Raw genomic sequence first — 72,089 nt, forward strand, 5'->3', positions numbered from 1 at the left:
GTGGAGAGCCTATATTTGGAATCAGAAGGACTTCTGTATCACAAAGTGTCTTATATAGTCTAGCCAAAGGAGTATGGAATTTGGCAGAATTTTACACATCAGAAACCCAGAAGTATACAAAGTATAATATTTTTCAGAATGTTGGTAAAATGACCTAAGTGGTCCTTTAATCCTCAAATGACTATTCTCGCCACAGGTATTCATGACCCTTTATAGGCAACTCAAAGAGAACTCCAGATCCTCAGCCAGAGTTACTCGGCAAAGCTTAATTGAAGTCAGTGACGCTTCACCAATTTACACCAACAGAGCATCTGCTAGATACTTCTCCCTACTAAGGCTACATCAACACTACAAGCTGGGGTTTGATTTCCCCTGCTCATGTACACATCCTAGCACTAGCTGTCATCAAGATAGTGTGAGTATAAATAGCAGTGAAACTGCAGGAGCAAGGGTAGCAGCAGCAGAGGCCCGGCTGAGCCATGCCAAGTACATACCTACTGGCAGGGGCGCTGGAACAGGGGGGCCAGGGGGCCATGGCTCCATCACTTTTTACTAGCTGTAAGGGTGAGTGACATGGGGGGAAGGGTACGGAGAGGAACTAGTCAGGGGAGGGGTCTTGGGGGAAAGCAATGGTGCGAGGGCAGGGACTCGGGGAAAGAGGTGGCATGAGGAGGGCGGCTTGGGGGGAAAGGGGCAGTACTGGGGCGGGAAATCAGGAAGGAAGGGCAATGTGGGGAGGGCGGGCCACAGTTCCGGAGCCAGTGCTATTTATACTGGCACTAGCTGAATGAGAGCTAGCGTAAGTTTGGGTACACGAGCAGGGAAATCACACCGCTAGCTCTAGAGGGGTCTCAAAACAAAAGTTATGGTGGCCTCAGAGTGTGGCCACCAACTGTTGCTGGTGGCCGCTCTGACAATTTTTCCTAAAATACTTGATTAACTTTAAGAAAAACAAATAAATACGCACATATACAGGTCCAAATCATTGTCATTTATTTATGTTATTTATATATTAATTATATTATTATTTTTTTAATTATTATTTATATGCAGGGTTTCTTGCAGACTCAACAATAAAATAATGCACAGTTGTCTCTATTCTTTACTGGACCTGAACAGAATAGAAACAAATAAGGTGCTTTGTATTTTCTTTTTGTTGTTGTTGTTTCTTTTGCTTTCTTAGTTGCTTTTTTTTAGACTTGCTAGCTAGTAAGTCTGCTTGTGTGAAAAGTGATATTTGTTAATATCTCTTTCACAGCAGCAGAATAGCTAGCTAGCTGGGAGGCAGGAACAAGTGATATTAACAAACATACAGATATCACTTCACAACAGACTTATTCAGTCCTGGCAAGCTGGGGGACAAAATAAACCTAGGACGGGGAAGTGGGTAGGGAGGCAGCAGGGACTATGGGCAATGGGGAGATAGATGGTGGGCCAAGGGAGGCAGCAGGGGCCAGATGCAATAGGGTGGGTGAGTGAGGAGCTAGGGGAGGCAGCCAGGTTTGGAACAATGGGGTGGTGGTGAGCCTGCGACCAGAGCCCTGTGTGACCAAAGCCCAGGACTGGAGGACACAGCAGGGACCAGGAGGGATGTTGGGGGAGGTGAGCTTGGGGGCTGGCACCCACTGCCACATGACTGGGTACCGGGGCCGTGATCCCTCAGCCAGAGCCTGAAACCCTGCAGTCAGGGGATGGAGCCCACCACCTGTCACTCTAGAGTTGAAGCTGGAAGCCCAAGCCCCACCTTTCCAGGGAAGGTGAGGGACTCACACCACCTGCTTGCTTCTCTGGCATTTGTTCCAGAGAGGGGCAGGTCCCAACCCCTACTGACAGCCGCGGGGGAGAGGCCACGGCATCCCCCCTCCAGCCCCAATCACTGCCCAGGAGGCTGTGGCCACATGAAAAGCCCTCAGTGACCACATTTGAGAAACACGGATTGATGTAGCCTTAGTAGGGAGAAGGGTGACTGTCCTCCTGCTCATTCAGTGCTTGGTTTCTTTGTGCAAGCAAAGATGATAGCCTCAAGTTGGTTCCTCCAAAACAATCCGGGCATGTTTTTCCAAGGAGTGTTGAAAATACAAATAAATAAATGAATAATAATGGGACTGGTATCCCCATTATAAAAACAGCTACCATGGCAATTGTTACTAATTAGCAGCAACAAGGCCAAGGACAAAACAAGGTTTGGTTTTCTTAGAACAGAAATGCTTTAGTTTAACTAAAGTCATTGGGCTCAATATAGAAGTATCTGGGTCAAAATTCAGAGCCTGTGCTATACAGGTTGTCAGACTAGATCAGTGGTTCTCAAACATTTGTTCTGGTGACCCCTTTCACACAGCAAGCCTCTGAGTGTAACCCCCATTATAAATTAAAAACACTTTTAAATATATTTAACGCTATTATGAATGCTAGGGGCAAAGCGGAGTTTCGGGTGGGCACTGACAGCTCACAACCCGCCCATATAATAACCTCACAATCCCCTGAGGGGTCTAGACCCCCCAGCTTGAGACCCCCTGGACTAGATGATGTCATAATCCCTTCTGGCCTTCAACTCTATGGCATCTGGTAAATGAAGTCTGAGCTATATTTGACCCTTCAGATCAATTTAAGGGCCGACTGGCAGGGCAGTATAGGGAAGCTGTTGCTCCTGTTGCCCATGCTGTACTTCAATCTGTCAATCTCTCTCTCCCCCTCTTCCACCCCGTGCCCCACCCCCCAGCCCAAGGACTACATTCAATTTCTTCTAAAGGAATAAAAAAATGACAAACAACATGGCAGAGAGCTCCTCCATGGATGGAATTTTAGAGGCTGGAGAAGGAAAGACGCAGATTCACCAATATCTGCACTCCTGCAGCTGCAGGGTAATTTATAGCAGGGGAGGCTTAAACTTGTTTGTAGTTCACTTCACACCATACCTTGATGGAGGAATGACAGATGAGGGCAACCTCCCAGCCCACTGGCAGTTGCAGGGACCATCTTTCCACATGCAAGATCCATGTGGCAGCTGTAGCAATTAGATTCATTTCCCATGTAAACAGATATGATAGTATTTCACGTATTTAGCTTCTTGAGAGGCAGTTTAGCTGTCGATAATGAGGAGGAGAAGCCAGAGGAAAGTGAACTTCTCCCAGTGTGCTCTAGGGGTGGGGATGGAGAAGGAAATTCTTCACCACTGTAAAGCTGCTGATCACTTTAAACATGCGCATGCGAGTGGGAATCACCATGATATTTAAACTGGACATACAGTGATTTTTTTCCCCTTTAGCTTGTATCAGATTTACTACCTTATTTATTTTACGTTAACTTTTCCCTCATTCCCTCATGGCAAAAAAAACCCTTCACTCAAACAGAGAAATGACTCAAAAGACATTTGGAACCTTTCTTAAATGGTCATTAACCTTCTGCACAACATTCTTCTTTGGCCCATGGCTCCCGTTCACACATTCTCCTCTGTAGTTCCCATCTATCAAATAAATGCAGGATATGCTGCAGAGAGGCGTTTAGGAGCAGAGCAGAAAATTATCCCTATGTGGTTATTTTAAAAACACTTTGCCTTTGAAGTGTTTTTCCCCAGCAGCTCATGATAATTAAACAAAAATACAATGAAAACAGCCTTAAAATTACAAAGAGAGAGAGAGAGTCCCACAGGGAGGAAAATAGGCCTGACAGCTGCTATAAAGATCACATTGGGGGAATGGCCTGGATCAAAGGCTGTCAGAGCACTCTGCAAATATTAGGCCTGATTATACTCATTACACAGGTGTAAGCTGGAATAATGCCAGGGTGAATCAGGTGCAGTAAGGCCCAGGAGCCCTGTGCAGTAGTGGTAGCAAGCCCTGTATTTACAGAGAGGTTTGTGAATACTGTATTATATTTGTTACCCTGTCTCAGCCTGCTTGCTGTCCCAACCACCGGTTACATCGTGGCTTTTTGATTGTCTTTGAGGCAGGGATTGTAATTTATCATATGTCTTTACAGAGCCTAGTGTAACACACACTCATCAGTGGGTTACACTAGCATAAAGGGAACCAACCTGGCTATGGCCTGTATGTTCTGCTGCAACAACAAAGGTTAAATGACTTAGGACACAGAGAGTCATTGGCAGAGCTTGGAATAGAACCCAAGAATCCTGACTCCATTTCCTCCTCTTACTACTAGACAACACATTTCTCAAGCCCACATGACTTTACTTGCCCAAGCTCAGCAGAAAAGCTGAGGGAAAAGATGCTAAATCAGACATGATCACACTAGGGATAGCAGCAGGGCTGTAGCAACAAAGAACGTGGCCCCCTCCGAACATATGTCCGGGGCTCCTTACAATGCAGAAACTGGAATGTGGTATTTATTTTATACAATATACAGGGTTCATATTATGTATACATAGGCCTACAGTGTACATGTATTCCGTATTTACGCAAAGCGCTTCTTTCGAGCCTTGTTCTCCGCAAATTGGTTAATCAATGCGTCATAGTCCAGAGATCTGGCAATCTTGTTTTCGATTGAGATAACTGCAAGCGCAGAAAGCCTGTCATCTGTCATGGTTGAGCGCAGGATATTCTTGATCAGTTTCATTCTGCTTAAGCTCCTTTCAGCACCAGCGACAGTAACTGGTGTGGTCAGAAGAATTCTAATGCAAATGCAAAGATTCGGATATATCTCCTGAAGGCTGTTTTTGTATATGTATGTTAAAAAATGGTTTGCCGTGACAAGTCCTCTCTCTTTCTCGATGACATAAATAAAATGATTCAATTCCATTATGAGTTCATTGGCATCAATGTCTCCCATTTTTCTTTCAAAATTTTTGCTGTGATTCTCCAGTTCATTTTCTCTGTGACACTGCTTCAGGCTGTTGGCGTTGTACAGAAATCCAAACAACTTATACCACTCCACGAGTTGGTCAAATCGCGACGAAACAGAAGATATGGCCTGATCAATGAGAACAAGAAAGAACTGCAATTTGAATTTTTCTTTGGCAGAAAGATGACTCAAATCATCAGCACATTCGTAATCAAACATTCTCTTCTTACATCGCACCCTGGTTTCTGGAAACACCTGCTCAATACCCATATGCTCTGCTATTTCACGTGCATTTGTGACCACAGAGTTATATCCTGTATTTCAATAGTCTTCCAAAAACTTCATTGTAGCACCGACTTCTGCCCGCAGTATGTCAATTGACACATCTGGTGACTGAATTAATTTGCTAGTTTTATTGACGTGAAATAGTATATCGTACCACGTGTACACAGTCAGAACAAAAGGCCACGTAGTAACATAGTCTAAAAGTGCACCGACTTCTGTTGCTGTATTGCCATCTTTCTTTTCGAGCGCATATTCTCGCAAAGATGACAAAGCATTGCACAATTCTTCAAGGTGATAATGCAATGGCTTCACAGCATCAATTCTCGACTCCCAATGAGTGTCCAATAACCCTTTAACAGATATTGGCATATGTTCTTGAAGTATATCCCAACGTGAAGGTGAAGAAGAAAAGATAACGTATATTCTGTTAATCAGACCGAAAAAGTCAACGGCATATTTCAATGACTTTGCTGCGTCTGAGATCACAAGATTCCAAGTGTGAGCTCCACATGGTACATACAAGGCACGGTCATTTATTTCTAGCATGCGGGCTTGAACTCCTTTATTCTTTCCTCTCATATTTGCGCCTTTATCATAAGCTTGGCCTCTCATGTCAGCAATGTCTATTCCTAAGTTGTTTGCCTTTTCAAGAAATGCTTCCAATAAACCCTCGCCAGTTGTATCATGAACATTAAGAAAACCAACAAACGCTTCACGAATATTGACATCATCTTCACCGTTGCATTTAACAAAGCATAACACCACAGACCTCTGTTCTTCATGTGACACATTGGGAGTACAGTCCAAAATAATTGAATAATATTTTGCTTTTTTAAGCTGCGCTATGTTGGCCTCTTGAATGTTACTGGCAACAAGTTGAATCAGCTCGTTTTGGATCTGTGGACTGAGGTACTGAACATGTGTCTCTGCCTTCTTAATCCTCTGTAAAAGTTTGCTGAGGACAGTATCATACTTTGCAAGCAATTCAAACAGTCCCCAAAAGTTGCCATTCGAAGGATCGCTGAGCTTTTCATTACTTCCTCGAAATGCCAAGTTTCTTTTGGACAAGAAAATAACGACATCAACCATGCGTTTGACAACATTTCTCCAGAAATCTCTTTCTTTCAGAAAAGCCTGCAATTCGAGTTGGTCAATAGATGTACGGTTTACTATGCCTGACCGAAGGTCAAACCATTTCACCATACAATCTTGATGACCTTTGCCTGTTTCATGCTGCTGAAGTCTTTTTGACAGTGCTTTCCAAGCAGATGTTCCACAACGTAGCGGTATGTCGCCAGTACCAAATAATTTACAACAAAAACAAAAAATGGCATCTTTCTGAACTGAGTACATTAACCATGAACGTCTTATTTTCTCGCCATTTGCCACGGTTCGATAGAAATGAGTACTTGTGAACCTCCTTCTTTCCTCGTTAAATGGAAATTTGTAACTTTCATTCTGCTGCGGTGGGCCACGTGCAACAATGTCACACCCTTGCCTGTCCAATATTTTAGACGGCCAATCTCCTGGATCATCAGTCAGTGGTTCAGATTCAGATACTTCTTTCCCGGCAGCAGCTGGAATATCTGTCACAGTTTGTTTGGTAGAACAACTGGCTTCACCTTCAGCCTCACTTGAAGCACTTCTGGATACTTCTGGATACAATTCGTCGCTGTTAGCGCTGTCCGTTTCATGTGCCTGTACCTGTACGTTGGATTGCAGCGCAAAATACGTTGACAACTTTGGAATTTTCTCAAGTTCCTTCTCGGCATCTTTTGCTGCCTTTCGTTTACTAGCTCCGCTCTTATACATTCTCTTAGACATCACAAAGCACGCTTCTGCATAGGAAACGATAAAAAACTAAACAGCTAAATTAATAACATTTATCCGCCAACCGCCATTATGAATGCAAATACACATTCTTTGAATGGGTCCAACTAAAATTTGAAACTGACCGACAGACAACTGATGTAGCCAATAGCGTTATGATGTATCATAATGACTTCACAGTTTTGTCAGTAAAACCGACATGGATTGTGCAATAGCGTCAATAAATGTCACTTACCTAGTTATACTTTACATTTTTTTCGCCACTTTTAGGGGCCCCTTTCCTTGCGGGGCCCCCTCCGGTTGGAGGGTACAGAGGGCGCTCGCTACACCTCTGGATAGCAGAGAATTACATAGCTATAGCCATGTTCACAATTTTGTTATTTAAACATACAGGAAATTAACCTTTTTACATTGTTTAAATCACATCCCAGAGATCAGGTGGCTCTGGAACATCGGTGAGGCTCCTCACATTATTTCAACTCCCAGTTAAACAGCCCCATCTGCATAGGAGGTGATATCACACTGCTCTGATAGCTCGTTGTTACTGACTCCCACTCATCGCTGTAGAGACTACAACACCCAGAAGTCAAGCTGGCTGAAAAAAATAAAATTGGTTGAAAAGTAATTTGGACAAAAAAGGCTTTACCTCAAAAAATGAACATTTTAATGGAGATATATAATTTTAATAACATTTGCTGGGATTGGAGGAGGGAGCTTACCAAAAATCAAAAAGTAAAAACTAAGACATTCTCAGTAAAAAAAAAAAAAATGTGATTTCAAATTTTCTAAAAGGAAAATCTTTACAGCATCCATATATATATATATAGTCAAAATTTTCTATGACTTTTGTTTTCAGGAAAAAAATAATTAAAACCTATTTTAAATAAAAATAACATATTAGATGGGTTTTTGTTATTTTTTTTCTGAAAAAAACAAGTCATAGAAAATTTTGACAAAAACAAAAAAAAATTAAATTTCCAGTGAAAAAACATTTGCCATTGTCCAGTCAGCTCATTAACTGTCTACTGAAGGGTAAGTTTTTGAGAAACAAGGATTAAGGACTATGCCTTATGATTTGTTGCTTGTTCTAGAGAGTCCTGTCTTAGGAAGAGTAGAAACCTTAAGGGTCCCAGTGATCTTAACCTCAATGGGGCATATACAGAGAGGAATTTGTTCTCAAAACTGGCTCCCAGATCATTCAGTCTTACAGGCCTAAACAAATACCTTAAACTGAACTTGGAAATAACTGCAAGTCATTTTCTGCTTCAGCTAAGATACCACTTAATCTCAGCATCGAATGTGTGATTTCTAGCAGCGTACACAAAGCAGTAATTCAGGGGATGAAAACTGATAAAACGCAGCTGTAATTTAAGCATTCATCATGTTAAAGCTGCAACACTGGATGGGAGCATGATGGGTGAGGTCTCCAGCTCATAATAAACAAATACTTCATCCTAGAATGTCACTGGCTTGTATAACACCCTCCAAACCTTGCTATGATGATAAACTTCACTGGTGCAAATTGTGGCTTTCCTTGTGTACGCTATAGGCTTGCACCGATGCAGCTAAACTGCTTCCTTGACAACGATGGCTGAAAATTGGGCTAATTAATCCTCGGGATGGACAAGGTCTCAAGATGACAAAACCACAGTGTTATCCTCAGTTTATATTTGGAATGTAAACTTCACAGTCATGTGAACTAGAAACTTTCATAGGTTTTAAATGAAAAGGCCAGAAGGGACCATTCTGACAATCCAGTCTGGCCTCCTGACTGGATAACCCAGGCCATAGGACTTTCTGGAATTAATTCCTGCTTCAAGTACAGCAGATGGGTTTGAATAAGAGCAAATTTTTTTAGAACATCCAATCTTGATTTTAAAATTTCCTGTAACTGAAAATCTGCTATACAGCCCTCGGTAAGTTGTTCCAATGGTTAATTACTTGTTAAAAATATGTGTCTTCTTGCCAGTCTGAATTTGTCTAGCTTCAACTTTGAGCCATTAGATGTTGTTATATCTTTGTCTGCTTAACTAAAGAGTTCTCTATTATTTAATTCTGTTTCTCATGTAGGTACCTATTGATTTTACTTCAACATCATTATCATCATCTGATATAGCTATATCATCTGGGTTTTTTCCCAGATTACAGAAATATTTATGGAACATTTCTGCCATTTCTGTATTAACATTAACCATTCGACCATTTCCACAAGTCACAAGAGAACAAAACACTACTTCTCCCAGCAATTGGATGCTCCTGAATGTGATGATTTGGCATCTGAAATGTTGGCACCCTGGAAGGTTTGCCCAGATCACCCATCTCTAAGGTTGGCCTTGGGACTAATACCATTGATGGGGTACCATTTGTTCCTGATATACTTAAAAACTCCTTATTGTCCTTAACTGTGGTGGCGAGAGACATCTCCTTGTCTCCTTTTGGTTCCCTTATTGATTTTCTGCCTTCTAAAGTATATTTATTGCTATCAACTTCCCCTCTATTCTATATTATATATGGGGGGCAGGGAAAGGGTATTTGTTTGACTGCCTTCTGCTCTCAGTTCCTTTCTAATCTAGGCAGTGGTTTTAATAAGTGTAGCTGTCTCTCTTGATTTTCGGCTTTGCGGCATCTAATAAAGTGTTGTGAAGCAGTTCTCAAATGCCATCATATTTTTCTGATTAAATTCTTTCTCTCAGTTGATTTGGCTCAATTGTTTTCAGCTTTTTAAAACTGGCCTTTCTAAAGTACTAAATATATATGTAGTTACTAGTTGGGACTTTATTCTGTTTGCATATAGATGTAATCAAGTCATGATCACTTGTACTTAAGCAACCACTAATTTTTAGTTCTGTGATTTATTCCTCTTTATCTGTCAAGGTGAGCTCTAATACAGAATTATCCTAGGTCAGAAGAAACATTTTTTGAGCTAGGAAATTGTCACCTATGGTTTTTTAAAGTTCCAAGGATATTTTAGTATTGCAGCATGTTTCCTCCAGTATATGTCACTCATACAGATGTCCCCTGATAATCCAGGTTCCCTACGCATTACAGGTATGTGCATAAGGAGCTCCTCAACCTGTTCTCTAGTGTGATTTGGTTGTCTGTAGCAGACACTGAATAGTACCCCATCTTGCACTTTATCTATTAGACAACTGATCACTAAGTATTAAAGATAATTTGTGTGACATTACACTGCATATTCTTCATGAAAATATGCTTATTATATGGATATGACATAACTGAGAAGTACTTTATTCAAGATGGCTCATGTAAGGTATCATTGGAAAGGTTATGATTTATGGAATGTGTTTATCCAATCTGTATGCATGTATCATTTTTGTATCTGAAGCTGGGAATATTGACCATGTCTCTGTATTTCAAATGTGCTACATTACAATGTTAGTGGCTTATTGAAGAAATGCACACAAGCATAAGAATCACCCCAGGAACTGTGTGCAGCAGAGACCTCTCAGAAATAGCTCTACACAATGGAAACTGTTAGACCCAGGTCATAGCAAAAAAAAAACAAAAAACTTTTCAGCAAGTGGGGGGAAGATATCAGAGGGACAAGGACAACATGAAGGGACCTCATTCTCCCTACAACAAGACACCTGGAAACACCTGAAGAACAAAGACTGAACTGTGGGAAGTGATGGTCCCAGGCTGGAAGAATTTTTAGCCTAAGAAAACCTGGGAAAGCCAAGGCACATGAATCTGCCAGCCTGTTTATCACTCAGGATGAAAATTTGCTAATTTGTATCCTACCTATCTAGTGTGTTAAGGTCAGTTTACATCTTTTTTTTTATTTACTAAGTAATCGGCTTTGTTCTGTTTACTATCCCTTTAACCACTTAAAATCTACCTTTGTAGTTAATAAACTTATTTTGTTTATTATTAAACTCAGTTTATGTAATTTCTAAGGGGGTGGGGCAGGAAAGAAGTCGTGCACATCTCTCTTCACATTGAGGAAGAGGGCGGATTTTTATGATCTTGCGCAGATTTTTCTATACAGTTCAAGACAATATTATTTTGGGTTTATCTCCTAAAAGGGGTGGATATGTGAGCGTTGGGGGAGCCCTCTCACACAGAGCTGACTTCAGTCTGTGGTTGCAGCTGATTATGGCCCTGCCCATGTGTGTGTGCTGCAAGAGGCCAAAGATCCTAATTCAGCAAAGCAGGGAGAGGGAACCCAGGCTGGTTGAGCAGAAGAGGCTCAGTTAAACCCCAGTACATCAGATGAATGACATCCCAGAAGGGGGGGGGTCCAAACTGTCACAATTGATTCCAAGTTACCTGTTTCCTGGTCTCTGACAATGTCATTTCTGACAGAACGTCACTCTTCCTTGTTTCTGTCCCACTTGATCATTTGTAAATAGATAATAACTAGTCTTGTGGAGAAAGGTAATCCTGTTTCATGGAGGATTTCAAAATTTTGAAATTTGGTTGTGTTATAATTTGGAACAAAACCCCCCAAATTTCAAAGTTCTCTGGGAACTGCAACCAGAATCAGCAACATGGAGAACTTGCCATTTCAAGAATTCTTCTAACTTGGGCTTTTGCTCCTGTTTCTGTAAGGAAGTAAACAAAGCTTCCCTGAGATACTGGTGGGAAGCTTAGTGGTGTTTCCTGACTCACCAAAGGCACTTGGCAGAGTTAATGATGGAGAAGGAAGGTGACAGTCATGGAAGACTCAAACTGGCTGATGCTGCTCATGACACTCAGTATAGTCACTGCCACATACGTAGATCAGTACTTCTGGGGCAGGGTCACAAGCACAGACTGGGTGGGACCACATAGTCATGCAGACCTGGGATGACGAGCAATGGGTCCAGAAAGTTTGCATGAAGAAAGCTTCTGGAACACAGTGAACAGCTTGCCCAGCATAAAGATGTGCATGAGGGCAGCCATGCTAGACCACAAGCAGGTTGCGATAACCGCCTTGAATCTGGCTCCAGACTGCTACAGGTCCATTACTAACAAATTTGGTGTTGGAAAGTTGACTGTAGGAAAATAGTGGCAGAGGTTTTCTGAGGTAACCAGTCATGTGGCTTACCCCAAAGTGGTGGGCATAAAAGACAAGGTGCGTAACTAAGAGGCCTTGAGAGCTGCCAAAAAGCCAGGAGCTTGGAATCCCAAGTTTCCCTGCAGCCTGTCCAGTGGGTTGCTAAGGAGCTGGGTGAGCAAGCAGGTTTCCAAGGAATCTTGCCTGTTTTCCATCGGACCTTCACTGAAATTCAACTATCTTAGTGGAAGAGTTTGATTTTGACAAATCAACATTCTCTGACAGAAAAATGTTCCATCACAGAATTTCTGACCAGCTCTACTTATACCAGTGATAAGCTCTTATTATCCAGGTGCCTAGCATTGATGTATAGACAATGAAAGAGTTTCTTCTCTTCACATCCCTTCGTGCCTTAAATAATTTTGTTCTTGACACCTTTTCTGCTAAATGAGTGTTCAGTTGTTCTGCCTCTTTGCTGGTTTAATGCCCTCCTCACTAGTCCCCTGACTAGCCTCTCTCCCTGAAGATTGGTTGCCCTTTTCCTGAGATAGAGGCCATCCAAACTATGCAGGCTCCCTCTCCCCAACAAAGGTGGATCAATATTCCATGAAACCAGAACTTTCAATGTTACACAACTTACATAGCCAGTGGTTTCCTTCCAGAATCTTCTGTCTTCCTTTGCTTACCGGACAGCAAGGATCTCTGAGGAAATTACTTGGCAGGCCACTGAAGAAGAGGAATGTCTGAGTTCGCTGGAGTAGTTTATAATCTACAAATGCATCATGTGAAGCAATGCCTCCACTGATATTCATCTCACTAGTGAGGCCTTGCCTGCCAATTCCAGAATCCTATCCAATCTTGCAGTCACATCCTGGTTCCAGAAAGACTGCATGTCGTCCGGAAGTCTCCATCCCTTGCAGACGATTCTTTCCATTCCTCTTAGCATACAATTCCTAAGGAAAACTAATAAAATCTTAGAATCCACAGAATCCAAGTGACTCATGCTGGCCATGTAAATAGCTGAAGTGGGCTGCGTGTTTGACACTTCTGAAATATGATAATTAAATACGGGACACTGCAAGCCAGATGAAAACAAATGAGTCTGGGTCTGAGTGCGTCTGTGATCACACTAGATTATGGGAAGACCGCCACTATATTCAGCTGCCCCTGTGAAATGCTAGTAATAGAGGGGACACCAGTGTTTTTACTGGCTTGGAGCAGGTGTGGATGACATGGTGATAAGTAGTAGTGAATACCAATGTCCTTTCTACACCACCATTGCCATTAGTGCCTGTAAGAGTGTAATGGTGGGAGATTTTACTTACACACACACACACACACACACACACACACACACACACACACACACACACACACACACACACAATGCCTAAGCTTTAAAAAAAAACCATGAGATTTTTTAAAAAATCCATTGGGAATTATTTGCCTTCTGAACTTTATCAAGACGCATTCATGTTTTCAAGCGTATCTCCATAACCATACAACCCTATTTTAAAGGAAAGCCGAGAAGCTGATGCATTTACCTGACTTCAGGTCTTTAAGAAAAACGTCAGTTATTGTTGAGAGTTGGCGACACAGTGATGACAGCCAAAGAACAGGAAACCTTGAACATACAATATGTTCAAAGTGTGTTACTAAGGATGAAACCATGACTATCCATTGTGCAGTGGCCTCAGAGCGTAAGACTGAAAACAGGCCTTTTTCCACTTGGAAAATACAGCTCACATTCACAATCACACAGGTGTTTATAATGTTGTTGTCATGGCATAATTCCCCACTCTGAACTTTAGCATCCAAAAGATGGGGTACCAGCATGAATTCCTCTAAGCTCAATTACCAGCTTAGTACTTGTAGTGCTGCCACCAATCAGGAATTCCAGTGCCTGGTACACTCTGGTCCCCCCAAAACCTTGTCCGGGGACCCCCAAGACCCAGTCCCTCTGGGTCTTAACACAAGGAAAGTAAACCCTTTCCCTCACCGTTGCCTCTCCCAGACTTCCCCTCCCTGGGTTACCCTGGAAGATCACTGTGATTCAAACTCCTTGAATCACAAAACAGAGAGGAAAATCCACCTTCCTCCCTCCTTTTCTCTCCCTGTCCCAGACTCTCCCTGAGAGAGAGAGGTTAATTTCTCTCTGTGTTAGGATTACTTTCTCTCCCCCTTCCCTCCTTTCTCCCCACCAATTCCCTGGTGGATCCAGACCCCGTCCCCTGGGGTTTCACACCAGAATAAAAAAACAATCAGGTTCTTAAACAAGAAACTTTTAATTAGAGAAAGAAAAAAACAGTAAAAATTATCTTTGTAAATTTAAAAAAATGGAATAGGTACAGGATCTTTCAGCTATAGACACTGGGAATACCCTCCCAGCCTAAGTATACAAGTACAAATTAAAATCTTTTCAGCAAAATACCAATTTGAATTCTTTTCAGTCAAATACACATTTGAACTCCTCCCAGCCAAATACACATTTGCAAATAAAGAAAACAACCATAAGCCTAACTTGCTTTATCTACCTAGTACTCACTATTCTGAACTGATAAGAGCCTGTATCGGAGAGATTGGAGAGAAACTTGGTTGCATGTCTGATCCCTCTGAGCCCCCAGAGTGAACAACAACCAAAAACTAACAGCACACACAAAACTCCCCTCCCTCAAGATTTGAAAGTATCCTGTCCTCTGATTGGTCCTCTGGTCAGGTGACAGCCAGGCTCACTGTTCTTGTTAACCCTTTCCAGGCAAAAGAGATATTAAGCACTTTTGTTCTATTAACTCTTACTTATTTATGACAGTTGTCCAACACTACAAGTGCATTTGCTTGGAGCAAGTTATATCCTGAATTGGGTCAGCTGTGCACAGCTGCAATACTAATGTAGAGTGAGAGTCCTGATGTTGCCTACACCAATCAGTTGGTCCTCACAAAAGAGCACAATACTCCAATAACTGGTTTATGATGGGCACTGTTTTCAGTATGTACATACTTTGGAGCTTCTTCAGTGTCTAATGTAATGCATATGTTTAGTTTCATCAGGTACAGTACCTGCATCCATGAAGCTTTTCTTGTTAAACAGGTTGTTTTATATACCATAAGGCACAGGTACTGCAACAGAGCAGGTCATGAAATGTGTTTTTAGTCAAACTTTCATAGGAAAGTTTTAATTAAGAAAAATTAGCCTTTCATCAATAAAACTAAAGTTTTTTTGGGGGGTTGAGGATAAAAAGCTGAGTATAAACAAAAAATTGTTTTTGCAACAAAAGCATGGAAGTTTCAGAACTGGACATTTCCCATGGAAATTTCAATTGTGACGAGAAAACTAATTTTCATCAGAAAAGGTTTCAATGAAAAATTTTGACTGCAACAGCTTGAGGGAGGGCTGTGGTGGGAAAAAGACATTCACCATGGTTACAGCTAGTCCCAGTGGCTCATGTGGGCACTCGCCACCTTTGCAAAGTTATAGTAATTGAGTTGAATGCTTGTAAGCTGCAGTTCTTTAGTGGACAAGAACAAGCCAACAAGATTGCTAAGTATCCTGAAGTTAAACAGTTTTACTGCCAGCCAGCCTAGTGGCAGTCAGCAGCATGCTGTAGTATACCAGCTGTTACGCGCTCTGTATATGCAAACAAAATGGGCATTTAAATAGCTCCATAGTAAAGCACAAGAGAAAGAGTGATGCAAGCATTATTGATTTTACCACAGCATAAAAATGCTATTCAAAGTTACCCTAGACCCCAGCAGCAACCTAAAGTATCTGTAATATGATAGAAGAATAACAGGCTACGGATGACTGAGGCTGGTAGCTAATATCTACAAATAGCTTGTCTGCTAGTATTAAGTTGACTCAAAGATAGAAGAGGAGAAGAGAGCAGGAATAAGGGAAGAAGGAAATGAAAAGTAGAAGCACAGCATCAGATGACTCAGGGGTATCAGGGAAGAGCTCTAGCCTATTCTGGTTCTGAGAACCTCTAGCCTATTCTGGTTCAGAGACAGCTCTGATGGTACAGCCAATTTTAGGGATTAGGATGAGACCTGAATGGGGGGAAGATTATCCCGTATCTGCCTTCTTTTCTGGTTGCTCCCACCTTCCTCTGAAGCATCTCGTGCTGGCCACTGGTCTGATCCAGTCTGGAAATTCCTATGCACTGAGGGACTGTTGAGAGGTATGCACTTAGTCTCTGCACCTCAGTTGCCGACCTGTAAAGAGGGGTCATAGCACCTTTCTTTCACCCTTTCTCTTGTCTATTTAGACCGTAACCTTTGAGGCAGGGACCATTTTACCATGAGTTTGTGAAGGGCATTGGGGCCCCCAATCTCCGCTGGGGCCTCTAGCCGCTATTGTAATACAAATAAACAAAGAGACACTGTAAACAGACTGTCTGTCCAGATATAAGGAGTATGATTCTGCACAGCACAGATATACTGTTGTATACCTCGTAAAAAGTATAAGCCAGTTAGGGACGCAGAATGGAGGACAATCCTGCATTAATCAGAGCCCTGCTATGCATCTGCCACATTATTCCTTTCTAGTTGCAGGAGGAAGTGATGTCACACCTTCCCACTGCAGAAGAGGACCTGTCTATGCTCACATCTTTTCAGTCATGCCTGTTCAACATTCCTTTTTTCACCTACATACGGACATGAAAATAAGGGAGCAGATACATATGGGGCTTGAGGTATTACATCTTGGTGTAGAGGATTACAGCGGACATAGCCTTATTTACATTCATGCACAGATTATTATTAATACTGCCATACCACCAAGAAGCTGTAATCATGGACTGGGACTGCACTGTGCTAGGTGCTGTACAAAGACTCTGCTTGCACTTGCACTAGAGAGCAACACCATGCAATGTAAGAACTGATACAGAACAGAATTGTCTGGAGGCCAGATGATTTGTAATTCCCCTCCCCTACCCACCCCAAAATCTTCCTTATGCTAAAATACCTGAATATCCCTTCTCAATTTTGAAGCTGTTGGTGAAGGTCATAGCAATAAAAATGCATCAACTTTAGAAAAGAACAACTCCCATAGCAATAGAGTCAGATTTTTATTGAGGATCAGCTTGGAATTGAATTCAAATGACATCCATAAAAACAGGAACTTAAAAAAACGCCACATAAATGCAGTAAAAGGCCAATATGTAAAACGAACTTTGAAGTTCAGAGAATTTGACATCTGACATTTTGCTTGCACATTTGCCAAACACTTAAAGCTTTAAAGTTTCCCTTTAGTCACAGTATAATCATCCTCTGATGCACACTTAAGATGTTCAATTTTAAAAGGCAGTGATTCCCTGATTTATTGTGTAAGGCACAATACTTTAAAAAGTGTCCCTTTAAGTAATTGTAGATGATTGTAACAATCATTTCCCTCTGAGATCTAGTTTTAAGATTGTCCAAGGGAAAAAAAAAATATTGGGGCTTTATAAAATGAATAACCACCACTTATTGTTAATTTAACAGCAACTGCATTCTTAGAGAATTTACTGCCAGGAAGTGTATCTTTGTGTATCACAAACAAAGAACAGAATTTTGAAGTGTCCTCACTGGTAGAGAGTGAATACTGCTCACATGATTCTGAAAAATCTCATTAAAGCTCATTTTTAAGCTTTAAAACACTGCAGTAAAATTTTCCAAGTACATAATATAATCAATACATTCCTACGGCTGAGAAATTTGCTTCTCAGAAATGAGGCACTGGGCAAAGGAGTTTTGCTTTATAATTTTGGGACAGGAGTTGCGGACACTGCTATACTTTCAATTGCACATTCATCGGTGCCCCGGCGGATTCTGAAGTAACCATTTTCTCCCCAGGTGCTTCCCCAGCTGTTTTTTACTGTCCAGAACTTCTCACCAGTATCTGGATCTTTGCCATACCCCACGAGCAACACAGCGTGATTGGTCAACTCAAAGGGGTTGAACTCATCCTGCAGCCCAGTGTGATGGTAGATTCCTCCTCTATAGAGCATGAAATCACTATAAACTTCGAAAGCAACAGCCATTGGCCCATATAGGACAAGTTCAAGCTTCATCAGGGCTTCATTGCAGCCTCCATAAAACCCTCCAACGTAGTGGTACTCAGAGGCATAGTAGTGGTAACAGTTGCGCTTCGGAGTGCATGGAGAATCTGTGGCTGTGTAAGGGAAACATTCTTCCTCCACCACACCAAAATCTTGGACGTATTTCCCAGCAACGAGGTATGGGAATCCGCCATCACAACCTGAAACAGTCAGAAAAGATCTGATTATTCTTTGCAGGTATTTTTGCGGTAGGAGAGGAAGCTGCAAATTTGCAACTTCATTGATTTAAAAATCACCACAAGTCTTTATTATCCCCGGTATTTTGTATCAGACTGAGCATGGCTAATGCAGGTTACAATTACAAGGGAACCACTCTTATCTCGCCCCTGAGATCAAGAGGAAACAATGCCTAACATTCCTTTAACACCTAGGGGCTCTCAAGCTGTCTCACAGGGTGGACCACCTTAACTTCCTCTTCCCTACTGCAGAATCCATCTCCTCAGCCATTTGTGCCCGTGTGACATCCCCATGGTAACCACAGCAATTCCTTACATGGAAACATAGCACTAGTAAAAAAGCGTATGTATTGTAGCAGTCATATATCGTAGGGATGGTGTCCTTTTCCCCCAAAAGTGAATCGCACAGTCTGCTGATTTTTGCTTTTCCTTTCACCTCCCTCCACCTTCTTCCTCCCTCTGTACATGCTTCAGGGACATTTTGTTCCCTTCTCCCTAAATGTGCTACCCAGTATGGTGGCCTTCTCCTAACTCCACTGGACACACTGCCCAATTCCAATCTCCTCTGCTTCTCTAGACATTCCCTCTCCTCTGCAGGTGGATTACAGCTCCAGGATCCTTCTCCAACACAGCAAATTCCCCTAGACAGGTTCCTTTACCTTGTTTTCAGCTGCTTTTTGCAGTCATCCAAGGCTGTTTACAATGAAGCGCCTGGATGCCTGCACAAGCAGCTGGAGAAGTAGTAGAGCAGATACCAAATGAGTAGCCAGTCTCCACAGACCGCTAGCTAGTGTTAAGCAAACCACTAGTGGTTCAACTCCAATACAAGATTCCCATGTACATGGCAAAATGGACTCTAATGACCCTGGAATGAAATCTGGATCACTATGATGGAGTCACAGAAGTCAGCTACCATAAAATGTAGTCCTAAGCATGTGACACTCAAGAATTATCATCTCTTTCAGTCATGAAAGAAGTGTGTTCTAATGCCCTGGCTTTCTGAAGCTGCTATTTCACAGCAAATGAGTTTCCCACCCCAGGACCACAGACAGGCTTACAAAAATGGTTGCCAATCAATGAGATGAGACTGTCAACCCTTCCTCTCTTGCAGTGACAGAATCCTTGGGGTGGTGTTCCTCCCCTATCTCCTCAATACCAGGAGAACATCTCCAGTCCGCTCACCTTGAGAATAATGGCTGCAGGACACAACCTGCTGAGGACTGAAGATTGGTGTCTGAGAATTGTTAGTGCGGATACGAATTCTTGCCTCCAACATGCCCATGGAAGCAAACGCATAGCAGCTGCCACATGATGCTGAGGAAAACAGGAAATACAAAACATCAGTAAATTAAACAAGACCAGGGTGCTGTAAAGGGAGGTAACCCTCATATTGCACAGGTTGTTGAATCAAGTCAACCTTGCTTTGACATTGTCTTCAGTTTGACCAAAAGTCAGGCTCCAGTTCAAGAAAGCCATTTAAATATGCTTAACTGTAAGCACAAAAGTAGTCCCACTGAAGTCAGTATTTAGAAATCCCTCTAAAGATCAGCTGTGGTTATAAAGCAGGTTTGATGTCTCCTAAGAGGAAGCAGCAAGACAGAGAAGGTTCTTTTTAATATAGATTCTCTTATTAAAAATTTTAAGTTTAACTTTTTAATTGTCTAGTTTTAAAAGGTGCATAATTGCTAAGCTGTTGCCTCTGAACGGTCATATAAAGAATATTTGTTAGCATGGTGCGGAAGATGCTCATAGCTAACTCCTTGAGGCTGCTTTTTAGGAAGCCCTCCCATAAGTTGTCTTATGAGACTGTGTCCACTGAACTCTGGACATACTATTCTAGATATCCTCAGCATCTTAGTATATTTAGAGCCATAGTTTCCCACTGCACCACTATACTTATACCGCTGCTCCTAAAATAATGGCTTGTTTTAGAGTCTGGCAATGTAAGTGTGAGGTTTAATATTGTGGATTTTGTGATTCTCTCAAGCAGCATGCAGTCTCTGGCTTTTCAGAGTAGTTGTCCTCTGGTGGTAGGCAACAAGATAAATCACCTAGCATCATAATTTACACCAAAATTTAGAGTTGCCTTTTAGTTTCAGCTCCTTCGTCCTCTCTCTGTGTTTTCTGCGATGTAAGAGAAACTTTGAAAGTGAAGTAGCCTCACTGCAGAGGAGGAATTGCTTAGCCAAGGTCTTATTCTGACTATTGCCCTTCACTGAGGACCCCCAATTGTAGTTACCCACTACAAAGGAAAATACCGCAAAGCTTAAAAAAGGAATGAGGCTTTGGGAATACAAAACCAAACTACCTCATGTCTCAAACTGCGTGTAGGAGGGCATCAAGCAGGGCTATTATAAAAGCAGGACTTTGTACCATTATTCAACATTAAGAGGTTGGATGCATCTCTGAAGAAGAGGGAGTGGAAGTTGCTCTCTGATCACATTGCTGGGCAAAGAGCATTCATGTTCCAAGTGGTGAAAGGAGACACCATTCTTATGCAATCATACCATCTTTTGCTGACTGGCCAAGCTACAGCAGGCCAGGTCTCAATTGCAAAGATACATAAGAGTCCATTCATGTAATCATTGTCCTGGAAGTAACTTCTTTTAAAAAAACATTCTCCCCTATTAACGGCAGCAGTACACTCTGGGAAGCTCCTAAATGGCACCCACACAGAAATGGAATATCAGTGGAGATCAGAGAGAATTGCTGGAACTGTTGCATGTTGGATGCTCCCCACAAATTCAATTCCAAGTCAATCACAGACTTCATTGCATTAGATTCCACTCAGTCTGTGGCAAAAGGATCATTACATGATGAAAAATGATTTAAGGGCATGAAACACCTTTAAAACATGAGGAATCAGTAGGTCACTATATTTTTCCACCTACTCTGGTTTGAGAGGAAGATTATAGGAGCCAGACCAGAGATTTACTGAGAATCCTAGGTCTCTGGGTTAAACTGGTTACTGTGATGTAATTGCCCAACAATATTTTCCCACAGTATAAACTGACAGCAATGCAGCCTGTCAAACTAATCTCTTCTGCAGAAGATATCTAAAGCATGGGACAGGGGAGTTCCTGGGACAGTGATTTTATTGAAGCTTAATTTGTATTAGAGTTCTTTGTTCTGTTTGCTTCTAGTTTCAAACTGAGCGTTGGGCATGTCTACACTACAAACTTAAGTCGAGCTATGTTAGGTTGACTTACAGCCGCTGCAGTAATTACCTGCCATGGTTCATTACTCTCTTCTGTCAGCGGTGCGTGTCCTCATCAGGAGTTCTTCTCCTGACTTAAGAGGAGCAGTGGGGGAGGGCTGAGAGCCTGGGTTCCCCGCAGCGAGCCCAGCTGCCCCCACTCCCCAGCTCCTTACTCCCAGTGGGGAGCTCTGCCCCCCAGAACCCAAGAGGCAGCTGGCCTCTAGCTGGAACCTCTCATCCACCCTGGTCTGAGGATGCCAGATTCACAGAAGGGAACCTACGGCCTTTCTCTTAGTATCAGGCTCCAGCAGGGCACCATGAAATTGACAAGAATGACAGCCAACATACCTAACAGTGTCTACACTGACGTAAGTGGAGATGGAGTTCTTACGTCAGAGCACTTACATCGGAGGGAACAAGGCTGTGGTGAGACTTTGACATAATTAGGTCAACATAAGCTGCCTTACGTTGACCTAAGTCTGTAGGGTACATCAGGCCTTTATCTCTTAAAGTGTTAGCTGGCATTAAAGAGTACAGTAATTCAGTTCTTAAAGTGTTAGCTGGCATTAAAGAGTACAGTAATTCAGTTACTATACCTAACAGTAAGTAAAGGTGGTTACCAAAAAACGGTGACTGACTATACTAGGGAATGCTGATTTGCTATCATAGATAACGGGAGGGATAGCTCAGTGGTTTGAGTATTGGCCTCCTAAACCCAGAGTTGTGAGTTCAATCCTTGAGGGGGCCACTTAGGGATCTGGGGTAAAATCAGTACTTGGTCTTACTAGTGAAGGCAGGGGGCTGGACTGGACTTGACTTGACAACCTTTCGAAGTCCCTTCCAGCTTTATGAGGTAGGTATATCGCCATATAAACAAAGATTACAAACCAAGAAAAACATGGCAGGAGGCCTGCCTCTGCAATTTTGAAGAATTATTTTCAAAGACTACACCTTTGTCCTTAGGAAATTCTTGCCCATTTGGGACAATAGTTGCAGTCACATGGTTCTAACAGTCCACAGATGAAGAAGGCATGACCTTTCAGTGAATGCAGCAGTGTCTCAGCAGCTTAGCACGTGAAAGTTTGCCTGGCATGATTGGCTGTTTGAAAAAACATTCTTATTGCTCATGGTTCTGTTAGACTCTGGTGCATTTTCAAAGTTTCAGCATCTAAATCTTAATACTATGCCACTATTTTACTAACTATTTACAGCCATTGATGTCTGATGCCTCTGCAAATCTACAATAGTTCATTAATGTAAAGAAGATGGTTATTTGATATGTCAGCACTGCACATATTAATAAGGTTGTCTTTTTGGCTCTTTATCATATCAAAGACGCTCATTTCTGGCTGAATGTGACATGCAAATACAGTCCACCTAGATTCCTTTACATGTTGGATGTGTTTTGTCAACACAGTATGAGGGGATTTAGGCAACTCTCATTCCTGAAAACAGCAAACCAAGATTCTCCATACCGAGAAAATATTTACAATGATCCTCAGGAACAGGAAGCCTTAGATCAGGAGTTCTCAAACTTGGGGTCAGGACCCCTCAGGGGGTCATGAGGTCATTACATGGGGGGGTTGCGAGCTGCCAACTTCCACCCCAAACGCTGCTTCCCTCCAGCATTCATAATGGTGTTAAATATATTAAAAAGTGTGTTTAATTTATTAGGGGGGGGTACCACTCAGAGGCTTGCGATGTGGAAGAGGTCGCCAGTAAAAAAGTTTGAGACCCACTGCCTTCGATCTTGTTACCCACTGAATGAAGAAGGGACGATACCACACTTCTCAAGTGAACTGAAGGTATGAAGGAAGCATAGGTCTTCACACCAGTTAGCTGTTGATAATCCCTGTTTAAGTGTTTCAGTATTTCCTATCATCATTCAGCAATAGATGAGATTGTGAATCAACTCTCTCATATTCCATCATCCTCCTTCTGCCCCTTTCCCCCCGCAAAAAAAAAAAATCCTGTTAGGAATTTTTCAGTACACACACGTACGCACATACATATACACCCCTCATGCATTTGAAAGGGACCAATGGTTTAAGGAAACAACTTCATTATATAGCAGCACTCCATTCCATTTGCCTCAAGAGGAGATTTTGAACCACTACAAATGAATAATAGTAAGAATGAACCTTTAAATCCAGCTAAGAAGGAAGATCTGTACTAGTGCAGGAGTGAGGAGAAAGCTTTACAGAGGCTGCATTTTGTTTATGGGGGGGTATCAGACGTTTACCAATGTCTACACTTTCCAAAGCATAAACAGACACCTATCTCTGTAATGGATCAGTCATGTAACTAATTATTCCTAAAATGATTTAAGTAATGAGACTTGAGGATGGTATAAACAATTCTTCAAGAGATTATTGGTTAAAATTGTATGATAATATGCTGTCAGCAGCAATTAGTAGAAAAATTAATAACTGAACTTGCACTGTATCAGTTCTGAGATTGTGGTGAGCAGAAATTCATCATGACGACAGTTTGGACAAACAGAATTTGCTAATGATCTCCACACAGAGAGCCATGATAATTGACTTTCACTCCTGTACTGAACTGGATAGTCTGATAGGAAGTAGTTTTCTAGTCTGGCAGGAAGTATTAAGAGACAAAACTTTTCCAAGCCTTAGCAGAGGGTTTATATATCAGGTGTGTTCTACTGCCTAACACAGGGGACCATACAGCAAAGCAAATTAAGATCTTTCATGATATTGACATGGACTAGATTAAGTATCAGGTATTCTTTGCAGACAGTCTCATTATGAGGATTATGAAAAACCTCGTACCTTGGTTTCGTACAGGAGTGACATAGTTGACACCATTAATGTTCCTCCAGTCCCAGGATTCTGGCAAACCTGAAGCTCGTTTGACTAATTCGGGCGTTAACGGTGCAGGCTTCAGTCTAAAACACAAGAACATATATTTGACATTAACATACTATCACACCCGCTAGACAGAGGAAAAGAGATTGCAAGAGGAACTGATACCTCTAGCAATTTTGCTTCCACAGACTATTTCCTAACAGCAGAGGCACATTAAGATTTCCTGGGCCCCTCGGCACAAAGAACTTTTGGGCCCCCGACAACCCCTCTCGCTATGGGCCCCTGCTCCTCCTCTCTCCAGAGGCCCTGCCAGACTATAGTAAGAGCTGCGGCAGCTGCCCAGGGAGCCAGGTCACTGTGGGGAGCCCAAGGGTGATGAAACTTTTGTAAAAGTGGGTGGGGCCAAGGTCAAAGTGGTGGAGAAATGCCCCTCATTGCCCCTGGGCCCCACTGCCTCCCCCACATTGCCCTAAGATCCCTTCCATGGCCTCATACCCCAGGCCCAATCCCGCTCCCTGCCTCTTGAGCATAGTACCCCTCTGACCATGGCGCTCACCCATAATGGCCAGACTTGTGTTCACTTTATTTCCAAACTTCACTGCAGCAGAATACACATGCCAAGATTAAAATGCCCAGGCTCAGAGTGGAGTAAAATCTAAACAGCAGGCTACCAGCATGAAGATTTACACTCCTCCTCTAGTGGCCTAGATTCATGCCCTCAGTATATTAGGATGCACCCAACAAGGCCATGACAGGATTCACATTAGAGAGACAAGGTGGGTGATGCAATATCTTTTAGTGGACCTGCATCTGTTGGTGTGTGAAGAAGAGTCTGTGTAAGCTCGGAAACATGTCTCTCACATCAACAGAACTTGATCCAATAAAAAAATTACCTCACCCAACTTGTCTCTCTAATATCTTGGGACCAACAGGACTACAACAACACTGCCTACAAGAATGGAGGATTCACTTTAACAGCCCAGAGTGACCATCACACCAGGACACTATTTTCAGGATTCATATTTCTAGCATAATGTCATAATGTCTCCACACCTTGGCACTAGCACTACCAGCAAAATGAGATAAATACAGCAGGGTGTGAAGGCTGAAAATTCACAGTACAAGGACGCTGGGACCCACATAGCAGGGTAGCAGTGTCAGATTCCATGCTCACAATATGGCGGGGATACACTCAATCTCTGAATGCAAGGGCACAGCTAAATACAAGGGCACTTGCAAACAGCTACACTAACAGCAGGTTCTACACCATTGGCTCAGTAGCGCATGAATTCACCAGCCCAGCACAATGGGATACAGGCTACGGGTCTTTAGTATCCAAATTTGTACTCCCAGAATAGTGGGATGGAATTATAGCAATTGAGAAGAAAAAGCCCTCTGTGATCATCCCGTCTCGGTCTATCCCCCTGCGAATGCAGGGCTGCTCCTTACAGTACGTTTTGTCCAGTCTCCTTTTAAAAGTCCCAGGCTTTGGGGTTTCCAGCCTTTCTCTTGGGAGACTATTCCTAAGACAGAGATCGCACTGCCAGAAAGGTTTCCCCTGACAGCTTTGAGTTTCCCCCTCAGGTGACAACACAGTTGCAGTGGTTCCCCAGACACTCTAGTGCAAATTGGTCCTAAACAGAATCTCCTCACCACCACTCATTTGACACTTCCTCTTTCTAAGGCTGGTTTTGTCTTGTTCCTTGGAGTACTGGTTGGTGCAGAGCAGGGTAACAATCCCAGGAGACACCTTCTCAGCAATGTGAGATCCGCACGCCATCCCCAGCCTGGCGGACCCTCACCTGCACAGTGCTGCGGGAAGGTGTCTGTTTCACCTGAGGGTGGAGGGAGAAGGATGTCACATCCTGGGCTCTGGAGAGAGGATGTGCATGGGGAGGGGTGCAGACATGCTTGGCTTTTTGCAAGCAGTTTAAACCGCAACAAGGAGGTGTCCCAGGAAGGGAGGAGGCCCAGTTAGTGGGGGGCTCTCAGTGTGTCGCCAGGGGATGGGGGGATCCCGGATTGGGGGATGGATGTGTCCAGGATTTCCTGGTCTGTAGGGGATGTATCCTCTGGGGTAAGGGGGATCTCAGGCTGGGGGTGCAGTAGGATCTCTGGCTGTAGAAAAGGGGATCCCAGGCTCTGGGGGTGGGTGTCCCAGGGGATACTCTGTGCAGTGGTGCACTGTGTGGGCAGGCACAGGGATAGGCAGGGCAGAGGCTGCTGGAGGCCCCGGGATTGGCTTGCGGTCCTCTGGCCCCTACACTCAGCACTGCAGCTGCCACAATCAGCAGCCAAAACTTGCAAAGTCCCGGCCCAGCAGAGCCAGTGCCGCCAGGAGCAGAGCAAGAGAGCAGGTGCCTGGGAGCAGCCCCCTCCAGCGGCGCTGTGGAGCGAGCTGCCAGGTGGTCTGGGTACGGGGTGGGGAAGGAAGGGGGCACAGTCTTCTAGGACAGGGCTCGGATGATCCATGGATTCAAACATTGCCCAAAGGGTGGTGAGAGCTGAGGTGGGTTCCGGGGGGGGGGGGGGAGGTTGCATCCTCTCCATAAGTGTGGTTTGACTGCTACATTTGGGGGGCCGCATGTGTGTGCTGAAGCCAGTACCCTTGGCTCTCCCTCCTGGCCTGGAGGGGTACCTGGGCTGCCGGTACTGTGGGGGATAGCTTAATGGGGGTGGGGGCTGCTGCTGCAGTGATCTGAGTGGCCACTCAGGCAATTCAGATGCAAAGTACCTCTCCCCACTGCCCCCTTCCTCATCCCCCTTTCTCTCCCCACCCCATCCTCCTTCTCCTTGTCCTCCCTCTGCCCTATCCCATCCATCTTTTCCACTGCCTCTTCCCCATCCCATCTCCCTTCCCCTCACCACTGCCCCACCCCTCTCCCTCCTCCACCCTCTCATCCCCTTCTTTTCCCTCTGTCTCTCCCCCCCAACCCCTGCCACCTCCTTTTCTCCAATCCCCACCTCAGGCAGAGCAGAGCAGCTCAGAGCTGCAGAAATGTGAGGAGGAGGAATGGCACATGATCCCCTGAACACCCCTCCATACCTCACCCGTTTTTTGCGTGGGGGGGGGCAATTTCTCCCCAAAACTACATCCATCCACTGCCTGTCTCAGGACACTGCAACCCAACCCCCGACCCAAGCAGGGCTCCCTCTGCCCAGAACTTGAGTCATCTGGCGCTGGGAGTTGCAGCCACACCCGGAGCCGGCCCTGGCTGAGCAGGGGCCAATGCTGATGATACAGGGCTCCATGCTTTCGCCCACCACTAAGGCAAGTTTCTTGTATTAAAAGTGGGAGGGCATAGTCCCCTTGGTCCCCCCGGTTCTGGTGACCTGGGCCCCCAGATTATCCACTTGTCCTGGATGGTGCATCCCAGGGGGCAGGGACACAGACTTTGGTCCCCCAGCCCTCTGCCCAGGGCAGGCAAAAGGTCCAGGGCTCCGTGGGCAGCTCTGGCCCGTCTCCAGCTTCCGCCCTGGCCAGGAGGCAGGGCAACAGGGGGAAGAGGATGAGCAGAGGGTGGGGCCACAGTTTCAATGCTCCCGGGGGGGCCCAAATTATCCGGGACTCGTGTGTTAATCTGCCACTGCCTAACAATATCTAGAGCTAGCAACCCGCTCCATGCACACTGAATGGGTGTCAAGTCTCACAGGTGATTCTTTATTGCTTAGCTTTAGTGGGATGGAATATGGCAAGGAGAAAATAGTCATAATCCCTGCTGGAGCAGATAAGGGTTTATTTGTGCCGTAGCAATCTCCTGGGTAGGGCAATTAAATCAGTCCAAAAATTTGTTTTTGTTTTGAAGTGCTGAACTAATACCACAATATCATCAAGAATGGCAGCCTTATAACAGACTTTGAACAGGTACTGAATGTCTGTGCTATCAACAAAATTTCATTAAGAATACACAGGGTTTCTTGAAACGACACAAAATCACCAATTACTGTCAATGGGCATCAGTCAGAGGTGAACATCGTTTAACTGCAAGCGCTGACAAGGACAAAGTGTCCAGCCACGCTTCCGATGATCACGGTTAAAGCATGTTTGGAGACAGCTACTTGAAGCCGACTTTTTCCGCAGATACTGAAGTGGTGCTGAATACTGACTATCCCTGTCTACGCTTGCAGCTAAACCATCCTAACCTGCACCTGTTGCTGGCGGACGGTTATAGTGCAGACAAGCCAAAAAGATTGCACAGTTAAGCATTCCACTCCCTTTAAAAGTCAAGTTCTTGTGACGAGCAACAGGCTCACTCCTACTCACAGCAGACTGGAAAGATCAGCCCAACAAGTGCTGTTCCAAGTGCATTACAGAGATCTAACATTACACCCAGATGACGGAGGGTCTAATGTTTGTGTGTCTGTACCTAGTGCTATTTTTCTGTGATTGTGAGGGCATGTGACTATCTTCACAGAGACAACACATAATCTTACCAACGTATCGGAAAGCCCTAACATTATCTGCATGCACAAAGCAAATATTTGGAGTTCTCCATAATCAGAGTAGCAAAAGTTAGAGACATTTCAAGTTCTACCTGCACACTTGAGTGCTATAGTACAGTGAAGTTTGGGGGGAAAGTATGAACAATATTGCTTCCCTACAGCCCCCTCCTACCTTGGGACATGGCTCAACACCATGAGAGTCAACCATCTGAGAGAGAAAAAAGACACCTGCAAAGCTAAAACACTGCAAAGCAAATATTAGGCATAGGGAATAGGAAGGTAGCTTTACTCTCTCTCTTGACAATGTACTAAAGGGAACAGCTACACAATGGGAAATTTCAAAGGAAAAACAATTTATACCACCACTTACAAGTTTGGTCAGACTGTAGTGAAATCAGAGGTTAGTGTAGTGAAATCAGTGTGCCAACACAACCCCCTGCTGCCTGATATGGAATGGTGTGTGCCTTTCTCTGTGTATAAAATATAGGCCAGCATTCTCCCCAAATTATCTATAGAAGCAGACACTGGGATGGGTAATTTGATACAGTGACAGAGAACTCCTTCTGAAAATCTGCATTGTCTGTATTTCAGCCATGATTGCCTATGGCTGTTTTTGGACTGGAGGTTATAAACTTGCTAATTAACTTTATTTAAAGGATAAAAATACCTAACTACCTGCCATAGCTGTGTGTGGGCACAACCTCAGTGATGGATAGATAAGAGTCTAATTCTAAAATTCCCATTCTACACCCATGTTATCACCTCTTCCCTTAATCTGTATATTCTGAGGCAATTTCAGGACCGGATCAAAGTGCTTGTAAGACAGCCAGATATGTTTGGATCATCAGGACTCAAACAGGCAAATATGCTGGCACTCAGTCATACTGTAAGGGGTTTGAATACATCTGGATTTCATAGCATATTATATATAATCTGAACTAGGAGCCAGATCTATAGCTGATGATAATCAGCACAGCTCGAAAGAACTCAGAGAATGATTTTCACCAGCAGGCCTCGTGAGTGACCTAAGTAGGAAAACTTTAATACCTCGGAGCTCTGGACTTGAGACCTCCAGCTCTTCTAGTTAGTTCTTCCAGGGAGAGGTTTTCATATTCTTTGTATGTTGTTGCTGTCCAGGATTTCTGAACAGTATTGATAGCTTTCACGAAGTCAAAGTTGTGTACATAAGGCCTCCTTGAAAACCTGCAGACAATCGGGAACAATACAATAAGATAAATGTTTGGCCTGAAGACTACTCACTATTCACGCAACTGCTGTGATTAGACAACTTAACGCTTTGCCACTAGGTTAGGAGCAGGCCCTTATAAACCAGCTGTAATACTGAAGTATGGTCTACCCTACTGACCTATATTGGCATAACTACATTGCTCAGGGGTGTGAAAAACCCACCCCCCCGAGCATCGGAGTTATAGTGACTCCTTGCCCCTGGTGTAGACAGCACTCCCACAGACACAGCTACCATCTGTTGGGGAAGTGGATTAACTATGCCGACAGGAGAACTCTCTTCAGTCAGCTTACTGTCTTCATTAAAGCACCACAGCAGCGCAGCTGCACCAAAGCAGCATTTTAAGCATAGACTTGCCCTGTGGAGTGGGGGAGAAACAAATATCAAGTCAATCATTTCTCCCTTTTTACCTTAAGTAGTCCCAGTAGTTTAAAGAGGACATTACATGGGACTATTTGCCTAAAAGGGATTATTTGGATTTAAGAAAATCCAGGGATGACCACTTCTTAACCTTTTTCTTTCAAATTTCCACACCAGTGCTTTAGATTTCCAGTTTAAATCCTTCTATTCTATTAGAACTGGGCTGATGCTAGATTAAGGTTCAGAGTTTGAGTGTGCCTCAGAGAGCCAACTGGACAAGCAGACTAGGTTATTTAGACAGAGGTTCTTCAGCTTTTTCAGGCTGTGGATCAAATCTCAATCCAAAGCTTGACAAAGACCACCTCTCCTTCTATTTGGATTTGTGACTGACTAATATCCAGCAACCACAGTAATTTCTTATGTTGAAAAGTAAGGATATTCTCCATTTAGCTTTTAGCCGCTGGAAATGAGTGGCCGCCCTCAGACAATACTTAATCAGGAATTATTGCTGCAGATTCTGCACGTATAGTCCAGGAAGCTTACAAACATCTCCAGATCTTTTTTAAAACAGATTAAATGTAGCTTTCCATTTTGTCTGTGACTACAGTTGATCTTAAAGATAGCATGCCAGATCTGAAGAAAATGGAAACCCTGTCCACTAAACTGCTCCATCACCACTATTTGCTTCCCTCAGGCCTAAGGAATTTAGTTTCATTTGGACCACAAACTTGCTGTGATACTGTTGGGGGGTGCAGGGCTCCAGGTAACTGGCAATATGGCGTGGGGTCAGAAGTTTACATTCTCAGGCCTACGACTGCCTTTCGAGCTAAACAATATGTTCCTTTAAAGTTAGCATGAGTACATGTAATCATTTATCATTTTCTTGTGTTCTTTTGTTTATGGTACAAGATGTAATCGATCAAAGGGGGGGGTCAGTAGTATGGGTTAAGGATATAGTTAATTAAAAGATCCGGTAGTTAATGAATTGTAAATGATGAATTGTAGCACCTGTGAACATCTTTGTAAACAAGTAAGGTATATAAGACATGGCAATGGATCGTGATTGGTGCATGATCTGAGATTTTATATCTCCTTGCACCTTATTTGACTCAAATAAAGATACTTGCTTCTCCACTCTGGTGTGGTCATTGGGGATACGCACACCGGGCAAACGAACCCCAACTGTTGCCCCCTGCAACAATACTATAGCTTTGTATCTTGCCCCCGAGCCAGTCTACTCATTTTAATCTGGAACTTAAAGCACAACTGCTGTTGTCACCGTATTTCAAAATAAAAAGTCATCCTCCATTCACTGTGTGCACTCACCTTTCCCTTGGTTTATGATGAAGGAGCTGCTTCACATGAATGCTGGAAGGAGAGGGCGAAACTTTCTTTCCGATAAAACATGCCCAATTATGGCCTAGCACATCATGCACCCATCCTGGAAAGGTCTCATGGCAGTAACTGGTTATGTTTTGTCCTTCCTTTTTGTACTGTAAACCAAACAAACTCCGTTAGACACATATACAGCCATATCAAGATTCCTGCGTTTAAGGGGTGACATCTGTAATTTGCTACTAAGCCGCTCTCCACAGGACAATGTATCAGTTGTAGTCTGGAAGAATCTTATTGGCAATACACCCTGCTTCAGCATATAATAGTGTGTCTGGAGGACATGCACACTGTCGTATCAGTGCATGTGGGGAAATGCACTCTGGACATCTGAGAAGACAGACCTAGGAGGAAAGCAAGCCAGCCACCGGACAGAGTCCTGTCCACACAATAAAGTTAAACTTATGAACTTGTTATATGAAGACAATCAGGTTCTAGCTTGGCTTGTGGCAAGGGCGAACCACATTTAGTGCTATGGTTACCAACCAAGTCCTAAGCTGGTACAAACTGGTTAAAATCAGTATTTCAGGCAGGGCATTAGAATCCTCTGCACTTCTGGCCCTCAGGAACTGTGGCAATAAGAATAGGAGTACTTGTGGCACCTTATAGACTAACAAATTTATTGTAGCATAAGCTTTTGTGGGCTACAGCCCACTTCATCGGATGCATGTAGTGGAAAATACAGAAGGAAGATATATATATATATATATATATATATATATATATATACACACACACACACACAGGGACCATGAAATAAGGTCAGCGAAAGAATTGTTACAAAAGACCCTGGTGTGACACACAGCTTTATCTCCTTATAGTTCTTCAGACAGCACTGCACCTTCACACTGCCTAGTTTTTCCATTTCAGAGAGCTGGACCAGAAGGCAAGTTTTCCTCTAGTGTGTGAGTGGTGTTAACTACATGTAAGCAAACAGGTTCACCTTAACAGTTTAAACAAAAATTTATTCTAGACTCCATCCCTCCTCCATGAATGTTGATTCAAAGAAGGCAGCTTCAAAGAACAGGTGATGTGTCACTGAAATTTATTTGCATATAAATACTGTATTGATTTGCTAAATACAAATACTATTTCCAGTGCATTAAAACTTCAATGCTTCCCTGTTGTTCATCTTATCTCTGAAAGCCAACACTCATTCCACGTTACACCCTCTGGTATTTCACCAGTTAAAAGTGGGGTAAAGATTAAGTTATCTAACGAGATCAATCTCTCTGCCCAGCCTTATAGTAAAGCTTTGATATCTTACTTTCTGGATTAACAGGGCTTTGAAAGCAGAATACTCAGCTTTAGAAAGAGGGAGTGTCAAATGAGTTGTGATGGTGAGAGATTCTGTTTAGGGCCAATTTACACTAGCATCTGGGGAACCACTGCAACTATGTTGTCACTTGAGGGTATGTCTACACTGCTAAGTTGTAGACAAAACCTTTGTCTTTCACCAGCACTTTAAAAAGTCCCCCCCGCCCCCACCCAAAAAGACATGGTTCTCCCTCCTCCCTGCTTGGCTAGGGGTGGAGAGAGTTGTGTGTCTGTGTATGTAGTTACTGCCTAGTGAGAGCAGAGTCCCCTTTGCTGTGCCTAGTTAGCTGTGCAGACTGGGAGAGGAGGGGGGAACATGCTAAGGTGCGCCAGGGCATGCTTCCGCCCTCCCATTGGGGGGGTGGCTGAGGATATCCCCCATTTCCTTCTCTTCTCCCCCAAACCTGCTCTGGGGGATCGCTGAGGAGGCCAGCCCTGGCTCTGTCTCCCTGCAAGAAGCTGGCACCAGGAGGCCTGACTGAGGAAGCCTTCCCCCTGTTCTCCCTTCCCTTGCAGCAGCTGTGTATGGGGGCCTGATTACTTGGGGGAGGGGACAGCTGAGGAGCACTCCTCACAAACAACACACTCTGTTGGCTGGCCACATCATACAAGTGCATGAGATATGTGAGGCCCCTCTACTCTCTCCGCCTTGGTGGGAGGCGGGGAGGAGGGAGACACTACCTCCTCCTTTCTGTCCTCCTCTCCATATCCTTTAAGGCACGGGAAAGACACAGCCTAGCCTCTCCGTGCTCCAGCACAGCAGCATATGGGGGGTGTGGGGAAGTCAGGGGAGTTCAACCAGTAAATGGAAGGAAACATCCCACTAATTTGGGGTGCGGAGGAGGTTTGGTTTAGAGCAGGACCTCAGGAGCGGGGACCAAAGCCTGAGCCCACCATCTTGGGTGGGGGGCCCAAAGCCAAAGCTCAAGGGCTTCAGACCCGGGCAGGGGGCCTGTAACCTGAGCTCTGGTGTCCAGGGCTGAAGCCCTTGGGCTTTGGCCCCAGGTGGTGGGGGTTGGGCTTCAGCCCCCAGCAAGTCTAACGCCAGCACTGGTGACCCCATTATAACAGGGTCACAATCCACTCTGGAGTCCGGACCCACAGTTTGAGAACGCTTGGTTTAGAGGAAGTGTGTGTGTGTGGGCTGCTGAGCTGAATCAGGAGCAGAAGCAGCTGCTGCTGTTTCCTGGGGAGTTCCTGGGGAACTTGCTATTGGAAGGGAGTTCCCAGGGCAGAGGCAGGGTCGGATTAACCTTTTGTGGGCTCCCATAGAGGCAATGGAGCACGGCGTGGGGAGGTCAGTCCCCAGAGCGAGGGGCCAGCCAGAGGTAATGGGGCCTGGCAAGGCAGGGGCGGCTCTGCTCTGCCCAATGCGAGGGCACTATATACTAACCGGCAGTTTCCAGACGCACAGTGGCCTGCCCAGCCCTGTGCTGCCAGCATGTCCCTTCCCCTTCGGGGCAGTCCTACATCACACCACACAGCCCCTCTTCCCACAACACCCCCCCTTCCCACAACACCCCCCAACTTCCTATGGCCAGACCCCTCCCGGACCCACTATGCCCAGTGCTTCCCTAGACCAACCTACAAATGTACAGTGCCCTGCACAACACCACCCCTGCCCACAGCCCCACCACAACTGCCCAGCAGCCCCCACAGAACCCCCACTTCCTAGTGACCCAACACACAGATCTTCCCTACCCCTTCACAGCCCAGTCCCCAGCCCTGACCCCCAAGAGACCCACTCCCCCACACCCTGCCTCTCGGCCACACTCATGGGCCTGCTGGAAGGGGACTGTCTGCTGGGCTGAGCCGGCAGCACAGCCAGAGCGATCAACCAGGCCAGGTCCTGCCCGAGCCAGACTCCCTCAAGACACCCTTGCCTGGAGGGGCCCAGCCAACTCCCCTATATTGTCCTCCTGCCCCACCCCCACCACCTGGCTGGGACTGGCCCGGCTTCTGCTCCAGTCCCAGGCGGCTCAGCTCCGGGGAGACAGATGGGGCCCCACAGGTGGTAGGAAGCAGAGACTGCCCAGAGCCAGAGGTGCACTGGGGTCTGGCCAGGGGGCTAAGAGGAGCAGGGGTTGGGACCGGGGGCAGAGAGGAGCCCTCGGCCAGACGGCGGGTAGGCCAAGAGGAACAAGTGGTGGGCAGGGGGAGCCAGCAGGGACTTGGAGCGCAAGCAGAGCAGACCAGGGGCCTCTTCTGAGCATGGGCCTGGCTCGATGGAGCCACGGTAAACCCGTCACCGGGCAGAGGTGTAGGAAAGCAACAGCAGGGCCAATCTTAGGGGTGAGCGCTGTGGTCAGGAGGGTGGCATGGTCAGGAGAAAAGGAGCAGGGCAGGCCTCCGGTGTGAGGCTGCACAAGGCAACTCGGGACAATGGGGAGGGAGCAGGACCCGGGGGCAGTGGGAGGGAGCCCGGGGAGAAACTGGGCCTGTGTTCCCGCTAATTTTTTAGATCCATGTGCAGAATTAATTTTGTTAATCAATATGGAGGTGATATGTGACACATCAGCTTCATATTGATGCACATAACAAAATTCAGGTGGTGGGGGTGGGGCCAAGGGGTTTGGAGTGTGGGAGGGGGCTCAGGGCTGGGGCAGGGGGTTGGGTGCAGGGGGTGAGGGCTCCGGCTAGGAGCGATAGCTCTGGGGTGGGGCCGGGAATGAGGGGTTTGGGAGGGGGCTCAGGGCTGGGGCAAAGGGTTGGGGTATGGGGGGGTGCGGGGTGGGACCAGGGATGAGAGGTTTGGAGATGCCGGCTATCCCAGGGCTGCGGCAGCGAGAGAGGACTCCCCATCAGCCCCCCTCTAACCACACCAGTCGGGGCCAAGGGAGGGGCGCCTCTCTCCGCCGTGGCACATCCACGCTGGGGGAAGAGGCCTCTCCCCCTGCCGCAGCCCTGAGTCCCTGCACAGGGCTTAATAGGCAGCCACGCAATTTAGGAAACTTAGTAGCGGGGGTAGGGGCACCAAAATGCAAGTCCACCCAGGGCACCATTTTTCACTAAGGCCGGCCCTGTTAGCTTGTTCTATTCATTCCATCTTACTGTGCAAATAAACAGACAGTGTCTGAGGGAAAAGAAATGCAGTCTGCTGAATACCTTGAGGGGCGTGGGGGGGCGTGGGGGGGAAGGGGTCAAACGATTTGTTCTACAGTCTGGAGGGATTCTGCACAACAGTGTTCATAAAGCCCAGACGTTCTGCATCACAAGCAGAAAGTTATTAAATTAACATTGATAAACATTCACTGTGAATGCACTGTACTCGGCACTCCCTGAATAGCGCTGTTCATGAGGAGTATTGACCTTGAATCTTAAAAATCCATAGCACCCGCTTGCCATCCTCCTTCTAACAAGCCAGACACAGGCCCACAGCATTTGTCTTGTATTCAAAACAGGATGGTGGCAACACTGGTTGAAATCCCAAGCTACCCGACTCACTATTTATTTATGTGATCTAACAGTATATACCTAGGCTCAACAGGACCTGCATTTTAGTCTAAAACTGCCTCCCTGTCTTCTTTTGGTGAAAAAACTTTAGGCTTTCTTTATAAATCATGAAGAAACATAAGAGGTCACAAGCCCAATTTTATTCCCTTTGCTCCAGGCCCATCCATCTTCTGGAACTGACTAGTTTCTATGTGGAACTTTTAGTGGTTTCATTGGTTTTAAGCAAATTAAAACTCAGTCTTTAGAAACGAAAATCATTGACAGATTTTATTCAGACGAATACAACACCTTGGTGTATAACAGCACCATAAATAGGATATTACAATAGGAGAATGTGAAATTACCTAGTGACTCATATCCTTCTAATAAGCAGCCTTAGGTATTTTGTCCTCTTTCCTTGCCTCATAACATTTTCAGTAAATTTGAACATTCAACACTGAAATTTCATGAACTTAAGCAAAAACTACAGATTAAATAAAAAATAAACACCTTGTCTTAAACCTACAGGAACTAGGGCTTTAAAGCCTTCCCTTTTTAATAAGTATTTTATGCCAGTGCTGCACTGGTATAGCAGAATATACCCTCAAGCAGGCTTATTATAAGCATATGATGCAGTTCAGAACCTGAACGTCGTCATTCACAGAATTGAAGATACATGTTCACTTCAGCTGTTTGACATGGTTGCTAAAAATGGCTGTGTTTTTAACACTTGGCAACTAATGTATTAAAAAACTTAGTGTAGACAAGGTAAGTTGTATTTTTAACACACATTAGCTGGGCAAAGTAAACCCTAGTATGTGTTAACAATCTTTTGCCTTCTTAGGCTATGTCTATACTATGACAAAGGGTAGGGTTTTAGTATATTAGCTAACATAAGCTCCCGGTGTAGACAAGGCAAGCTGTAGTTTTAACACTTTCTGGGGTTTATCTTGACTTAGGATAACCACATTTCCCTATGCTGAATACAGGACACCTGATAAAATTACTCGTATTCAAGCCAGTTCAACAGTAATCACTCCGAACTATGCAGTACAAACATTCAAATTAACATCAAGTTGACTGAGCCCATTAAAAAGAAATACCGCACAGCTGGATTATTTTTATTTACCTTCTTATCTTTAAGGCTTTAGGGTTCACATGGGGAGGGGTGACACACACCTAGCCCCCACATACACAGGGAGAGGTGACACACACACACTCTCGTACACCTCTCTCATACAGCAGGGGTGACTGACCAGCCCTCCTCTCCATGCCTGGCTGGGCCCCAGGATGGACCCACCTCTCCTGGTACCTGGCGTCATGTCCCAAGGCAACACTTGGGGGGGTGGGCACGGAGGGTCACAAGCCCCCTCTCCCCAGATTTCTGCCAGGGTTCACATCAGAATGTGGCCAGCAGCAGCCTTTCAGCACTGTGCAGGAGGGAAGGGACGGGAGCTGCTTCCAGCTGCAGGGGGTGGGGGGAGGAGGAGGAAGAAGAGGACAAGGACTTGGTCTGTGTCTTTCCAGAGCTCATCTCTTCTCCCTCCTCCGCAGTGTGGTTGGAAGAAGCTTGTCCCTTCGTGCCTGCACAGTGTTGAAAAGCAGCTAACACCTCCAGGTTGCTGCTGGCCACTGATATAACTCAGCCCCCTCTGGCTACAGCATGGGCAGGAAGGGGTTAAGCCCTAAGGATGTCTTGTGCATCAGGGTCCAGGGAACCTGAGTGCAGGTACTTCAGCAAAATGCGTCATGGAGCAATCCTGCGCTCACTGAGGACAGGACCCAGAGAGTGGGTGCTTAGCCCTGGGGGCTGCTGCAGACCCTGAGGGTTCGGGTCGTGAACAGGCTGGAAATCACTTCCCCCCCCTTACAGTTTGCCTTGTCTACACTAGGAACTTCTGTTAGCCAATGTGCAAGCCCACATTTATCATAAAGTGTAGACACAGCCTAAGAAATGAAGAGATTTTTAGTCAGATTATTAGTTAACTATTGTAACCTCCAATGTGCAATTAACATTTTGGAGACAGGAAACTTTTGTTGAAGATTCAGCATCTCTGCCCTTTCAATTAAGGCAAGAGCTATACATCTTCAGATGTACACAACCAATCCAACAAAACATGGGAAGATAAGTTTAGTCCTCATATCTCAGATACAAGCAACAAAAAATGTCTTTCAAAAACCCCTTTCAGGCATACTTTTTACATACGACAGGAGTCCAAAAGAGACCAATTTATTAAAATCCTGAGGTCATCTTTAAGACATGAGTAGCCTTGCCTACAAATTGCATGAGAAAATAGTGTGGTATTCTACTGAGATAACTAAGGCCAGAATAAACTTTTGCAAACTGGAAGTGAAACAAAGAAAACTGCTGTCAGTTAATAGCACAGATGTACAAGTGGGTTGCCAACTTCTTTACGTTTATTTTTAAGATTTATTTTTCCAGCAGAAAAACTACACCCCCAAGAAAATGTGTAACACTCTTCCTTATTGCTCAGCCTTGGATTTCTTCATAACTGCTGCTGCTAGGGAACAGTGATTTAAGGTGAAAAGAGAATGCAGAGCACTGTCCACTAGAGGTCATAGCAACAAACAACTAATGCAGCATTAAAATCCCATGAGATCTTTACTCCTGGGGGCATTCTGCACCAAAACATTAAAAATTCTGCACACAATATTTTAAAATTCTGCAAATTTTATTTGTCAAAATAACACTACATAACAACACCGGTTTCAATTATTTTGGCAATTTATTTCAAAATACCTGGCAGAAAATATGTCTGTAACAATACAGACACACACAAAAATTCCCCCCAAGGAGTAGAGAGTTAAAGAAACCCCTCTGACAATCTAGTTCCTATTTTTCTGCCCTCCTCCCCCACACAGAGCCCAGCTGGGGGGCTAGACACCCACACACACACCCTCCGAGCCCAGCAGCTGTCCCACCACAGCCAATACACCGAAACCCCCTTCCCCCCGGAGCCCAGCCACGAGGACTCCTGGCCCAGATATCAGTACCCCTCCTCAGAGCCCATCTGCAGGGCTCCCCCTTGTCCAGATACCCACACCCCCTCCTCTCCCCACAAGAATCCAGCCCAGATATCTGCACCCCTTCCACCCCAGAGCCCAGCCGCAGGGCCTCAGCCCCCTTGCCCAGATACCCACACTCCCTCATTCCCCAGAGATCCAGAGGGAAAAACAGCCTGATGCTCGGTCCTAGGCTTGCACGGAGTTTCCTGCGCACTATTGCCTTCTTCCCTCAGGCCGTGCTGAAAACTGCAGCTGCCAGGAACTCTTTAGCTCAGTGATTCTCAAACTTTAGCAACCTGAGGACACTCATTTTGATTTAAAACTTTTCACAGACCCCCAAGCCTCCCACTCAGCCCTAGGTTCCACCCCACCTCTTCCCAATCCTGCTCCACACCTGCACCTTCTCTTCCCCACCTTTCTGCCCCCTTTCTCCCCGAGCCTGCCCCCTCCCCGCTCCTCCCCCTCCCTTCCAGCACCTCGTGCACGCCACTGAACAGCTGTACTCCGGCTTGCAGGAGGTGCTGGGAGGGAGGAGTAGTTGAGGGAGGAAGGGGAAAGGGTTGATCAGCAGGGCCCACGGACTCCCTGGAGTACCCTCACAAACCCTTGTTTGAGAAACACTGCTCTAGCTCCCTTGCCCCCCTCCCCCCAGCAATGTCTTCTATGTGTGAGCTGGGCTCTGCTGGGTTCAGTGGCCCCTAGTGGCAGCTAGCAGCACTGCAGCCCATTTGTGTGGGGAAAGGAAATTCTGCATGCACTATGTTAATTTCTGCAAAATTCTGCATTGCGCAGTGGTGCAGAATTCCCCCAGGAGTATATCTTGCTACCTAATCTGATTTAAGAGCACAAATTCACAGATTTTAAAGCCAAAGAGGAGCCATCTGAACATCTAGTCTGCCCTCCTGCATACACAGGTAGAATTTTACCCAACAGCGCCTGGTGTGGAGGAAATATTCTTCCCTACTATGTAAGTGAACACGAACTAGACAAACAACCAGTGGCTGAACTACAGCTGCCTTTAAAAATGCATCCAGTCTTCATTTAAAAAGACTCCAAATGATGGGAAATTTACTGCATCCCATGGTACTCTTGTCCAGTGGTTAATTATCCTCACTGTTAAGAACTTGAAACTTATTTTCTGTTTTAATTCTTCTAACTTCATAGATTTTAGGACAGAAGGCACCAATAAGGAACCAGCTGACCTCCTGTATAATGCAGGCCACAGATATCACCAAGTGATTCAAGCATTGAGCCCCTAACTTCAGGTGCAGTGAGAGCACATCTTGATTTAAAGTCTTCTAACCATTGGATATTGTTATTCCTCTGCTAGATGAAAGTACTCCTTTAATGTCATCTTTTCTCCCTTTGTAGTGTATCAGAGGGGTAGCCGTGCTAGTCTGGATCTGTAAAAAGCAACAAAGAGTCTTGTGGCACCTTAAAAACTAACAGATGTATTGGAGCATAAGCTTTCATGGGTGAATGCCCACTTCATCAGATGCATGTGTAGGTCATTCTAGATTATATAATTACAGTTGTTCCTGTTGAGCTTCTTATATTTCCCATTATGAAGCATGTTTTTCAGTCTTACAGATCTTCTCTGAAACCCTCTCTAAAGTTTTCAACATCCTTTTTAAACTTAGAGACCAGAACTGAACACAGTATGCCAGCAGTGAGCATACCAATACCGAAAGAGAGGTAATACTGTCTTCCTGCTCCTGCTCCATATTTCCTTATTTAAATATCCAAGGATCATGTTAGTTCTTTTGCCTCAATCACATACACATTTAAAAATTTCAGGAACATGGTTCAGAGCCCAGCGTGGAATAGTTATGGTAAGCCAAACATCTTTAAGAAAGCCTAACATCTTGAACAATTTTCCCCATTTGCTCCTTTTCTCCTGCAAAATTTATAGTGAGATGCTTAAGATTTTTATTGAGAAAGACCTATTTCATAATTGCAATAGGACTCCAGGGCACATTAATGGGCAATGCACACCTAAATGTTGACAGAATGAGATGTTACCCAGAAGTATACCATTGCATGCTGCTGCCTAATACTGGATTCACTATCTATACAAATGTAAACTACTGGACAGGAAATGCATTTTTGCACTGGCATCAGGAGAGCAGACCAGACAGCTATTCTGCAGCAGAAGGTGGTTTACGATTGTATATATTTATATTTCACACATTAAGGGTAAGCAAACAGTAGGTGCAAGTTATTAAAATCACACTCAGAAGTGTGAAAATCATTAATTTCAATTCACTAACAGGATTAAAAGATGATCCACAAATCTAACGATCCAAACCAAGGTGCATTCAAATTTAAAACCTACCAAGAACATACCTTATTTCTTTGGCAGATCCTGAAGTCTAGGCCCACAACCAGTTATTACTTGCTGCAAATACCCAGCATGCACTATGCTGGTGATGTCTTACACCACTGACCCATGCTTTATCCTTACATTGGTTCCAGCCTGTTTGCAGCCACTTAGCAACCAGGCACTTTAGCCATCATTCTGTGCTCCAGAATCTAAACTGGGATTTATTTATTTTTTTTAAACAAATTGGGTGTGTGGCATTTTTTAAAAACATTTTCGATACATAAGGGTGGCAACAACCCCCCTTTTTAAATTAAAAAATTATATCACGAATGTCAAACGTTAATCTTCTCTGGTTTTGCTGGAGGAGGGTAGGCCTCAGAGGTTGTATATTAGCTCACATCTTAATTAAGGAGGCAGAGATGTTGAGTCATAAGCAGACTTCCTGTCCCCAAAATGTACATTAGTCACTGAGGTTAAATAAGTGTTACCAAAAACTACCATAAAAGACTTAAACACTAACTAAATTCTTCCCCTGTTGCTCAGCTTTCATACTCTAAGCTCTTGTGATGTCACTGTTTTACTAAATCTCCAGTCATCACGTGCTAGGCTCTAAAGATATGAATTTCTAACGTGAGAAACAAGCACTGAAAATTCACTTTGTAAAAACTGTTCAGATCTTAGTAGGAAACGTCACAAACTCATTTTTTCCCTTTTGTAACTCACCTTTAAGAGCCTGTTCTTTATGGTTGCACACATCAACTTTTTAAATATAAGTCAAGTGCCCTTAATACTGAGGTCTGTCTGAATCTACAAATTGACAAACACCTCTAAGAAATGAGAACTGCTCACATTCATATCCATGGGGTGTTGACTAATATCGTGATTTCAACATGAACTCTGATGTAACTATTTCACTGCTGATCAAAGCAGCAGAGAAAGGAGATGCGCAATCATATTAAGATATGTGAGTGGCACCTATTTTGGCATCATGAGAGAGCTGATAGCTTGGGAGAATAACACTTATTTTATCCCCCAGATCTCACCCTACTGTTTTAATATTGCAAAGTTTGAAACTGTTTATTACACAGGACAACAGATAAACTTTAGAAGAGACCCTGTATTATAGAAGTCAGTTCCAATGGGATCTGTGGTAGGTTTGATATAGTGCACGCTGGATTTCAACATGTAGCATACAGCAATTCTATGTGGGCCTAAATTTCGGGACCTGTAGAAAAAACAAGATACATTCTTAAAAAGTTACATGACCCTCTTAATAGCGGGGACCTACAAAATTCATTAGAAGTTCAGTTTTAAGAGGCTTAATCCTATTTAGAAGGGACAGCATAGCTACCTGCCTTATCTTTGCAGTGGTACAGGTCAGGATTAACTCCTGTTGTGTGATAGGTGTGAAAGCCCAAGGACTTGTCTTCACATTTAGTGCTATAGTGAAGATGCTACTACGCTGACAGGAGTGCTTCTCCCATTGGCATAGTAAATCCACTTCCCCAAGAGGTGTTAGATATGTGAATGGGAGAAGCTGTCCTGTTGACGTAGTGCTGTCTACAGATGGGGTTAGGTCGGTATAACTATGTTGCTCATGAGATGCGGACTTTTCACACCTCCAAGCAACATTAGTTAAGTCCACTTAGGTCTGAAGTGTATACCTGACTCAAGTTAAATGTTCCTCCTTCTTTGGGACATCAGTAGGTTGCTATTTATGCAGCACACTGCAAATGCACTGCATGTTTTAAGAGACCACTGCTACAAGATCCTCCCCTTTTCATACGTTGCAATAAACATTCAGCATAAAAACTATGACTTGTGACAAATGGGAGCTCTGCCAAAATGCAGTAGGACTCTGCATTTTTAATGGATCCAAGGCTAAGGAGGTTGGGGGGGAGGGGGACGGGAAGAGCAAGATTCTGAAGCTGGGCTCACACAAAACGCTAAACACAAACAAGCCCTCCTTTGCTAGGTAGTAGTTACACAAGCTTCTGAAAGCTACAAAAATATATGGATAAGCTCACCCAGTCCATTCCTTTGGCGTGACAACTCATTTCCCCACAGTGCCCAGGCGTAAGAACAAGTGACTTGTAAAATCAGTGAGATCCTAAGAAAATTTTACAGTGGGTGACTGGTAAGTAGGTTGCAAGAACAAAGGAAAATTATATTATCTATCAATCAATCAATAGCAGATATGTATTAAGGTCAGACTTCTCATATATGTATTCTTAAGGCATAATACCCTGTCATAACCATTGTACAGAAGCTCATAACACCCCTACTACTACCGAGTTAAATAAATATTATGCCCAGTTTACAGAAAAAAGCAAGAGCTAAAGGTTAAATGACTTACTTCAGTACAAACTGCAGTTAGTAGCAGTTTGCTCTGTGTACACTAGGGGGAACACAGGAATTGTCTTCTGGACAAGCATTCCGACACCAAGCAACTAAAGCAAGCCAACATGGGAAGTGATTTATTTTTTTTCATCCTCTCTGGATAGGTGCTGGAACTAGGGGTGCTGGGGGTACTTCTGCACCCCTCTGGCTTGAAGTGGTTTCCATCATATACAGCGTTTACAGTTTGGTTCAATGGCTCTCAGTACCCCCACTACATAAGTTGTTCCAATTGTTCCAGCACCCCAGGGTGGGGGACAGTAATACAAACTGGTGGGTTGTGTTAACATTGAGCTAATGCAGTTATTGAAGACAATGAAAGCTTTTGCTAAACACTCAGCACTCAGTCCCTGTTCAATTAAGAGCTGGATCCACATCTCTGGATCCTCCACAGAGACAAAGAGGACAAGACTTGACACTCCTGGCATTTCCAGGGTAGCACAAAACAAACAAACAGTCTCAACTTTTAAAGCTAAAAATGGTACAAACCCTGTTTTTTGCTCTCCGGGTCACCTTTTATTTTCAGTTATATCTAAACTCTTCTAAGGATCAATGTTAAAATAATATTTTGCATTTCAATCTAGAACGTGCTGAACATTTTAGAACAGGTAAGTAAGTAGTGTGCCTGGCACTGTGAAGTTAAGAATCAGGTAGTCCTTTCCCTAAAGATTTTACAGCAGAAGATAAGTGGACCATCAGATCATCAGCTGTTGCTAACTAATGTACATCCACTGATTTCAAGGGAGCTCTGCCAATTTACATCAGATGAGAATGACCCATATAGCTTTAGATATGACTAAAGCTAGGATTCACTGATCTGAAAATTTACAGGAGAGACATACTTTCCCCCATGTCCCTCAGCATCTTAACTTTCCAACTTGCAGCCATGAAATAGAAACACATCTTCCCTTGTTCAGCCACTGTAGAAACTGCAAACTCCTGTCTAGCCCTTAGAAAAAGCTGCATCAGGAGTTGTGAACACTAAGGCTGCGTCTACACTAGAGATCTTCAGTGGCACAGCTGTAGTGCTGCAGCTGCACTGCTGTAAGGGCATGGCTACACTTGAAGGGCTTGTCTACATCAGAAAGTTGCAGCGCTGGTGAGGGAGTTACAGCGCTGCAACTTTGAAGGTGTACACATCTGCAGGGCATCACCAGCGCTGCAACTCCCTGTTTGCAGCGCTGGCCGTACTCCCGTTTTGTCTCGGGTGTAGAGGATCCAGCGCTGGTGATCCAGCGCTGGTAATCCAATGTAAACACTTACCAGCGCTTTTCTTGACCTCCGTGGAAGGAGGAAGCCTCTGGTAATCAAGCTGGTCTCCTTCCCCGGCTTGCGCTCTCGTTCCCGGAACCCCGAGCAAGCAGGTCTCCTTCCCTGCGGTTTGCAGGGGGGTTCGGGAACGCGAGAGCAAACCGGGAAAGGAGACCAGCTTCGCCGCAGTTTGCTCTCGCGTTCCCCGAGCAAGCAGGTCTCCTTCCCTGCGGTTTGCAGGGTGGCTCCGGGAACGCGAGAGCAAGCCGCGGCGAAGCTGGTCTCCTTTCCCGGTTTGCTCTCTCGTTCCCCGAACCGCCGAGCAAGCGGTTCTCCTTCCCTGCGGTTTGCAGGGTGGCTCCGGGAACGCGAGAGCAAACCGCGGCGAAGCTGGTCTCCTTCCCCGGCTTGCTCTCTCGTTCCCGGAACCCCGAGCAAGCAGGTCTCCTTCCCTGCGGTTTGCAGGGTGGCTCCGGGAACGCGAGAGCAAACCGCGGCGAAGCTGGTCTCCTTCCCCGGCTTGCTCTCTCGTTCCCGGAACCCCCCTTGAAGCTGCCCAACAGCGCTGCAGTGTGGCCACATCTAACACCACTTGCAGCGCTGGTTGCTGTAAGTGTGGCCACTCTGCAGTGCTGGCCCTATACAACTGTACTAATACAGCTGTAACAACCAGCGCTGCAAAATTTTAGATGTAGACATGGCCGAAGATGTAGAGCAATGGGAGTTAAACCAGCTTTCAGAGACAGCAGCAGGGAAAACGCTGCCAAGTGTTTACACTCTCAGCTGGAAGTGCACTGGTGTGGCCACATTAGCAGCTCTTACAATGCCACAAAGAGCAGTGCATTGTGGTAGCTATCCCAGCGTTCAAGACGCTGCAACATGCTTTTCAAATGCGGGGGGTGGAGTGGAGTGTACAGGCAGTGTGTTGTGTGTATGTGGGGGTAGAGAGAGTGGGTTTTTGGGGTGCTGAGAGTGTGTCAGCACGCTGTCTTGTAAGTTCAGACCCCTTCCCCGCCACCACTCTCACACACTCACAGCAATCAACGTTCCACACTTATGGCTGCTTTGTCCCAGTGCAGATAAGCATGCCGGTTGTCAGACACAGAGCTTTGAAAGGGGATATCCGCATTCCTACAGCCGATTCCAAAACAATGACAAGAGTGGCCACTTGACTTAAGGGGATTATGGGACATTTCCGGATGCCGATCAAAGCGCAGTAATGCACGACCTTGTTAACACTGACGCTGGGGCGTTTCAGCCAAGGAACAATAAGCGTTATGCTTCTGGTGGAGCGGATTACCAGGAGCGCTCCAGCAGCAGAGTCCAGGTGCTCTAAGTACCATGCCAGTATGGACGGGTCGGGAGTTAGGGCACCCAGGGCTGCTTTAATACGCTCTAACTTGCAAGTGTAACCAAGCCCTAAGGTCTCCATATAGCTGCTCTAAGCTGTTAATTAAACCATCCCCAACGAGAGATAGTAGCTATGTCGGCAGGAGAGAGTTCTCCTGTAGACATGGCCCTGTCACACCGGCACTTCTGTTGGTGTAACTTATGTCGATTGGGGTGTGTTTTTTCATACCTCTGAGTTTTATTGACAAAGGTGTTAGTGTAAACATAGGCTAAGCATCTGTACTATTTACTCATGATTTCCAAAACAATCTTTGCCTTTCTTTTATAAACTGTCTCAATAATTGCCTTTACAGAATCCAAATGAGAATGGGACTTATTCTGAAATGCAAGTTAGTTATAATTTGCTTAATGATCAACTCAAATAGTCCAACCTAATGTATGTAAGAAGGAAGACTTCAACCCAGGTATGTCTTGCTGAAGGAGTCTGAAACATTAGTAATCAACAGTGGTCTAATAGCCTACCTATTCAATAAGCATCTTATGTCTCCAACTACTAAGAACCTCTGCAAAACTCCTCACGCAGTAGGGAGTCTCAGATTTTTTCCTCTGAATCTCAAACAGCTTCATTTTTCCTTGTTCATGCAATCATTTGAGGCATAGTCAGAATACTCATTAGGTAGCAGATACCACCACATTTCAAGGCACTAAAACAGCTTTCACAAACATAAAAGAATAGGTCAGATCGGTGTTTTTAATCAGTCTGACTTCCATGGTCCTTTGACTCAGTTAGTGCTCTCCAAATGAACTTCGATTTCACAAGAGCCAAGTTTAATCTCTTGTGAATGCTACTGGAATAGCACTGTTACCCGGCAACTCTTGCACCAGGGGAGCCTATCTGTTGAAACGCAACTTGTTTATATTCCTTTCAGAAGCCACTTGCTGTTTCTACAGTTTATCAGGATGTAACTTGATAACTGACATTTGTCTAAACTGCTCACTTTATTGGCTCTTGAAGCAACTCTTCACATTTAACGTGAAAGACATCAGCCTAAGGATCCCACTGTCTGTGTCGGTCTAGTATTTCCCCTAAGCGTGTCTGTCAAGCAAAGTAACACTATTATGTTCAGTTCTGGCAGGTGGAATTAATAGTTCCGTCCTAGGTGCGTGAAAGAAAACAAGCCAGTACACCGAGCTCCATTACCCTAGTAACGGCAATAATTCACAATTCATGGTGTGATACGTAGTGCCTTGAAGTAATGAAAATTCATTTAGGGATTTACCTTTGCATTGTCCCAGATGAACTGCAATGCAAAGCAACCATAACTAGATCTCATTCTTTCTTACTTTATAATCTTTAAAATATCATAGATTTCAAGGCCAGATGGGACCATTATGATAGTCTAATCTGACAACCTGCATATACAGGCCAGAGAACCTCACCCAGTAATACCTACCTCAAGACCATAAATTCTGGTTACGCTATAGCATATCTTTTTAAAAAAAGATATCCAGTCTTGATTTTAAAGAGGTCAAGTGATGGAGAATCCAGATTAGCTCATCAGAGAGCTTTACTTCCCTCACTGTTAGACGTGCATAATAAAGCAGCATGAGGCTGTCTTCCAAGCTGGCCCTAACACTTCATTTCAGGCTCTGGAGTGCTAGGCTGATCAGTAAGACATCAGCTCAGTTGATGTTGGTTTCCCCATTCAGTTAGGAAAGTAACCACACCCAAATTTGTCATTCTGGACAAGATCCTATCAGTCCCTCAGGAAAGTATTTTCCCTATGAAACTGTCATTCCTTTTCATCAGAAGAGTGTCCATAATATCACTGGCTCAAGCAAGAATGTCTGGTTCAGCAATCCACACCCTTCACTGGTGAATAGTTTGAGGAGTTTTTTTTAAATATAAAGATTCTTAGGAGTCCTTATATTGTGTTTTTCATCACTAGATCTCAAAGGCGGTCAGTACCATTACTCCCCTTTCAAAGAGCGAGGATAGGATGCACAGTTAGGTGAAGAAAGTTGCTCAAGGTCAACCAGCAGTCCAGTGGCAGAGTCAAGAATGGAACTCAGGTCTCTTGAGTCCCAGTGCCATATTCTAACCACTAGGCAACATTGCTATGAAGAGAAACCAGAATACAGATAGCTTGGGGAGGGGGGGTAGGGAAGGGAGAAGACAAATGTAACAAAAATTAAAACTTACCTTAAAAAATGCAAACCATTTGTAATCATTTATTACAACTTCAAAGCCTTGATTGTAAATTATGGTGAAGAAGCCAAAATTGCCCAGATCATCTTGAGCTACAGCCACCTTCTGAAGAGTCACAACTACTTTTTTTTGCACAGGTCCTGCAGAGATGAGAAAGTTTTTACATGGACGGAAATTTACTATGCCACTTACGAACTTACATTACCAGATTTGAAAATAAAATACTGGCCTTAGGGCTGCTGTGTAAAATATGTCTCATGTGACATGCAGAAAGTACTAGGCAGATAAATTTTATTGGGATCAGTTTTTTGTTTGATATATTTTTCCTGTTGGTGTACTAGACTTTTTTCAGAGCCTTATGGTTTTTATATATCTGGGTTTGGCACATGAGAAGAACTGAGCACCTGTTGCAGGAATAGGTTTATTTTACTGCAGTGGAATCTATTACACAAGCTTCCTTATCTCTGGATATTAATAGCAGTGAAATGACTGGCCCAATCACAGCAAAGCTGGCAGTGGCTTCTTAACACACATCTGTAGCTAGGTACTATCAGTGCATTGCCATTTAGTGCCATGCAGCCTAGAACAGACGTTGCATGGCAGTTCCAACAGGGGCACCCTTACTTGCCTCAGAATCCCTCCTCCAAGCTTGCTTCCCACAACTAAAATCTCAACTCTGGGCAAGAGAAGCAGCAGAGCACCAGTTAGATTGAAAATAAAAGATGGCCAACCCAGAAACATATGAAAGAGAAAATGACCTCTCCTCAAGGCAGTTCTCTCCCACCTCCCTTCCCTGTAGATGGTAAACTCCTTCAGGCTATGAAGTGCCAAGTGGCGCAACAGAGCTAGATTATACTACCCATACACACCCAGGGAATGGGGAGGGAAGAGTCCTAGAAGTCTGCCATCAAGATTGAGGAAGATGAGTGAAATGCAAAGAATGGATGGTGGAGTGAGTGGAAGGAGAATGGAATTTAGGGCAGGGACAAATAAAACTACCAAGGGGCAATATGAGACAGAGGCCCAATTTTAGATGACTTATGTGCATTCCCCATACCGGGCTAGGGGAGAAGGCAGCTGTTGGACAGTTTCACCAATGGCACTTGATTAAATTCACATTCACAAAGGACTTTTAAAATATTTTTGAAACCATTTTTAAATACTGGGCGGCAATCAAATTTGCACATAGCCATGTTCCAAACCACTGTAACTGTTTTAAAAGAAAAAGTCCCTGGCCTGGATCAACTGCTGTGACTGACTTTTAGATGCCTAAAAGTCACAGTCTGAGTCAGGCACCCAGGCTCCCCAAACAATGCATGATGAGAGACAGGTGCCTTAGAATGTGATCCACAAACTGTAGCAAGCAGGACAGGGAGATGCCTAAACTAGCCAATGGGAGATGTCGATGACAGGAGTGCGGCTAAGGCCTGGTCTACGTGTTTAAACCGAATTTAGCAGCGTTAAATCGATTTAATCCTGCACCCGTCCACACAACGAGGCCCTTAATATCGATATAAAGGGCTCTTTAAACCGATTTCTGTACTCCTCCCCGACAAGAGGAGTAGCGCTGTAATCGGTATTGCCATGTCAGATTAGGGTTAGTGTGGCCGCAAATCGACGGTATTGGCCTCCGGGTGGTATCCCACAGTGCACCATTGTGACCGCTCTGGAAAGCAATCTGAACTCGGATACACTAGCCAGGTAGACAGGAAAAGCCCCGCGAACTTTTGAATTTCATTTCCTGTTTGCCCAGCGTGGAGCTCTGATCAGCACGGATGGCGATGCAATCCCAAATCCAAAAAGAGCTCCAGTATGGACCATACGGGAGATACTGGACCTGATCGCTGTATGGGGAGACAAATCTGTTCTATCAGAGCTCCGTTACAGAAGACAAAATGACAAAGCATGTGAAAAAATCTCCAGGCTATGATAGACAGAGGCCACAGCACAGTGCTTGTGACAAGCATAACGGAAAGCCAAAGAATCAAATGGATGTTCATGGAGAGAGGGAGGGGGGACTGAGGACTCCAGCTATACCACAGTCCCTGCAGTCTCCGAAAAGCATTTGCATTCTTGGCTGAGCTCCCAATGCCTGAAGGGTCAAAAACATTTTTCCGGGTGTTTCAGGGTTTATGTTGTCAATTTACACCTCCCCCCTCCCCCGAAAGAAAAGCGAAAAAAAAGTTTCTCGCCTTTTTTCAATGTCACCCTATGTCTACTGCATGCTGCTGGTAGACGGGGTGCTGCAGCGCTGAACACCAGTATCCCCTTCCTGGTGGCAGACAGTACAATATGACTGCTATCCATCATCAGCAGCAGCCCGTGAGTGCTCCTGGCTGGCCTCAGGTAAGGTCGCCGGGGATGCCTGGGTAAAAATGGGAATGACTCCTGGTCATTCCCAGCAGATGGTACAGAACGGCTGGTAACCGTCTTCATTATAGCAACTGGAGGCTGAGCTCCATCAGCACCCCCCCCCCCCTTCATGTCTAAAGAAAAGATTCTGTACTGCCTGGACTATCATAGCAGCGAGAGGCTGGTTTCCTCTCCCCTGCCACCCTTTAATGTCCTGCCTGAACTATCACAGCAGCTGGAGGCTTCCTCCCCCTCATTTTATCTCACTAAAAAGTCAGTGTTTCTTATTCCTGCATTCTTTATTACTTCATCACACAAATGGGGGGACACTGCCCCGGTAGCCCAGGAGAGCTGGGGGAGGAGGGAAGCAACGAGTGGGGTTGTTGCAGGGGCACCCCCTAGAATGGCATGCAGCTCATCATTTCTGTGGGATCTCTGAGGCTCTGACATGGAGCGGCTGTGCTCTCTGGTTCTCTAGTACACTTGCCCCATATTCTAGGCAGGACTGACTCTATTTTTAGACAAAACATAAAGAAGGGAATGACCCGGGGAATCATTTCCATTTTTGTCTTTAAGCCCTCGGCCGACCTCAGCGAGGCCAGCCAGGAGCACCCATGACAGCAGCATATAGTACAGAATAACTGATAACCATCATCTCATCGTCAATGTACAATGGCATGGCAGACAGTGTAATACGGATGGTAACCATCTCTGCTACCTTGCAAAGGCAAATAAATGTTGCTGTGTAGCACTGCAGTATCACGTCTGTCAGCAGCATCCAGTACACATACGGTGACAGTGACAAAAGGCAAAACGGGCTCCATGGTTGCCATGCTATGGCATCTGCCAGGGCAATCCAGGGAAAAAGGGCGCGAAATGATTGTTTGCCATTGCTTTCATGGAGGAAGGATTGAGTGACGACATTTACCCAGAATCACCAGCGACACTGTTTTTGCATTGGGATCTCAACCCAGAATTCCAATGGGCGGGGGAGACTGCGGGAACTATGGGATAGCTACAGGATAGCTACCCACAGTGCAACGCTCCGGAAATCGATGCTAGCCTCGGTACATGGACACACACCACGGAATTAATGTGCTTAGTGTAACCGCGTGCACTCGACTTTATACAATCTGTTTTACAAAACCAGTTTATGTAAAATTGGAATAATCCCGTATTGTAGACATACCCTTAGATCCACCCTTTCAGAGAGAGGCACCTAAGCCCCTGCTGTAGGCGGTGCCTCTCTCTGGTCTGAAACCAGGGGAAGAGAGTTATTCTTCTGCCTAACTTGTGGGTATAGGACCAATTCAGTAGGTGCACTCAGAGGCTGAACCCCACACAAAACCATTTAGGCCAGTGGCTAAAGTACTCGCCTGGGATGTGCCCTGGGATGCGGGAAACCCTTATTACAAGTCCCTCCTCTGCCAGGTGAGAAGGGCAGGGCAGGACAGGACAAGAGGCAGCATAGCAGATTTAGATTAAATCTCAGCAAAAACTTCCTAACTGTATAACCAGTAGGACAATGGAACAAACTGCCTAGGGAGGTTGCAGAAGCTTCTTCACTGGAGATTTTCAAAAGGAAGCTGGATAGCCATCTGATAGCAATCCTGCATCTTGGCAGGGGTTATCCTAGATGACCCTTGTGGTCCCTAACCCTTCTAACTCTATAGTTCTATGATTCTAAGGCAACTCTCTGCTCTGTGGATCGCTCTGGGGCTTAGGAGTCCTGGCATATTTACACTTTGAGATTGGGTGTGATTCCTTGATTGAGGAAATATACCCATGCTAACAATAAAGCAGAACTGTGGGAGCACAAGAGGTGGGCGGGGCTAGCAGAACCTATGATAGGCCCTAGCTGGGGTGGTTAGCCCCTCCCACTGCTTGCACTACAGCAACCATTTTTAGTCCAGAGTTTGAGGAGAGCTAGTGTGTGTCCTTCCTCGAGCTGGGCATCAATCACACGCTCAGCTCAAAGTGTAGAATACCCCTAGAGTGATGCAGCCCGGTGTATACCCAAAGGCAGGGTCAGACACACTTTACTGCAAAAATGTAGGTGCCAAGCAAATGTAAGCAACTACAGGGTTAAGCTGCAGTCAAGCTGAAGTTTTATAGATCACAGTGGCTTCTAAAAATGGTAATTAGGTGCCTAAATCTGGGGGTTAGAGACTTTAAGTATCTTTATGAATCCAGGCCCCTACCCCTGTTAGAAAAGATATCCAAGACTAACTGCAACCACTTTTTAAACACAAAAGTAGCAAAGTCTTGTTCCTGACATAAGCAAGGTAAAAGAGACAAGTAAAATGAAATCAGATGTAACTTTCCTATTTAAAGTTACAAGTCTTAAAAACCACAAATTATTCACATTTGTAGGCTTGGTTTACTTGTAACCAATGTGCCCTTTAGTATCACATGGTAAGATGGGAGGGAAATTCCATCGTTAGCCTCTATTCCCATCCTAACCTCCTGAACTTGTCATAACATATTGCTGCTTAGTAACAGAATCAAAATGGCTAAATTTAAAAGAGAAAAGTTCTGAAACAGTTTTTACAGCTCACATTCAGTTCCCTACAGAATTGCAGGAGCTAGCACCCAATTTCTCATTCTACTTCCTCTTTTGATATCTGAATTGAAACATCAGAATGGGAATTTCCTAAGAACAGGCCAGCTGAAAATTAACCAGAAACACGTGATTTAAAGAGAAGAAACAAATACACGAGTTTCCACGGAGTTCTTAGGGAGTCAAAGGGCCACGTAACCCAGACAATCCCTTTTATGAAAATATCCCGTGTGGTTTTAGTTTCCCACTAAATAAATTAGGGGGGCAGCTTGGGGGGGGGGGGGTTAAAGGATCTGTTCAAACAGGAGTAGATCAGACATGCCGCATGGTTTTAAAAAAGCCAGGGCCCTGGGACAGAACGTGTTTTGCCAACACTCTTAAAGGACCAAGGGAGCTTTTTCGTTCGTTTTAAAAAAGGATTTTAACTAAAGCGTGTTTGTCTGAGATTGTCACAAGCTGATTATCGCGCTGGCCAGAGGAAAAAGGGCAAAAAGAAAGAGAAAACCAGGCGGAGAAAGAAAATGAAGAGGGGTGGAATAAATGCCCCCCAGCACTTACCCATCTCGGAGCAGTTAATGTGGCGGTTCTGGCCCCCCTTCCCCACCTGGAAGACCCAGGTGCCCTCCAGGTCCGCAAAGCTGCAGTTGGCCGGGGTGTCGGCCAGCGACCCCCGGAGCTGGCAGAGCAGGAGGACGGGGAAAAGGCACCATGCTAAGCGCCCCATGTCTGCGGGCGGCGGCTCCACACGGCCCCGCTGCTGGGGGAGCCGAGCTGGACCGAGCGGCGCGCAGACAGTCCAGCAACGGCGGCGGCAGCAGCGGCCTCCCTCCCCCAGCTCTACGCGCTACCGGGTTGGGGCCGCCGGGGACCCAGGGCCAGACCCGCCCCGGAGGGATCACGTGGAGAAGGGGAACGTGGCCTCCTTCCCTGCCCTGCAGCTGACCTGCTGGGCGCCGCAAGGCGGATACAGCAGCAAACCCAGCTCCCTCGTGGGGTGTCAGGTCTGTTATCCCCGGCTGGCCGCGCACCGTCCCCCAGCATCATGCATGAGCTTTCCTGGGGCTTCAGACAACATGGAGCCAGAGACAGAGACCTGGCTGTAGCAGATCCGCCCCCCACTGAACAAGCTGCGGGCTGGCGCTGGGCAGGAATGGGTGTATTTTCTTCTCTTTAACCCCCCCTCCCCCCAATGCTGGCCATCCAAAACTATTCATTTTTGATTAAGTCCTCACTGAAGTACAACAACAATCTTTAGTCAAATGTTTCAAGAGATGGGGCAAAACCAATGTTGCCAGTTCTTCACTCTTCCACCTCCCACTGAATTTGGGGGTGGGAGTAAGGGGCGGTGCATATGAAATAGATGCCAGAACAAATTGGTTCCTAGATCTGATTTGGCAACTCTCCAATGACCAGTTTTTACAGAATCAAACTCAAACCACCTTGATTTGTCTGTTGCAGAGATGGAGCAAACTCCCAACCCCCTTTAAAAAAAAATTATCAGCGTTGGAAGGGAACTCAGGAGACCATCTAGTCCAATCCCCTACTCAAAGCAGGACCAATCCCCAGACATATTTTTGCCCCAGATCCCTAAATTGTCCCCTCAAGAATTGAGCTCATAATCTGGGGTTTACGAGACCAAAGCTCAAACCACTGAGCTATCCCTTTACTGGCTTTTGGCAACTCAAATAATCTGTCTAGTTTTGCAAACTCCAGACTTACAAAGAAGGAAGTGCAAAACCAAACCACAGAACCCCTCCAGCTCATCACAAACCATCCTGTGTGACTTGCACATTCAGAGAAATCCTGACGTGTTTTGAACTTGTGGTTCTCCCTCATATTTTAATATAGTTTGTTCAAATGTAAAACATAGCGTCCCCTTTTCCCACCTGCCTTTCTCTTCTGCTCAGAGAGCACCATGATTACATGGCAGCCACTAGTGTTTGTCTCCACTAGTGCTCCCACCATTTCCTCATAATTATTAATCAGGCTAGGGACCAGCTGACAAGAGGGTCCTGTTGTGCTGGAACTGTACAGCACACAGTAGCAGACTGTCCCTGTTCTGCAGCACTTACATTCTAAGTAGACAAAACACATATAATTTTTACAGACAGTAGCAAGCATCCATGTTCAAATTTTCCAACGGACATGTCCTAGCTAAACAGCCTGTCGGAATACTCACATTTGCAGCTTTAGGGCTTCTCTTCACATACAGCGGGACAGGAAAGGGCTTTAGTGAAGATGCTGCTTCGCTGACGAGAGAGAAGCGGTAGCTGTGTTGACGGGAGAAGCTCTCCGGTCGACATGGCACTGTCTACACAGAAGGTTAGGGCTCACTCAAGGGCATGGATTTTTCACACCCCTGAAAGACATAGTTGTACCAATATAGTGCTGTAGTGTAAACCTGGACTTAGTGGCTTACAAGGTCCTTTCAATTGAGTAGGCTGCCAGCATATGACAGGTATATCCAGTAACAATGGATAAGCACATGAAGTGAGTGTTCCTGAGCATCAACAGTGAAATGGTTAACTGTGTGAGCATTTGCATGCAAACCCCTGGAATGAAAGAGTTCACATTTCTCGTCATGGTTGTTGTTTCATTGTGTCTGCAGATTCCAAACGTCCATAGCTTTCTATTCTGAAGGTTATGTCTACAGCCAGAGATGCTGGACAATTTAAGCATGAGTGAATGGATTCTGGGGAGGAGCAAGGGGGAGTAAGATATATAGCAATAACCTATGCTAGTGGAGTTGGCAGAAATTTAAACAATGAAGTGTTCACACTGTAATTCATGCATTGCTTTGACTAACAGTGTGTTTTTAAACTGTTTTAGTTATTTACTTATTTTGTTTTAAAAGTGGTTTATATCAGTTTAGTTTAAATCAATTCCTAAATGAGTTAAGCTATACCTGGTTAGAACCAAAATCATAGTGTCCACACAGTCTTTTGCACTAGTTTAACTAAATTAGCTTAAAATCACATCTTTAGTTAAACCAGAGCACTGGATTTCAATGCCAATACTTCACAGTTTGAATTTTTTCCAGTCATCCTCAAGGAGAAGAATTAGTTTCAATGTCAACATTGCTGGTAAATGTCCTTATTCAGGGGAACAGAAAAACAATAACACATTGCACTTATTCAGAGACTATCATTAGAGGTTTTACAAAGGTGGGTGAACTAAAATTCCTCCCATATTGCAGATAAGGAAACTGGCATGACTTCAATTCAGTGAGACTTCATTGGGATGAGAAACTATACAAATGTTGTCAAGGTACCGAAATAAAAAAGGAACAGGCCCCTAATGGATATGTCCGAGGGAGCTACAATTTGTTTTCCATATGCACTGCCATTTCTGACTGTTCCTGATCTGGTGACTGGTAGCTACATGGCATGATGCCATCTCCTCTGACTCTCACTTTTCAGCCATGATGTCAGGGAACAATGTGTACCTCCTCGCTTTCTGATGGCAAGTTTTCTTGATAATATGAGGAAATATCCTTCTTGCACTTCCCTCTTCTTTTGGAGCAGAAAGCATCTCTATCTCAAGGCTTGTCTACACTTTCAGCACTCTGCCACGCTTAGTACTTATGCTGATGACGTAGGTACTCGACCTCCCCGAAAAGCAATAGCTATGTCGATGAGAGAAGCCCCCCTGTTGACATAGTTTTGTCTACACCAGAGTTCAGGTCAGTATAACTACATCACTCAGGGTGTAGAATTAGTTATACCTATGTAAGTTTGTACTGTAGACCAAGCTTCAATCTGACCTCTGTCACATTGATAATATATGAGTTTGGACTGTGCATTGTGCCTCCCTTTCCACCTGTAGTTGATGGTCTCTGAAGGCTTGTCTACACGCTAAGTTGCACCTGTTTAACTTAAATCTGTTTAGAGTCACACCCTTAGGCTATGTTAACCTGTGGAACTCCTTGCCAGAGATGTTGTGAAGGCCAAGACTATAACAGGGTTCAACAATAACAACACAAAAGAACTAGATAAGTTCATGGAGGATAGACCCATCAATGGCTTTTAGCCAGGATGGGCAGGGATGGTGTCCCTAGCCTATATTTGTCAGAAGCTGGGAATGGGTGACGGGATGCATCACTTGATGATTACCTGTTCTGTTCATTCCCTCTGGGACACCTGGCATTGGCCACTGTTGGAAGACAGGATACTGGGCTAGCATGGACCTTTGGTCTGACCCAGTATGGCTGTCCTTATGTCTTCATTGCAAATACAGGTGTGTCTTTACATCGAGCTAGCTAATGATATAAAATCCTTGTCTAAGGCACGAGGAGATTTTACCTCCAGGTAGCTAGTGAAACTCAACCTGTATCCCCTACCTGACATTTACCTTGAGTAGCTAAATGGAATTAAAAGCTACCTGTGCCATGTGTCTACTAGGACTGTATATAAAAAACACACCTATTTTTAGAGGGTAGATACAGCCTTAAACTCCTACCACCCTGTATGTAGACTAGGCCTTAGGTAAGATTCAGCCTTGATATTGCAGATTTCAGTGCAGTGAGCTCTAGCCTGATAGTTTAGAACAGTATCAGAGGGGTAGCCGTGTTAGTCTGGATCTGGGTTCCCGGTAAGTGGCTTTTATTTTCAGGATGGAAATGTTTCGGGAGAGGAGGGGGGGTTAGGGCTGCATGCATGCATGCATGCCTAGATGCGGAATAGCCCATTGATGTGGTCTATCAAATCGCGGTAATCAGCCTCGGTAATCTCTTCAAAAGTTTCAGCCAGAGTGTGGGCAATGCGCTTGCGCAAGTTTATAGGGAGAGCCACTGTGGTCTTTGTCCCTGTTAGGCTAACGTGTCCGCGCCATTGTGCCGCGAGGGGTCGGGGGACCATTGCTGCACACAGGCAAGCTGCATAAGGGCCAGGGCGGAATCCGCATTGCTGTAGAAGACCCTCCCACTCTTCCCAGGTGACCCGCAGCAGTAAGATATCTTCCAGGATTAACTCCTCTGGAAAATGTTGGGAGACTGTTCAATGTAGCTGCCCCTAGAAGCAGTTTGCTTTCCCCAATGCACAGAAACCCCTGCACATCCCTGAAGCAATCAGTCCCCTTTCCCAGGTGACCCACAGCAGCAAGATAGCTTCCAGGATTAGTTCCTGTGGAAAATGTTGGGAGACTGTTCAGTGTAGCTACTCCCAGAAGTAGTTTGCTTTCCCCAATGCACAGAAACCCCTGCACATCCCTGAAGCAATCAGTCCCCCTTTCTCACCATTTATCGATCCTGTGGGTTATGTGCACTCTGTTTGATATGGGAAAAGTATGCTAAGGTGAAGATTGTAAACTCCTTCACTGTGTGGGAATAACTTTCTGGGTGAGATTATAAACAATGCAGCGTCTGTTAACTGTTGCCATTTTTGCCTTTCCAAAAGTGTCCTTGACTACTCGACTGCCCGTATCATCCACTGCTCAGAGGCTACAAAACCTCAGGAAGAAGCTGCGAAAAAGCAGAGAAGACTTGCTGAAAGCAGTTATGGATCAGTCTGCCAGAGAGAGTAAAAAACTGCCGGACTGGAGGGAAAGGGAAAGCAGGCTCCGCCAGAGAAACGCAGCGGCTAAGAAGAAAAGCACAAAACCGCTGATAAGCATCCTGGCGCGCCAAGCGGACTCTACCAGTCACTTGTAGCCATGCAGGCAGAGCACTACCGTGCCGTCCCGCCCCCGTCACAAAGCTCTTTCCCTTGTACCCCAATGTCAGCTCCAAACCCCCTTCCCCAGCACCAGGTTCTTATCACCACCAGCTGCCCCCAACACCTGTACGTTCACCAACCAGCCCTGAGAACTACGACCCTTACCCTCTGCACTCAACCCCCATCACCATGCAGTATAGGCAGCCTGAAGTGCAGCAGTCATTGCACAGCACTCCAGACAGGACATATTCAAACCTCTGACTGTACAGTTCACCACCCCACCTACCTGCCCTTTTAGATTCCCAAAATGTTGTGTGTCTGTCAAGAAAGTTATTTTCTTTACAATAAATAAATTCTTGGCTTTGAAATCAGTCTTTATTATTGCAGAAAGTGAAAGATACTGTAGCCCAGGAAAGAAACATGCACTGCAAATCATTTTAGGAAAAACAGATTCCTAACATTGTAACCACTGCACTTCACTCCCATGCAAGGCACCAAACATTACTGTTGGTTTTCAGCCTCAAATTCCTCCCTCAAGGCATCCCTAATCCTTGTAGCCCTGTGCTGGGCCTCTCTAGTAGCCCTGCTCTCTGGCTATGCAAATTCAGCCTCCAGGCGTTGAACCTCGGAGGTCCATGCCTGACTGAATCTTTCACCCTTCTCTTCACAAATATTATGGAGGGTACAGCACGCAGATATAACTGCAGGGATGCTGCTTTCCCCCAAGTCTAGCTTCCCATACAGAGATTGCCAGCGCCCTTTTAAACGGCCAAAAGCACACTCCACAGTCATTTGGCACCAGCTCAGTCTGTAGTTGAACCGGTCCTTGCTGCTGTCAAGCTTCCCTGTAAACGGTTTCATGAGCCAAGGCATTAAGGGGTAAGCGGGGTCTCCAAGGATCACAATGGGCATTTCGACGTCCCCTACTGTGATCTTGCGGTCTGGGAAAAAAGTCCCGGCCTGCATCTTCCTGAACAGGCCACTGTTCCGAAAGATGCATGCATCATGCACCTTTCCAGGCCAGCCTGTGTTAATGTCAATGAAACGCCCACGGTGATCCACAAGCGCCTGGAGAACCATAGAAAAATACCCCTTCCGATTAATGTACTCGAATGCTAGGTGGGGTGGTGCCAGAATAGGATTATGTGTCCCATCTATCACCCCTCCACAGTTAGGGAAACCCATTTGTGCAAAGCCATCCAGAATGTCCTGCACGTTCCCCAGAGTCACAGTTCTTCTTAGCAGGATGCGATTAATGACCCTGCAAACTTGCATCAACACGATTCCAGCGGTCGACTTTCCCACTCCAAACTGGTTCGCGACCGATCGGTAGCTGTCTGGAATTGCCACCTTCCAGATTGCAATAGCCACCCGCTTCTCCACTGGCAGGGCAGCTCTCAATCTCATGTCCCTGCGCCGCAGGGTAGGGGCGAGCTCAGCACACAGTCCCATGAAAGTGAAGCGATGCATCATGGGGCGTTGGGACAGGAAGCAGAATGACCTGCACCCTTCCGTCCCCTTCCCACAACCCACGGCGCCAAAATGGGATGAGGTGCTCTGTGGGATAGCTGCCCACAATGCACCACTCCCAACAGCGCTGCAAATGCTGCAAATGTGGCCACACTGCAGCTCTGGTAGCTGTCAGGGCTTGTCTACATCACAAAGTTGCAGCGCTGGTGAGGGGGTTACAGCGCTGCAACTTAGGAGGTGTACACATCTGCAGGGCATCACCAGCGCTGCAACTCCCTGTTTGCAGCGCTGGCCGTACTCCCGTTTTGTCTCGGGTGTAGAGGATCCAGCGCTGGTGATCCAGCGCTGGTAATCAAGTGTAGACACTTACCAGCGCTTTTCTTGACCTCCGTGGAATAAGCAGGTATCCCAGCATACCTGAGGAAGCCTCTGGTAATCAAGCAGGTCTCCTTCCCCGGTTTGCTCTCGCGTTCCCCGAACCCCCGAGCAAGCAGGTCTCCTTCCCTGCGGTTTGCTCTCGCGTTCCCCGAATCCCCGAGCAAGCAGGTTTCCTTCCCTGCGGTTTGCAGGGGGGTTCGGGGAACGCGAGAGCAAACCGCGGCGAAGCTGGTCTCCTTCCCCGGTTTGCTCTCGCGTTCCCCGAACCCCCGTGCAAGCAGGTCTCCTTCCCTGCGGTTTGCAGGGGGGGTCGGGGAATGTGAGAGCAAACCGCGGCGAAGCTGGTCTCCTTCCCCAGTTTGCTCTCGCGTTCCCCGAACCCCCATGCAAGCAGGTCTCCTTCCCTGCGGTTTGCAGGGGGGTTCGGGGAACGCGAGAGCAAACCGCGGGGAAGCGGGTCTCCTTCCCCGGTTTGCTCTCGCGTTCCCCGAACCCCCGAGCAAGCAGGTCTCCTTCCCTGCGGTTTGCAGGGGGGTTCGGGGAACGCGAGAGCAAACCGCGGCGAAGCTGGTCTCCTTCCCCGGTTTGCTCTCGCGTTCTCCGAACCCCCGTGCAAGCAGGTCTCCTTCCCTGCGGTTTGCTCTCGCGTTCCCCGAATTCCCGAGCAAGCAGGTCTCCTTCCCTGCGGTTTTCACGGGGGTTCGGGGAATGCGAGAGCAAACCGCGGTGAAGCTGGTCTCCTTCCCCGGTTTGCTCTCGCGTTCCCCGAACCCCCTTGAAGCCGCCCAACAGCGCTGCAGTGTGGCCACATCTAACACCACTTGCAGCGCTGGTTGCCGTAAGTGTGGCCACTCTGCAGCGCTGGCCCTATACAGCTGTACGAATACAGCTGTAACAACCAGCGCTGCAAAATTGTAGATGTAGACATACCCTCAGTGTGGCCACACTGCAGCGCTTTCCCTACACAGCTGTACGAAGACAGCTGTAACTCACAGTGCTGTACAGCTGTAAGTGTAGCCATACTCCTATACCTGAAGAAGAGCTCTGCATAGCTTGAAAGCAGGTCTCTTTCCCCAACAGAAGTTGGTCTAATAAAAGATGCTACCTCACCCACCTTGTCTCTTTAACAGGTTTAGCTACCTTCCCTGATCTGTGCAGTGTCTTATGACATAAGGAAGAATAGAGAATTCTGTATTGGCAAAGTGAGGGAGGAGAGGGAAGCCGATGATGTGTCTGGGCTGTGACCATTTAAATGCTAATATTATAAAGTGCTGGGTAAATCACAAACTCAACAGGATTGTAGGCATGTAGGATGTAGCCATGGCTACACTTACAGTTCTGCAGCGCTAGTAGTTACAGCTGTGTTCGTACAGCTGTGTAGGGCCAGCGCTGCAGTGTGGCCACACTGACAGCTACCAGTGCTGCAGTGTGGCCACATTTGCAGCACTTGCAGCGCTGTTGGGAGTGGTGCATTGTGGGCAGCTATCCCACAGAGCACCTCGTCCCATTTTGGCGCTGTGGCTTGTGGGAAGGGGAAGGAAGTGTGCGGGTCTTTCCGCTTCCTGTTCCAACGCCCCGTGGTGCTTTGCTACACATTCCGAGCAGTTTGGCGGCATTGTGAGTCTGCAGCGCGATTTCTGAGATTTCTGTTACAAATGGAGCCTGAGCTGCTGAGGACCTTGCTGATGAATGTTGCCAGCACATCACGCATGGCAGTGGAGCTATTCCTTCAGCTGCAAAGTGACAGTGAGGAGTCAGACAATGATATTGAAACGCCTGACGCTCAAGACACTCAATTGCTTGTGGCAGTAACAGACGTGCTCAGCACCGTGGAACGACGCCTTTGGGCTTGGGAAACCAGCACTGAGTGGTGGGATCACATCGTCCTGCAAGTCTGGGATGACGAGCAGCGCTGCAGAACTTTTGGATGAGAAAAGCCACTTTCATGGGACTGTGTGCTGAGCTCGCCCCTACCCTGCGGCGCAGGGACACGAGATTGAGAGCTGCCCTGCCAGTGGAGAAGCGGGTGGCTATTGCAATCTGGAAGCTGGCAACTCCAGACAGCTACCGATCGGTGGCGAACCAGTTTGGAGTGGGAAAGTCCACCGTTGGAATAGTGCTGATGCAAGTTTGCACAGCCATTAATCGCACCCTGCTAAGAAGAACTGTGACTCTGGGGAACGTGCAGGACATTGTGGATGGCTTTACACAAATGGGTTTCCCTAACTGTGGAGGGGCAATAGATGGGACGCATATTCCTATTCTGTCACCACCCTACCTGGCATCAGAGTACGTTAATCGCAAGGGGTATTTCTCCGTGGTTCTGCAAGCGCTTGTGGATCACCGTGGGCGTTTCACTGACATTTACTCAGGATGGCCTGGAAAGGTGCATGATGCATGCATCTTTCGGAACAGTGCCCTGTTCAGGAAGCTGAGGGCCGGGACTTTTTTCCCAGACCGCAAGATCACAGTAGGGGACGTCGAAATGCCCACTGTGATCCTTGGAGACCCCGCTTACCCCTTAATGCCTTGGCTCATGAAACTGTATACAGGGAAGCTTGACAGGAGCAAGAAACGGTTCAACTACAGGCTGAGCCGGTGCAGAATGACTGTGGAGGGTGCTTTTGGTTGTTTGAAAGCCCGCTTGAGGTGTCTTTATGGGAAGCTAGATTTGGGGGAAAGCAGCATCTCCGCTGTTATATCCGCGTGCTGTACCCTCCATAATATTTGTGAAGGGAAGGGTGAAAGATTCAGTGAGGAATGGACCTCCGAGGTTCGATGCCCAGAGGATGAATTTGCACAGCCAGAGAGCAGGGCTACTAGAGAGGCCCAGGAAAGGGCTTCAAGGATTAGGGATGCCTTAAGGGAGCAATTTGATGCTGAGAGCCAACAGTAATGTTTGGTGCCTTTGCTGTGCTCCTTTCTACCTTGGGGTACAGTATTTACCACTTTCTGCAATAATAAAAACTATTGTAAAAGCCATAAAATCCTTTATTCAAAGTACAGTACATAAAAGGCCAGGGGGGTTAGGGTGGTGGACTGTACATTCAGAGGTTTGAATATGTCCTGTTTGGATTGCTGTTCAATGTCTCCTGCACTTCAGGATTACTATGCTGCAGAGTAATGGGGATGGAGTGCACAGGGTAAGGATTGTAGTTATCAGGGCTGGTAGGTGATCGTACAGGTGTTGGAGGCAGCTGGGGGTAATAAGAAACTGGCTGCTGGAGAAAGATGTTTTGTGCAAATACTGGGGAACAAGAAAGAGAGCTTTGGGAGGCTTGTGGGTTACCACGGTACAGATCTGCCTGCATGGATACGAGAGACTCGAAAGAGTCAGTTTGGCGAGCCAGGAGGCTTATCATGTGCTTTGAGGTTTTTTTGGTAGCCAATTCCTTTCTCCTGCTTTCTGTTTGCCTCCACTCATACATTTTCTCTCTCCATTCCTGCGTCTTCCTACTTTCTCTCTTGTAGTGATTCATAACTGCTTTGATCAATTCTTCTTTTGATTTTCGCGGATTTTTTCTCAAGTTCTGCAAGCGACGTGAGGCCGGTGATCCGGCTGCATTAGTCAAGGTCACTAAAAAAAACATAGATAGAAACATGTAATACACAGAGGCTACATTGTTTATTATCACACAGTGAAGGAGTTTGTAGACTTTTTGTAGCATCATTCCCACATACCTAACATAACACAGAGAGGCCAGGGAAGCGAAGGCATGACGAGCAATGGGGTGAGTGTTTCTGCCCCGACTGCACCTGGGAGGGGGAACTGACTGATGGCTCACTGGGGTTTATCTGCACTGGGTAGAGGAGGTAGCTGGTGGTCTGCACAGGGGACAGTAGGGAACATGAAGCTGTTGAGCTGCTGGCGGGGGGGGCGGTCCGCGGCTACCTGCTGGAAGGGGGTGGGGAGACCGGAACGCACCGCGGTGCTGGCTGCCTGCTGGAAGGGGCGGGGGAGAGACCGGAACGCACCGCGGTGCTGGTGACCTGCTGGAAGGGGGAGGGGGGGGAGACCGGAATGCAATGCGGGGCTGGCTGCCTGCTGGAAGGGGGGGTGGGGACCGGAACGCACCGCGGTGCTGGCGACCTGCTGGAAGGGGGTGGGAAGACCGGAATGCACCGCGGTGCTGGCTGCCTGCTGGAAGGGGGCGGGGAGAGACCGGAACGCACTGCAGTGCTGGTGACCTCCTGCAAGGGGGAGGGGGGGGAGACCGGAATGCAATGCGGGGCTGGCTGCCTGCTGGAAGGGGGGGCGGGGACCGGAACGCACCGCGGTGCTGGCGACCTGCTGGAAGGGGGTGGGGAGACCAGAACGCACCGCGGTGCTGGCTGCCTGCTGGAAGGGGGGGGGGGAGAGACCGGAACGCACCGCGGTGCTGGTGACCTCCTGCAAGGGGGATGGGGGGGAGACCGGAATGCAATGCGGTGCTGGCTGCCTGCTGGCGGGGGGAGGGAGGACCGCAAACCTGGCGCCGTGCACTGAAGTATCCCTAAATTCTCAACAGGGTTTCCTACTGCCAGATATATCACTGCTGCGTGTTACCTCGGAAGAGAGGGAGGGTTTTCTACAGCAATGTGGATTCCGCCCTGGCCTCTATGCAGCTTGCCTGTGTGCAGCCATGGTCCCCTCACTCCTCGCTGCACAGTGGATCGGACGAGTTAGCCTGACCGGGACAAGGACCACGGTGGCTCTCCCTATAAACTTGCGAAAGCACATTGCCCACGCTCTGGCTGCAACTTTTCAAGAGATTACCAAGGCCGATTACAGAGATGGGATAGAGCAAATCAATTGGCTATTCCACATTTAGGCATGCATGCAGGCAGCCATAACCCAAACCGTCCTCTCCCAAAACATAAAATCTGCTTACCCTGAGCATGCTCCTCTGCTTCTTCTTCACCAGCAACTTCCCGCTGCTGCGACTGGCTAGCCTCCTCCTGGCTTGAGAAGAGCTCCTGGCTGCATGCCTCCTGGGACTCCGGGGTGTCTCCCTCCACCCCAGTAGCCTGACTCTCGGCTTCCTCTGCACCCTCCCCCACTTCTCCCTGCTCTGAACTCTCCATCGTGCTCCTAGGATTGGCAGTGGGGTTACACCCAAGTATGGCATCCAGCTCCTTGTAAAAACGGCAGGTCGTGGGGGTAGCTCCTGAGCAGCGATTTCCCTCACAGGCTTTGCAATAAGCACTGCGCAGCTCCTTAATTTTTACCCTGCACTGCAACGCGTCCCATTCATGGCCCCTTATCAGCAAGGACTGTGATATCTGCCCATAGGTATCATAATTTCTCCAGCTGGAGCGCAACTGTGCTTGCACAGCTTCCTCACCCCAAACACTGATGAGGTCCTGCAGCTCGGAACTGTTCCATGCTGGGGCTCGTCTGGGGCGTGGAGGCATGGTCGCTGATTGATTGATTGCACTCCACACCTGGCTGAGCAAACAGGAAGGGGATTTTTTAAATTCCCGGAGCATTTAAAGGTGGGGTCAGCTGAGCCCAGGGCAGTGGAGTGTGCAGGATTACCAGAGAGGCTTAAAAGGTATGCTGGGATACCTCCTTATATCCCGGAGGTCAATAAAAGCGCTGGTGGGGTCCACACTTGCTGACCAGCGCTGGATCACCAGCGCTGGAATCGCTACACCCGAGGCTCGACCGGGTGTACAGCCAGCGCTGCAACCAGGGAGTTGCAGCGCTGGCCGTGCTTTGCAAGTGTGGCCACATCCTAAGTTGCAGCGCTGTAACCCCCTCACCAGCGCTGCAACTCTCTAGTGTAGGCATGGCCTAAGGGTATGGCTACACTCGAAACTTCAAAGTACTGCTGTGGGAGCGCTGCCGCGGCAGCGCTTTGAAGTGTGAATGTGGTCGCAGCGCTAGCGCTGGGAGAGAGCTCTCCCAGCGCTGCCCGTACTCCACATCCTCATGGGGTTTAGCTTGCAGCGCTGGCAGCCGCGCTGCTTTAGCTTGCAGCGCTGGTGCTTTGCAGCGCTGTATCTTGCAGCACTCAGGGGTGTTTTTTTCACACCCTTGAGAGAGAAAGTTGCAGCACTGTAAAGAGCCAGTGTAGCCACGGCCTAATAGAGTTTGTATTTGTTTCTTTGACAGCCAGGATGTCATAACATTAGCATTTATATAGTCCTGAGTAGGCTCTGAAGTTAACATTTCAACAAGTAAACTTTGTTTGCTGTTATTCTTTGTCTGTGGACAGTTTTCTGCAGGCCTATCTCCTATGCCAGCTCTAGTATGGAATTAGGGCAGTATAACTACATCACTCAGGGTGTGAAAAATCTACACCCCTAAGCAATGCAGTTAAACCAACCTAACCCCTGGTATAGACATGGAGAGTACGTATACTGAGGGGAGAAGCCCTTCAGTCGTCGTAGGCAGCATCTTCAATGGAGCACTACAGCAGCACAGCTGCAACGTTTTAAGTGTAAATCTGTCCTTCCTTGCATTGTTTTGAAAAGTGAAGCTCTGTCTACAAAGGCTTTGGCCATGGCTACACTAGAGAGTTGCAGCGCTGGTGAGGGGGTTACAGCGCTGCAACTTAGGATGTGGCCACACTTGCAAAGCACGGCCAGCACTGCAACTCCCTGGTTGCAGCGCTGGCTGTACACCCGGTCGAGCCTCAGGTGTAGGGATTCCAGCGCTGGTGATCCAGCGCTGGTCAGCAAGTGTGGACGCCCACCAGCGCTTTTATTGACCTCCGGGGTATAAGGAGGTATCCCAGAATTCCTGTCCACAACAAACCGGAAGAAAGGGAGAGCTCGGAGTTCAGCCAAACTGCTTATTTAAAAAACAAACACAGCTCCTGTTTGCTGAGCGAGCGGAGGCAGGCAGGGGAATTACTTTGGAATGTTCACAGCTGTTTGCTTGAAGAGAGAAACAGCACTCTCACACGGCAGAGGGGGAGGGGGAAGTCCGTGTTGAGCAGTCGCTTATCTGGTCTGACGGGTATTTAGCAGTACATAATTTGCATTTAGTGAATGAGAGAGGAGTGGGGGAAGGGAGTTAGAACTTTTAAAATGATTGAAGGTAGGCACTGTGTGTCTTCCAGTCCTTAGAACTTGCAAGGCAGGGAGCTGAGAACAGTGTCAACTCCAAAAATCCATTCTGTCTGTCTCCTCCACGCTCCCTGTCACATTGCACCCCACCCCCTCTTTTGAAAAGCACGTTGCAGCCACTTGAATGCTGGGATAGCTGCCCACAATGCACCACTCCCAACAGCACTGCAAGTGCTGCAAATGTGGCCACACTGCAGCGCTGGTAGCTGTCAGTGTGGCCACACTGCAGCGCTGGCCCTACACAGCTGTACGAACACAGCTGTAACTACCAGCGCTGCAAAACTGTAAGTGTAGACATAGCCTTTGTCTTCACTGACTTTTTTGTTTGTTTGTTTACAGTGAGAAAAGGAATGAAACTGAGATCTTTTCACAGGAGGGTGCAGGGGACGGGAGAGAGAGAGAGAGAGATGTTATGAAATGCACCTTTATCCCTGTACAATTACATTAAAAACTATTAAAATGTTATACAATTAAACTGTATACACAAAAATATATGAATAAACTAAAGCAGAACATCTTTAAGGATACATTAAACATGGATTACTAAAGCAGCAGCATCACCAAGTTCACTCAAAATATTGTTAACACACCAAGTCAACCAAAAAGTGTCCAGGTTACAAGTCAATTTGTGAAAGCTGTAATCAATCCGCAGCCAGGCCAGAATCAGTGCACGGAACAGCTCAAACACCTCACATCACTCTACTCTGCCCATCTGTTCGGGTGAGATTTCAAAACAGCTAGTTTGGTCCAAACCAGCGAAACGTTAGCCAGGCAGGAAACTGGCCAAATGCGAGCACTGTATCTCACTCCAAGAACAAACCAGGAAGCATTGGCTAAGAACCCCATTAATCTTTAAGACGTTAAAAACATTGTGGTACAATAAAGAAATAAATGAAGAGAACACTGACCCAATCCCGAAAGCTTCTAATGCAGGGGCAGGCAAACTTTTTGGCCTGAGGGCTGCATCGGGTTTCTGAAATTGTATGGAGGGCCACTTAGGGGAGGCTGTGCCTCCCCAAACAGCCAGGTCTGGCCCAGCCCCCGCCCCATCTGACCGCCCCCGCTTCTTGCTCCCTGACGGCCCCCCCAGGACCCTGCCCCATCCACCCCTGCTGCTCTCTGATGGCCCCCAGACCCTCCCACCCCTAACTGCCCCCCGCCGCCCCATCCAACCCCTCATCTCCTTCCTGACCACCTCTGGAATCTCTGCCCCTGGCTGCTCCCTGCTGCCCCATCCAAGCCACCTCCTTCCTGACTGCCCCCCCGGGACCCGTGCCCCATCCAACCCTCCTGTTCCCCACCCTCTAACCGCCTCGACCCCTATCCACATTCCCAGCCCCTGACGACCCCCTGAACTCCCCTGCCCTCTATCCAAGCCCCCTCCCCCACTCCCAGCCCCCTTACAGCGCTGCCTGGAGCACAGGTGGCTGGCAGCCTGGCTGCACCAGGACAGGCAGCCGCTCCACCCAGCTGGAACAAGCCACACACTGCGCAGCACAGAGCACCAGGTCAGGCCAGGCTCTGCAGCTGTGCTGCCCCAGGAGCTAGCAGCCCCACTGACCAGAGCATTGTGCCCACGGTGCAGTGAGCTGAGGCTGCAGGGGAGGAAGGATAGTGGGGGAGAGGCCGGGGGCTAGCCTCCTGCGGCAGGAGCTTAGGGGCTGAGCAGAACAGTCCCGTGGGCCAGATGTGGCCTGCGAGCCATCGTTTGCCCAGCTCTGTTCTAATGTTTTGAAAAGATAGCTATGGTTAACTCTTTCAAAAGCCTTCTCCTGGTATCATTGAAACAAGCCTCATATCTGGGTTACAAAGTTTGCTAACAGTAAAAAAGTCTTGTATTAAAAACAAATTCTCAAAAATACAGAGGTACAAATAAAATATGTTTGATCTGATTGTATCAAAGAATCCAGACAGTCCTTCAGTTGGTTGGCTAAAGCCCTGGATAAAATCTTATAGTCAGAACCAGGAAGAGAAAAAAGTGTCCAGCTCTGTAAGTCACAGAGGTCCCCTTTTCTGTGCAGCAAGGTGATCATTGCCCTGCGGAAACTGTGGAGCAGCTCTTTCTCCTGGACGCACTCCAGCACCACTAGAAAAACATCAGAACTTATAAGATGCAGCTCATCAATGCCTGGGGCCTGGCCTGAGGATAGCTGCTGGACTGCAACACACAGCTCTTGCAATGACAATGGGGCTAGAGTGACCTGACATCCATCAACCCCTAGACAACCATCTGGCAGATGTAGGCAAAAAATCTGTCAATGGTCTGTAGACTTTTTCTCCAACCTGAAAAAGAACCTTGTAGGAGTGTCAGTTTCACGGAGCAGAGTAAAACAGGCCCATATCAGTCATCTCCTCTTCCAAGAAGCACCTCAGGAGCTGGTACTTCTTGATTAAGGTTTAGTGAATCTGTACTGGGATTCCCACATGAAGGCCCAGGATGTCTTGTTGTAGGGCACTCATGTGCTGATGCAAGGACCACGTGGCAGCCTGGGTATCCTGCTGACAGAACAGTTGGCTCTGGACCTTTCCGACATCCCACCACTGCCTCAGGGACTCATACAGGGGTTTATACTGTCGTCAACGCTCCCAAAACACAGCAGACCTCTGAGTGAAATTCAAGTCCTGTAATAATTTGGTGTTAGAGCCCCAGTGGAAAGTGCAGGCAGGAAGAGGTACAGACACACTGACAGAGACATAATGATAATCAGATAACTGAGTGGGAGACGTGGAAGACTCAACAAACATATTCACACTGGCCTTGAAGGTATCAAAGCGATCCAGTCTAGCCCCGAGACCTGGTCGGGAGTAGCCTTCAGCCAAGAGTACTGCCTAACAATGGGGTGAGAGAGTCTCCAGACATCTACTAGCCCAAAGGTCTGCAGGAAACAATGCAGTTCCCTGGCTGACTGATGGTGTGGCTCCTCGTGGTTCCTGTCTAAACATAATCTCTATAACAGTGGTTCCCAAACTTGGTTCGTGCCATGTTCAGGTTAAGCCTCTGGCAGGCTGTGAGATGCTTCGTTTACCTGAGTGTCCGCATGGACGGCTGCTTGCAGCTCCCAGTGGCCACAGTTCACCGTTCCCGGTCAATGGGAGCTGCAGTAGTGGCAGCCGGAGTCCCATGGTAGCGGTAGCAGTAGCAGCGGCGGTGGCTGGGAGCGCCAGGGCTCTGGCAGTGATTTAAAGGGCCAGGGGCTCCGGCCAGTGCCGGGAGCCCTGGGCCCCGGGGAAGCTGCCCCTTTTTTCCCCCCTCTGTGGCCCTGCCAGACTGGACGGGCTTACTTTTACCTCTGGGTATTACTCAACCAAAGCAAGTCTAGGAAAATCTGGTTGTAGACACGAAAATATCATTCCTTGTCCGGGTTTTGTCACTTAATGAATTCTAAGCTTGTTGGAAGCTTTTTGTTCTGCATTTGTACAGCACCTAACACAGTGGGGTCCTGGTCTCTACAGAAATATAAATAAATAAAAATAATCCTGCCAACTTTTCATTGAGGGTGGCTCACATGGTTCTAGACTCTATATATGTACAGGATTGCTCTTGAAAAATCTGTTCTTGGCTTAAACAAACAACGCTGATTTCAAGTTTCTAGTTATTCACTCTGCACCTTTTCACTTGTTAACATGTGCATGCTGGAGGTTTACTTGAGACTTATTTTGAGGGCC

General features: G+C 46.3%; 1 protein-coding gene and 1 long non-coding RNA gene across 2 annotated transcripts; one reads left to right on the forward strand and one right to left on the reverse strand.

Annotated features, from left to right (window-relative positions):
* Positions 1-16,955: 16,955 nt before the first annotated feature.
* CTSC (cathepsin C) lies at positions 16,956-54,694 on the reverse strand. The gene is made up of 7 exons (XM_030559026.1): positions 54,427-54,694; positions 48,951-49,096; positions 31,585-31,751; positions 29,700-29,855; positions 24,174-24,289; positions 19,365-19,496; positions 16,956-18,146 (listed from the first exon to the last, which is right to left on the reverse strand). Exons 1-7 carry the CDS (start codon positions 54,590-54,592, stop codon positions 17,644-17,646), a joined length of 1,386 nt encoding a protein of 461 aa, XP_030414886.1. The 5' UTR covers positions 54,593-54,694; the 3' UTR covers positions 16,956-17,643.
* An 87-nt stretch (positions 54,695-54,781) lies between these two features.
* Positions 54,782-59,301, forward strand: LOC115649904. The gene is made up of 3 exons (XR_003999963.1): positions 54,782-54,869; positions 57,065-57,550; positions 59,262-59,301. It is a non-coding gene; the product is annotated as an uncharacterized LOC115649904 (long non-coding RNA).
* The last annotated feature ends 12,788 nt before the right edge of the window (positions 59,302-72,089 follow it).

Source organism: Gopherus evgoodei, chromosome 1, assembly GCF_007399415.2.
Source record: "Gopherus evgoodei ecotype Sinaloan lineage chromosome 1, rGopEvg1_v1.p, whole genome shotgun sequence".
NCBI classification, from domain to species: Eukaryota; Metazoa; Chordata; order Testudines; family Testudinidae; genus Gopherus; species Gopherus evgoodei.

Excerpts from the sequence above, each read along its gene's own strand:
- CTSC (XM_030559026.1), bottom strand. The coding sequence starts at position 54,592 with ATGGGGCGCTTAGCATGGTGCCTTTTCCCCGTCCTCCTGCTCTGCCAG. Across the intron at positions 49,097-54,426 it reads CATTAACTGCTCCGAGATGG|GACCTGTGCAAAAAAAAGTA; the intron begins GTAAGTGCTGGG and ends TCATCTCTGCAG. Across the intron at positions 19,497-24,173 it reads CACTCCTGTACGAAACCAAG|CATCATGTGGCAGCTGCTAT; the intron begins GTACGAGGTTTT and ends TGTTTTCCTCAG.